This window comes from Protomyctophum parallelum (assembly GCF_964188405.1).
Source record: "Protomyctophum parallelum genome assembly, chromosome: 20".
Classification (NCBI taxonomy): Eukaryota; Metazoa; Chordata; class Actinopteri; order Myctophiformes; family Myctophidae; genus Protomyctophum; species Protomyctophum parallelum.
Window position 1 is genome coordinate 23654811 of NC_139718.1, and position 72089 is coordinate 23726899.

The window sequence follows — 72089 nt, forward strand, 5'->3', positions numbered from 1 at the left end:
TTTGAGCTGTGGCATTCCCGGCTAGATCCAAACACTTCTGCTCCTCTGCATCGGAAACCACACACCAGGTCACTGCAGTAAAGCAGAAAGTACGGACAAGAATGAATACTATTTGAACCTACATTGTATTATGTAAATATAAAGAAAATGGTTATAATTATGGTACAGTAAATGCCAAATGGAGAACATCAGACAATGCCGGACATCTCAATAAAGAATTAACATGTTAACACTAACATGTTAGTATACGGTATATAGCAAAGTATACTGTATGCACCTTAGCCTTTTACCACTTCAAACCATGTTTACATTTACATAATTTAAATTATAATATACCACATTAAATTCCACCCATGTAATATGTCATTGTCAAGATGGGTTCAAGTACAATCATACAGTATGAATATCTTAACGATGTGGTATAACGGTATTAAGTACAATAATAAAACAGTATTGTGTAGCTCACTATTGTGTGACATTACAGTGACGAGTCTCATAATATGTAAGCAGTATGTGTACATTCATGCGCTTTATCTTTTTAACCGTTATTTTATTTACTTTATTTTTACTTTACTTTACTTCACCACAGTATGACATTGATGATGGATTACATTGATAGAAACAAATGTTAAAAAAGGAAAGCACATTGGCCTGTGCCATGGCTCAGTTGTCCAGGCACCTTGGCTGGTAACCCAGTCTGGCAGTGTGCCGCGGGTTAGACTCCCGATCCCAACGGCCTTTACTGCATGTCTTCCCCCCATCTCTCTCCCCATTTCCTGTCAGCCTACTGTCTGTCCCTCCATAAAAATGATAAAATAAAGGCAAAAGCCACACAAAAACAAAACTTAAAAATAAATAAATAAAGGAAAACACTGCTGCCTTTACATGCTGATGTAATGATGTAGCTATATGCATTTTACTGTAGACCATGTAGCTAAGCGAGTTACCTATTCTACATTTAGACGTCGAGACAAGTCAGACTTACCGGTTGATTTCTGAGTGGAAATGCAGATAACGGAGAGAAGGAGAAGAGCAACCGATAAACCTCTCTCTAGAGGCTCCATGTTGACTCTGATGGGAAACCACTCAACCTCTATATGATACAGTGGACTAACAGGTGGATTTTAGTGCAGAAAAAAATCATTCACTATTCATCCCCTTCTTATAACTTGAATAGGATTTGAGGTGAGAGAGAGAGAGAGAGAGAGAGAGAGAGAGAGGGAGGGCGAGGGCAGGCGAATATGAGACAAGTAGGTTGAGAATAAAACACTACATTATTCTGCCGCCCCCCTCCTCTTCCTTTAAGTCTGCAAACTCTTCGGTAGATTATCTCTCATCCGTCTCATGATAGCCATATAGCATTTCTCCCTCCAATTATCCCCTGAGACTTATCCCTCGATGTTGTGGAGAGTAAGGGCAGGCACATGTAGGGTTGGAGCGCTTCAGGTCACCTGGCATGGAGCATAGGCCCAGGGTCTTTAATTAAAAAGCTGCAGACAATGTGTCTCTGTGCTGAAGTAGTGTTCCTGGCAAATGGATACCGGCTGGTTCGGCTCCAACTCACTGGAGACCGAAGACCAGCAGGCACGGACAAACAGCAGTGGCTATTGTTCAGCACCATGGAACCCAGTAGAGGAAAACATATCGGCTACTTGATACAAATCTGCTTCTTCTTGCACACTCAAGCACACAAATGAACGCGCGAGTGCAGACACACACACACACACACACACACACACACACACACACACACACACACACACACACACACAAACATACACACAAACATACACACATGGCTCTATAGGACGAACCAACCATAAGAAGTCAATTAATTCAAACAATTATTTTGACATCCAGACAAGTAAAATTAATTACTATGAATCCACTTGAATTTGTGCTGCTGAGAACAGAATATAGCTTGAATTTGACATTCACAGGATAATGTAACAGAATGCAATGACAGTCTGGTAAAGAAGATTTTACAACAATGAAAATGTCCCTGATAACTATCTTGTCGAACTGACTATGAATCTCAATACAAAGATGAACTGTTTTGTTTTATAATTCACTTATTATATGCCCAAAGGCAACTCAGTCTGTGTTTGAGAACTTAAGCAACTCTCTCAAAGGCAAAGCAATAAATCAAAGAAATCTAAGCTAGTCTGTCGTCTGTGATGAATATTGCCAGAAGCAGCATCGTAAAAAAATATGAGAGACTGAACATCTGCACTTGTTCAATGTTTTATTCTTCATGAACACTTGCAATACAATTAATTTTGCAATTTTGCAATTAAGTGTGAAAACATTTCTGAACTTCTAGCTACTTTTAGGCATTTGGGTGACAATTTAATGATTGCAACAATAAAATAAAGGTCATTTCCAACCTCGAGTCTAGATGCTAGATATTACTGTAAATGATCGATTGGGATCTCTTGTTTCTGGACACAAAAGACAGCAGTAAATGTTCATTGATACATTATTTCTGTAATGCAAGACATGTAGCAGAGTGGCTCAGAGCCTCTGCCTGAAGGCCTCAAAAGTCTAATATCTCCCCTGGTCAAGAGGGATATCCCTTTGGTTTAGTGGTTAAGATGTTGGACTTTCATGCGGGAGACCCAAGTTCAAATCCTAGGTGTTACATTGGTGCCGTGACCCGGATCGGGCTGTGGGAGGTCAAAAGGGATGTGAGTGTAGCAGTGGCTCAGTCAGAGCCCTGATGGCCTCAAGTCTAATATCTTCCTGGTCCAGAGGGATATTCTTTGGGGTAACAAGAATACTCGCTGCATTTATCCTTTTTGGCGAGTTAACTTGAGGATTCGCCGAAACGTGACAAAAACTCGCCGAAACGTGACGAAAACTCGCCGCGGGGGTGACGCTTCTTCACATTCTGGCGAGTTTTCGTCACGTTTCGGGGCACTTTTAGCAGCTGCAGCTGCAAGTTTCTGAATGTTCTCAGAGTCCGCAGGCTGATCTACAAGCTCACCACGAATAAAGATGTCTTTTGTTGGCCGTTCGTGGCAATATTGTGGACACGTACCTCCTCGACGCGATAATAACCAACCAAGCTATTTGAAGCAATTTTTCGTGGCACATTATGTTTAATCAAACAAGTGTTAGGAGTTGGGACAGTGTCTGTCAGCGTGCATGATCATCATGCAGTAGCTAGATGCGCGCTCCAGTGGCGAGAGCTGACTGGAGCAAGATTGCTTTATTTGCCATTCTTTAATTCCAACTGCAGAAAGTGACGGAGAGTCGCCGAAAGGGGAAGTGATCTCGCCAAAGATGAAGAGACTCGGCGGGTCGAGTATTCCGGTATTCCCCTTTGGTCTATTGATTGATTGATTGAAATATTTATTAACAGTTTGTAGAATTTACAGTACATTTTAAGCACAAACTCAATACAAAGACTGTCAACTGTGAGTGGACGACCCAATTAAGCATTACACTTGTTTACAACAGGGTCCACATTGTTCAATTCATCAAAACATTTAAAGACATACAGACATTTAGAGACATACAAATAGACATTTCTATGTAGCTAAAGTACAGAACAGGAATTCATCATATGGGAAGCAAAAAAGGGAAAAGATACAATATACAGTGAGGGAAAATGGGGGGGGGGTCTACTGGTTAAGTGGACTTTAATGCGGGTGGCCCGAATTTGAATCCTTGGCATTAGACTGTATACATACAGTAGCTTAAAGGGTTAGTTTATATTTTTGGACGTTAAATCTGTAGGAAATACTTTATTTTTCCTGTTTTGTGTGTCTATGGATGGACATTACTAATAGAACCCCCCGTTCGCTCACGAACGTCACATCTCTACTCTCTGTGAAGTGGGTGGGTCATCATCATCATCAGTGGGCTGGCCGGTCCTCTGCTCTACAGCCTTACCAATAACATTGTTAAGACTGCGTGCATGTTGTGAATTATACAGACAGAAAATAATGAGTTAGTTACCGGACTACGTTTGTGCCAGGTAAGGACATGCTATGATGATTAAAAACAAAACAAACACAAACAAAAGTCCCTGGCTTTGCTGCGTCTTGTGCAATAAGAGTTAGCTTAGCGGCTAGTAGACGCCTGCCTCCCTGCCCTGCTGGCGCCTGGGAGGCGGCAGGAGAGAGCAATAAAACCCGGTTGTTGTTGATGGCCTGTTAGCAAGAGCTAACTCTGTAACATCCAGTAAGAACATATGGAGCTGGACCAGACTTGATGCTACTCTACTTACACGACGCTAACGTCAGAGTGGGGTTTGACATTGAGCGTGGCAATGTTAGCCCAAGATGTTGTCAGTCAATGCCAGAAAGCTAACGCTAGCCTGCATAGGAAGACAGCCAAATGCCCCAGGAATGGGATGACTATAGCTAACGTTACTCCTGATATCGGTGAAGCAGCGAACATGACATCATTTGGCCATATATTGGTGAAAGGTGATATCATACCAAAGGGACATATTTTGAATAATGGTGCTGCATTAGCCCAAACATAGTCCAATGTCTGTCTAGGTGAATTCATGCAGATGTGTACCACTAATGTTGTTTGTGTGTTAGCTCTGGTGACATTGGTTGCATGACATGTATGTACTGTATATGTCCTGACTTCCCACATCACTGTGGCTCATTAGAAACGATAGAGAGCGATGCAATCTAATTACACAGACAACATCCTACTTCCTACACGAGCTGAGTCCCTCCATCTCCTTTATTTCCTCTGTCATTATCTTTCTCCCCACAGTGCACGGAAAAATGGGTCATTGCCTTGTCCAAGTCCTTCTGCCCCTGCTGCTGTCTTTACAGACACTGGCTGAGGACACAGGTATGGTGGCTTTTACAGTAGTTCTTCTCAGCTCAGCTTTAATTTATTCTCACTCCAGGTATACAAGGGTGGGAGATTGTTTTCGTGCAAGTTTCCCCACAAATTGCAGTTACATTTTAAAGCAACCATCTGTAGGTGTTATGTCCTCTCCCATTGGAGAGAGGCAACTTACACTCATTCAAACGTGGGTCTCCCACGAGGGAATCCAAACATCCAAACAAAATATGCTGCTCATCCCAGATGGAATCTGCCCATGGCCATTGGCCAGGTGAGATATTGGGCCCATGTGCTTTGGGCTGGGCAACTTGCAAACCAGAAGTGTCCTATTGACTCCTACAGCAGTATACTATTTTTTTGCTTCAGTACTTTTCCTAGATTTCTGAATCCAGGTATCTCTTACCAGACTTCAACATTTTGCTTAGAAAACTGCAAGGGGCCACCACCCATTACTAGTATTATAATGCTATAAGAGAACAAATTATTAGTCCAGTTTTAGCTTCACTACATTGGCTTCCGGTTGTTTTTATAAAGTTCTCAAGTCTCAATGGTCTCGCAGCTTCATACCTATATGATAGCCGCAATTTGCAACTCTAGATGTTTTTATAATGTGATGAATCTAGAGTTGCAATACCCTCCATTGACTCCTCACTCATCCAATTTGTGTTTGCGATCTGCTTGTCTTAAACAACGTTAAACTCACCAACATTGCAGCTGTAGTCCAAGCTTGAATTATCCTCTTTCAATCTGCCGAGCTTGTTTTTCATAAAAATCCCCCGTAGAGATGTTATGAGCTACTTTCTGTGATTATTTTTAGTATTGGATTTTTCTGAAAAACAAGCTCGGCACATTTAAAAAGGATAATTTACAAATTGTTACAAATTGCGGCTACCTATATGACTGCCTGCCTAAATATGTCCCCAAACCGCCCCTCAGGTACTCCACTGTTGGCTACAAAAGCAGCTTTCTGTTTCTGCGGGCCAACGGCGTGGAACAAACTCCCACTATACCTTCGACAGGCAGCCTCTGTAGTACAGCTCAAGACCTACTTCATAATAAATATTTCTAAAATGTATGGGAATGCATTTACAGTCATATACATGAAGTGAGAGTACCAAACGTACTAGTGGGAGCATGTAAGACTGACATGGCGACAGCATAGCTGTTGTAACGCGTGAATTCCGTTTGTGTCCGAGCATAGGCATGGTAACGCCCCGCCTGCCTGTGATTGGTCTACTGACACGGCCCGTCTTGACTGTCCTCCAAGACGCGAGGTTACTCCGTGGTGAGATTGAGAAATAAATAATACGACAAGAGAATGACAGCTTGGCACACGCGACAGAATGCAGCCCTGTAACTAACTTGTATGTTTTATTTTTGTAGAAGAGGCAAACGTATTGTTTATGCCTGCCGTTTGCTTTGATTGAATACGTATGTTGTACTATGATTTGGGTAAATAAAGTGTTAGTGTTGATTATCGCGTATTAATCTAATTATAGTAAACTAATACTATTACACTAAAAAGGATAAAGATGAAGGGAAAATATACCTTTTTATATTACAATAATGTTTCAACACAAACACTTTATTTTAGAACACACCCAAATCATATTATGGCGTGCATGTTCAATCAATTATTCCTTCAAAGCAAACGGCATAAACAATATTAGTTTTCTACAAAAATAAAACTTACAAGTTAGCGTTCTCTTGTATCATACCATACTACTTACTAATACTAATACTATTTCTCACCACGGAGTAACCTGGCATCAGACTATCCAGGATTCCAGGCATCCAGCATATCCACCTCGGACGGAGCTCGGAGGACAGTAGTTACCATGCCTATGCTCGGACACAAATGGAATTCACGCTGTTGTAACAACTGTCTGTCTGTTCATTCAGCATTTCATACTGCAGTATCGCCTGTCTGATAGTAGCAGTGTGAACAGATTGGGGCTGGAGTGTTAACTGTCTTTGATCATCCGCTTGGCATATGCATGTCCTGGAGGGAGGGAAGCTCACCTCCAACGATTTGCAGGGCCATTCCAGAATCCCAAGCCCCCAGAACCTTGGTAGAACAGTGAAGCGGCCGTCGCCTGGTGGCCACATCAGAGAATGCAATACTTAAGCATTTAAACTTAAAGCGCTACTGCACATGCTTCTATAATCTGAAAATCGAGCTATTTGGGGTACTTGCAGCAGACGTCCGGGTGCTTCAAACTCCATTGAGTAACTTTCATTTAAATGAAAGCTGGGGGGCGTCCACACCATGCTCTGTAGTGCCCACTGCCCTGCGATTCAGACGGTGCAATCACTACATTATTAAGCTGTACTCTTTAAGTCTTTGTTTGTCGTCTCCCTTACAGATGGGCAGCTGGTGTGTTTGTGTGACAGCCCTGTGTCAGCTCTGTGCCTGCAGGCCAGCGAGTGCAATGGTGCTAGCTGCTTCTCCTCGGTGAAAGTGAGCAGCGGTGGTGGGGTGGTGTTTGAGCAAGGATGTTTCAAAGGGCCAGAGAAGATCCGGTTCCATTGCTCCACACCGCCTTCCCTCCACCAGGCCATCATCTGCTGTGCAGAGGACATGTGTAACCGCAATACCACTAGAAAATCACTAATGCCTCTGCTGCTGTCAGGTAGGAATGAAACCGTGTTTAATGCTTCTACTTATGTGAAAATATGCAAAACATACAGTAGTAATTATATTAATGACTACTGTCTAGAGAAACATTCTTCTATGGGTGTGTGCAGTAACTGCAGTCGGATGACAATACAATGTCCCCTTTACTGTCTTTCCTTCCACATGGTGGCATGACAGGCCTCTACAGTCAAACCGATCTGTAGTTCCAACTACTGCGACAATAACACTGTCTTCTGTAATAGTCTAATTCATTCCGCAACATGTAACAGATCTCTTATACTTATTACTCAGCAATCAGTCTTTCTCTGTCTTTGACTTATTTCTCTCAATTGTTGTTAAGCGGCAAGCCACTCTTGATTATTCTCCGAAAACATTTCTCTTACTTTGTTGCACTCTCTTCTGCCCCACAGCCCCAGAAGGTGAGCCAGTGCGGTATCGCGTGGAGACATTGGCGCTCTTTGTGCTTGGTCCTGTGGTGGTTCTGGCTCTGCTGTCTGTAGTGTCCATTCTAGCATGCAGGAGGCTCCACCATGGCCGCCTGCAGAGGTTGCAGGAGTTTGACACAGAGCAGGGAGCCATAGATGGTCTCATCACCTCCAATGTAGGAGACAGCACTTTAGCGGTAAGGAAAAACAGAGCTACCATGTACAGTTTGTATTGATTCAGATTCAAAGAGGTTTGCAATAAAAATGGATAGTCGTTCTTTTCTGTTGAGTTTACGCAGTAGATGAGTAAATTAATGATATGCTGCACTTTAGCTTTTCCTTATTACAGTTGATTTATGGATGTTTGCCAGCTGATGTGCAGCTGGCAAAGCTCAATTTTTACAGCACGGGGAAGGATTGAGCCTTAGAAATATACAGTATGTTCAGAGTGGCTTTCTCTGTCCTCAGGACCTGTTGGACCACTCATGCACGTCAGGCAGTGGTTCTGGGCTTCCCTTTCTTGTCCAAAGAACGGTGGCCAGGCAGATAAGTCTGGTGGAGTGTGTAGGTACGTTGAGCATCAAGTCCAGACCTTTATTATAATAAAATAACAAATAAAATAATGTAATTTAAATAAACAAGACCAGGTTTAATAACAGCATGAAACGGAATGTCCTCAAAGTGATTATGACATCAATCTGGAGAGATGGCGGATCTGAGATTACGAATTCACAATCGTCTTTTATTTATTTCTGGCATATCGATTATGTCATCTCCAAAATGTATTTCCATTTGTATAACTTTTATTTCTTCCTTCCTGCTATGTCTCTTCTTTCATCTCTCTCTTCTAGGCAAAGGGAGGTATGGAGAGGTATGGAGGGGCCAGTGGCAAGGGGAGAATGTGGCTGTTAAAATCTTCTCATCGCGAGACGAGAAGTCCTGGTTCAGGGAGACGGAGATCTACAACACAGTGCTTCTCAGACATGAAAACATACTGGGTTAGTAATACATACATAACGGGTCAGGTGACTAAGGAACAGTTTTTCAACAACCCAAGACTTAAAATATGTGACTTAGATTGCATAAACTACATGAAAATGTCAGTTTCATCTGTCTGACCTTTTAGATCACATGCTGGCAAATGCCAGAGGACTAAACCGTTTCAGACTAAACTCCCATTCCGTTATTTAACACTTATGCCCAGGATGTCCCCACATGTCTTTATAATTACACCAGTAGGAGGCCCAAGACGTCTGGAGAGGTCTTTAGGTTTTTAATGATATAAAACGGGATCGCTAAAATCATTTTTTGACAGCTAGGCAATGCTCAGAGCTCCCGGACATGTTTGGCACATGCGCGCAGCCGTTCACTTCCTTATTTACAGTGTATGAAAGGTTATCCGTCATCCGTTCATTAATAATCCTTAAGTGATTTCCCCCCTTCCCTTCCTTCCTGGCATTCCTTCCATTGACCCTACTACTTCCTCCTTGCTCACAGGCTTCATGGCGTCTGACATGACGTCTCGCAACTCCAGCACCCAGCTGTGGCTCATCACTCATTACCATGACAACGGCTCATTGTACGACTACCTGCAGCGGGTTGCCGTGGAGACATCAGAGGGCCTGGCGATGGCAGCATCGGTAGCGTGTGGCCTCGTGCACCTGCACACAGAGATCTTTGGCACGGAAGGGAAACCGGCCATCGCGCACCGTGACCTAAAGAGCAAGAACATCCTTGTCACTAAAGAGCTGCGCTGCTGCATCGCTGATTTGGGTCAGTCATTTATCTACTGATTTAGTCTGTCTTTGGCCTCATTCACACGTACCAAACACCAATCAAGCAATGTTTGGTCGTTTTTTTGGGCCACCACAATGCTTTTCCAATGGGAGTCACATGGTTTGATCAAACATTTGTGTTTGATTGCTGATTGCTGGTGGTGTTCTGCCCCTCCCCCCTCATCAAACACAAATGTTTGATCAAACCATGTGACTCCCATTGGAAAAGCATTGTGGTGGTCCTAAAAAACGACCAAACATTTGCTTGATTGGTGTTTGGTACGTGTGAACTAGGCGGCAGGCCTTTCTGATGTCTGTCCCTAGTTATGTGTTCATGAAAGCATTTCAGTTGAAATGCTACTGAATTACAGCAGTACCTTTTATTAAAGTGAAAGTAAAAAGCCCAAATACCGTATGTACCATTTATTTATTTTTAAAACCTATTTACATCACTGACTTTAGGGGTACATTATAATTATAATAATAATAATTAACCATCAAACTATAATTCACCGAATGTCTGAGTGTGTGTGACTGTGAGTGTGTGTGTGTCCGACCGCATTTTATCTCCTCATTATCTCCTCATTGCCTGCACCAATCGCTCCCACTTTTCACACAGGCATTGACCATATGAATATGGAGGGCGTGACGGAGCCCTTTTTTCGATTTGACACATTAATGATTATTAATTAATTTATTAGTGAATTAACCTCGCACCCTCACACACCTCCGCCCCTTAGCGACACCTGCATCACAGGCCACCGTTCTCACCGTTACCCCACTGGCATGCTTCCTCTAGCTACCGCCGCAACACAACAAAGAGTGCCCTATACAATTTGGCGCCGCGTGTGTGTGTGTGTGTGTTGATCTGCTCCACACACACCACCTCAGGCCCCTCCCCATCTGGCTACTGTCCTTTGCATGGACAGGCGAATGAGGGTTGAGGCGAACACTCCACCTTAGTAACAGTAGCCTACGCATCGATTCGACACAATTACTACATACATCAAACAACATGCCACGAACAAAACGACCATCACTTTCACTTTCTGGAAGCTGCAATGCAAAGCGTCAGTGTCTCACTCGCGCTCCTGCCCGTACCAACAACAACCAGTCCACCACTAACGCAACAGGTAAGCATTCCGTCTCATGTTGCTTCTTTGCTTGCATGCCTGTGTATCGAACAAGTTACCTCACAATTTACTTCACGCACGCACTACCCGTGTACATTAACTGCAAAGCGTATTCCACTCAGGACCGCAGGCATGACAAAATCCCCACCCCCCGTGTGTGTGTGTGCGATAAAATCCACGTAAGAATCTTTGTACTATTAACAATAACACAGTCTGACGGGCGCCACCATCTTGCTCAGAGAGAGCGCTGAGTAGTGAGCGGAGCGCTGCGAGCGCAGCCTGTAGACCAGAGCCGTTTAGAGAGAGAGAGTGACGACAACAACCCGTGTACATTAACTGCAAAGCGTATTCCACTCAGGACCGCAGGCATGACAAAATCTCCACCCCGTGTGTGTGTGTGTGTGTGCGATAAAATCCACGTAAGAATCTTTGTACTATTTGTAACAACATAGTCTGACGGGCGCCACCATCTTGCTCAGAGAGAGCGCTGAGTAGTGAGCGGAGCGCTGCGCTGCGAGCGCAGCCTGTAGACCAGAGCCGTTTAGAGAGAGAGAGTGACGACAACATACCGTTCAGTGACCCATGAAGCTCCGTGAATAAACAGTGAACGGGGTTGTCGCAACTCTCTCCTCTACACGGCGCTGCAGCCTCCGACAGAAAGACGGGAACATTGTTGAGCATAAACGGAGTATACCCGATTTAATGGGAAACACATTGTGTAACAAACGCCGACACTGTTGTATGTTGTGTGTTGTGGACCGGTGCCATCACAGATTAACATGCCGCCCCCCCACCCCCCCCCCCCGAAAAAGAAGTGCCAAAGCCAACTGCAGGGCAACAGAAAATACTAGCAACCCTATTTTCTAAATCTAACATCATCATCTGCTAATGATGATGATGTGTGCTGCTGTTCACAGCCTACCTCCTTTATTAACAGTTAAAACTGGCAGAATTATTATAGATTTCATATAGCCAAAATAATATGTAGTATGAATGTTTATTTATTTATTTTATTTTAATTTATTTTGCTACCTTTAGTTATAATAATAATTTCTTCTTCGTTTTCTACATGAATATAACCACAGTATAACCATATAAAATGAAATTGGAGTTAAATGCTGCAATTTATAAAAATGGCAAAATATGTTAAACGTCGCTGAAGTGGGACTCACCTTTGTCCCTGTGTGTGTGTGTGTCGTAAAATGCATAGTGTCACTTATCTGCTAAGCAGGAAGGTCAAAACCCCCAGGTGGTCTATTTTAAGACCCTAAAGATAATATCAGATCAAATATCACTCAAAAGAATTTGGAATCACTGTCTTCTCAGCCATAGATTGACTTCCTGCCTGTGGAGGGTGGAACAATTGATATGCAAATAGACTTCAGTTCAAGGCATAGCAAGGCACCACTGTTACGTTCTTAGCTTACACATGTGATGATGACTACTTCTATCTATGTGATGTATTGCCAATGTGTGTGACTGCATGTGCAACTATCAGCAAATTGAAATGTAAGGGAAGATCGAGATAGTGTGTGTGTGTGTGTGTGTACCAGTGTCACACCTCCCCCACTCCCCTGCTGTATGTGTGTGTGTGTGTGTGTGTGTGACTGCATGTGCAACTATCAGCACATTGAAATGTAAGGGAAGATCGAGATAGTGTGTGTGTGTGTGTGTGTGTGTGTGTGTACCAGTGTCACACCTCCCCCACTCCCCTGCTGTATGTGTGTGTGTGTGTGTGTGTGTGTGTGTGACTGCATGTGCAACTATCAGCACATTGAAATGTAAGGGAAGATCGAGATAGTGTGTGTGTGTGTGTGTGTGTGTGTGTGTGTGTACCAGTGTCACACCTCCCCCACTCCCCTGCTGTGTGTGTGTGTGTGTTTGTGTGTGTGTTTGTGTGTGTCATTGCCCACACATTGCCCAGAAACTACTCTCCTTCTCCCAGTCAAATTGTATATACCGTACTACATGTATCACATTACCTTCCTTCCACAGATGACATGTTCTCATTACTTCTCATAACACAATATTTACATTTCATCCCTACCTTCTCAGGTCAGCACCATGCGGACAGTCACCACACAACGACACACTTCCCCTCATTGGAAAGGCCTCTGGCCACAGGTAACTACTCCTCTTATCCCCTGTACTGCATTTTTGCTACTAAACTCATTCACAACATAACCATAAAATATGTCATCATGCACACAACTCTCTCCATCACTATTAATAACTCATGAATGCTACACATTTCAGAACCTGCTGACTTCAAAGGCGACCCTAACCCATCCACCACCAGTGCTACTGCTCCTCCCCGTGCCCCAAATACACAAACTAGACCAAAGCGGAAAACCAAGTTCAGCACAAAAAAGAAAAAGAAAAAAATGAACCCCACAACAACCCCAAACACTGTTTCACTTGACACGCAAAGGCGTGCTAGGACAAACGCACAACAACAAGCTCGCACAGCAGAAACACCTGCCGAACGTCACCGCCGTCTACATGCTGAAGCTACTTCAAGAGCTACTGCTCGCGCAGCTGAAACACCTGACCAACATGAGCGCCGTCGACGTGCTGCTACTACTGCACAAGCTACTGCCCGCGCAGCTGAAACACCTGCCCAACATGAGCGCCGTCGACGTGCTGCTACTACTGCACAAGCTACTGCCCGCGCAGCTGAAACACCTGACCAACATGAGCGCCGTCTACGTGCTGCTAATACTGCACAAGCTACTGCCCGCGCAGCTGAAACACCTGCCCAACATGAGCGCCGTCGACGTGCTGCTACTACTGCACAAGCTACTGCCTGCGCAGCTGAAACACCTGCCCAACATGAGCGCCGTCGACGTGCTGCTACTACTGCACAAGCTACTGCCCGCGCAGCTGAAACACCTGGCCAACATGAGCGCCGTCAACGTGCTGCTACTACTGCACAAGCTACTGCCCGCGCAGCTGAAACACCTGCCCAACATGAGCGCCGTCGACGTGCTGCTACTACTGCACAAGCTACTGCCCGCGCAGCTGAAACACCTGCCCAACATGACCACCGGCAGCGTGTTGACACTACTGCACACGCTACTGCACGCGCAGCACTGTACTCTCAGAGGTTGGCTCAAACAACGCAACAAGGACGTCGCACAGCATGTCCTGATGACATGCAATACTTTGATGAGACTCTGTATGATGCCACACACACACTCGGCACAGTCAGCCTTTTCGAATGCTCCAAGTGCTCAGCATGTGGCGCATATTGTTGGAAAGAGGAGAGACCAGGATTCTGCTGTTCCAATGGTCGTGTCGATCTCCGTTACGACCCTGACAGCCCCAAACCAGGTTCAATCCCTCCCAAACCTCCACAGACCATCAGAGAATTATTTCTAAACCCACAGTTTGTGCGAGATGCCAGAAGGTACAACAACGCTCTGGCTATGGCCTCCATTGGAATGACACAACCCCAACCAGAACCTGGCTTCAACCCAACCCTGCGTATTCAAGGCAAGATGTATCATACAATTGGCCCTCTACTTCCTGAATCCGATTCTGCTATACCCTGTTTTGCACAAATCTATGTGCATGATCCACAACATGAACTACGCAACCGCAGAGCACACCATTCGAACCAAAACCTCGACGAACACCTACTGGAACAAGCACAGGCAGCTTTGCACAACTGTAACCCTCTCATACAACAGTTTAAAACAGCTGCAGAACTTGCTGCTAAAGATCCTGCTACAGAGATGTACATCAACCTCAGTGCCAACGCTCCACGGAACATCCACCCAGGTTTGTAACTCACAACACTTTCACATTCGCTACACCACTCCACATGACACTACACATCCTTGATCACAATATCGCAAATACAACCTTTCACAGACATTACTACAGCTACTATACTCATTCCAGAGACAATTTTCACAACACCCTCCCCCCTCTCCACACAGGTACAGTCAACCTCCCAAGTGGCACAGACATTGCTGTCATTGTTCCAGGAGCTACAGAAAACCAACAGTTTGGACCCATCGACGTACAGATACAACTTCGGAGTGGTGGGCCAAAGCGGATCCACCCTCTTCACCCACTCTATGATCCCCTCAGTTATGTACTGCTCTACCCTGAAGGCAACTATGGCTATCATCTCGCACTCAATCAACGACTACCTGGTGGTCGACAGGGGATCACTGCCACAGACTTCTATCGCTACCATCTTCAACTACGTGACCCAGCAACTCACTTCAATTTGTTCCTCCGTGCAGGTACTTCACATAACACATATATGTAATGTACCTAATTCCACACTTACAACTACGCAGTACAATACCTCCATTCACATACCCTCATTCCACATATTTTGCATTTGCCTCCACCCTAAGCCCTGCATTTACAACATGACATTGTCTTACATTTACTATTTTTCTTACAGGGAAACTGAGCCAACAGTTTGTATGTGATCAGCAAGTGAAAATTGAGGGCCAGAGACTAAAATTCATGCGCAAAAATCAGAAGACACTCAAAGCAGAAAAGTACAAATGTGTACAAGATGCCATTGCATCTGATGAAGCCATCCTTCCAGGAAGGATCACAATACTACCCTCTACTCTCTACGGATCACCACGTTGGTATACACACCAGTTCCAAGACGCAATGGCTATCGTTCGTGAAAAAGGAAAACCGGATTTATTCATCACTATGACCTGTAATCCAAAATGGAAGGAAATAACCCAGTCACTTCTGCCAGGCCAACAGCCTCACGACCGCCCTGACATCATTGCACGGGTCTTCCACATGAAGTGGAACGCGATGATCAACGACGTATATAACCAACAAATCTTTGGTCGTGTAGATGCATATGTCACAGTCAAAGAAACACAAAAACGCGGACTCCCACATGCACATGCACTGTTCACGCTGCTTCCTGCTGACAAGCCTCGCGTCCCTGCTGACATTGACCGCATTGTATCCGCAGAAATCCCCGATGCCACCACTAACCCTACACTGCATCGTGTGATCGCCAATAACATGATACATGGACCATGTGGTGCACTGAACATGACTTCTTCCTGTATGGACAAGGGCAAGTGCACAAAAGGATTCCCAAAAGAATACAGGACAGACACAGCCATGTCTGAGAGCTCCTACCCTTTATATAGGCGTCGAGAAGAAACACATGGAGCACCAGGCTGTTCGTTTTTGAAGACTGGCAGGGGTGGCATACAATTCCTCATCACCAACCAGTGGGTTGTTCCATTTAACCCATACCTATCTCTCAGATATGAGGCTCATATCAATGTTGAGGTCGTGTGCTCTGTCACTGCAGTCAAGTATCTCTACAAATACATTGACAAAGGTCCCGACGTATGCATGGTCAGTGTTGATCGCTATGATGAAATCACACAATATGAGGTGGCACGCTACATCACTGCCTCTGAAGCTTTCTGGAGGATTTATGACTTCCCTATCCAAAAGAAATATCCACCTGTTGAACAATTGGCAATCCATTTGGAAGGAGAGCAACTCATCACCTTCAACAATGACGAAGATGCCCAGGCCCTCATTGATTCCGGACCACCGCATACAACTCTCACAGCCTACTTCACAGCAATGCAAGATAATCCTGATAAGAGACACATCACTTACCCAGACGTCTTCAAGCATTTCTCCTTCACCAACAAGACGTTCAAGCGCAGGAAACAGAGAAGGAGTGGTGGTCATAACCAAGACCAACTGGCTGACACAATTGGGCGCATTCCTGTACTTGCCTTTACTCCTCACAACACTGACCTGTACTTCATGCGGATGTTGCTCTACCGTGTTCAAGGTCCAACCTGCTACAACGACCTTCGCTCTGTTAATGGAGTTGTGCATGACACATACGCTGCTGCCTGCATTGCACGAGGCATCTGTGAGGATGACCATGAAGTAGACATGGTTATGGAAGAAGCAGCATTGGTTGCATTTGGCCCTAAGCTACGTGAGATCTTCGCACACATACTCATATTTGTACTAAGGAAAGACCACATTCAATTCTGGCAAAGACACAACCATTCCATTTCAGAAGACCTCACACATGCTGCAGGCCTTACCGAACCAAATGACAACATACTCAACCAGGTACTTTTGGAGATTCAGCAGCATCTTGAACGATATGGATATGACCTCACTATCAACTTCAATCTCCCTCAGCCAAATCGTGATCTCATTCGACAAACCGAACCCCATGACATCCGACATGAGACACAACACAATGTTCCTGAGCTGCAGCGTTACATTGATGCAACACAACACCTTCTAAATGACAAACAGAGAGCAGTTGCAGATTGTGTCCTGGAAAGTGTTCAGAACAACCGTGGCAAGCTTATTGCACTTGATGCAAGTGGGGGTACTGGAAAGACCTTCACACTTACCTTCATCCTTAAATCTGTGCGTGCAGATGGAAAAGTAGCCCTTGCAACAGCCTCAAGTGGAATTGCTGCAACATTACTTCCAAAAGGAACCACCTTTCACAGCCGCACCAAGTGTCCCATTGTACTCACAGAGGAGTCAATGTGTGCTATCGGTACTACGTCCAGTACAGCAGAGCTCATCCGTCGGTGCTCTCTCTTCGTCATTGATGAGGTGTCCATGATGGATCGCCGTGCTGTTGAAGCTGCCGACCGCACATTCCGGAAACTCAGGGACTGTCCTAACTCACCATTTGGAGGTAAGACTTCATTCAAACGTATACACTTTATTACTGTACATTCTGACGGCATGAATGACTATATTGTGGCCTTTTTATGTACAACAATAACAGCTGCCAACACCTTTGCCAGCCAATCTTCATTACAAGACAAACACAACTACAAAAGAAACACAATATAGTATCACTTCCATAATAATTGTCTATAATGCAGCAACTTTGTTATTACACTCTCAGGTATTACCACCATCTTCAGTGGAGACTGGCGCCAGATCCTACCAGTCGTTCCCCATGGCACACGACCTCAGATAATTTCACGATGCCTGAAGAGTTCCCCTCTCTGGAACCATGTTCAAACCATGAAACTCACCAACAACATGCGCATAACACATGCAACAGCAGGGAGCATGGAAGATGACACTTTGTTCCACCAGTTTCTGCTTGATCTGGGCGAGGGGAACATCCCCACTATTCAGGATAAGGGAGAATTTACAGTCACAATAATGGATCGCTTTCTCATGCCAGGATCAACTCTGCACGAAATGGTCGACTGGGTATTTCACAACCTTGCACACAATATGACCGACCATCAGTGGCTTTGTGAGAGAGCAATCCTCTGCCCAACCAATGCAGAAGTGGACACAGTCAATCAATACATTGCCCACAAATTCCCAGGTCAGGAGCACATCTTCCACAGTGTGGATTCTGTGGAACAACATGACAACCATCAGTACCCAGTGGAATTCCTCAACACACTTTGTCCATCAGGCATGCCACCACATCGCCTGTCACTGAAGGTCGGCATGATCATAATGCTACTGCGAAACTTTGACACAGTACATGGCCATTGCAATGGCTCACGCTACATCCTGAAGCAAGTCCGCCCACATCTTCTCCTAGCAGAGCTGGTAACTGGGGTCCATGCCGGCGCCCAGCTACTCATCCCTAGGATACCTTTCTCACCGTCTGAGAATATGTTCCCCTTCACACTCACCCGCAAACAGTTTCCTGTACGCCCTTGCTTTGCCATGACTGTTAACAAGTCACAAGGTCAGTCACTGTCACGAGTGGGTGTATACTCTGTGAAAGACTTCTTTTCACATGGACAACTCTATGTGGCAGCAAGCAGAGTTGGCAACCCCCAGCAACTCCGAATCTTGCTAATCAATGAGGAGGACAACACCAAACGTACCGACATGAACAATGTTGTATACAAAGAAATATTAACACATTGACCATCAAACTGAACTGCTGAACATTTCCTCTTTCACTGGGCCAAGCCACATACATAATAACCACATTTGCCCATGAAACTACCGGTATATACATACATAAATGCAATTACTACACTACTAACATGACAATGACTGTTTGACACTTTCAGTTCTATATATGACTATGATGTACTGTTTTTCCATTTCCAGTGAACAAGTCTATATTAAAGCAATTCTTCCTCAAAATACATATATCAATAATATGATCTATTACATCACATTACCCACACTGTACATTTGGGAATACCTGTGCGACAGTCCATACTTTCTATGCTGCATGTCAAACTGGGGTCTTTCATACTTTTCAAATGGGGGTCTGTGGGCTAATAAGTGTACATTTTACAGTCCTAGCCATGAAAACATTTCCCTACCATGCATTTATACAAATACTGTCGATTCCTTCATTTGACTTGAGATAAAAGGTTAACGTGAGTTTTGTTTCTGACTGTTTTCTGCTTGCTTATTTAGGCTATTTTCATTACATTCCCTTTATCAATCGTATCCTAAGAGGAGATCATTCACAACCCGTGATATAAATAATTCGTAGCAGTGATAGCGATATCTGACCATTACATATGGTCAGATATTACATACAACAAACATGCCACGAAGAAAATGTTATCTCCTTCCTGAAGGTAGCAGATATGGTGTACCAGCATACAATAAAGTAACATTCATCTTAATTTAATTAATTTGCGTTACAATAAAAAACATCTCCCCGCTGATCACGTGTCACCACCAGTGAAATGCATGTTGGGACAGACACACATTAATACTGGGACACATTTCTCTGCGCAACAGACCCACACGGGAAAAACAACTTGGACCCAGATACTACTAGCTACTCTTGCGTCAGTCGACATAACTTCTTCTTTGGGAAGCATCGCAGCCAACGCGCGGGTTGCGTGGCACAGGCACCTGAAAGCCAGCTCTGACAGTTCTGATGGGGGCATGTTAACGTGAACGAAAAAATTCAATAACTTCCATTTATAGACAGAATATCACCACCAAATTTACATCACACATCAATGGTGTACTTATGATTGTACTACAGCATTTCCTTATTAAACTTACGTTTAATTAGCCTACTTTTGTGCCCAACCCAACTTCACAACACCATCTGTAAACAACCGCCCCCCCCCTATCACATTACCCACACTGAACATCATTTGCTGTTCATATATTCAGAACGGGTAAGGACTAGTAGTATTAACAGGTTACCATTTCTATAAGGTTTACAGGTTAAACCACAAAATTTTAAATGTATAAAAGGCATTTGTACATTATTTGCTATTTAGAGATATGCTGTGTATTTCAGCCTTGTGTATTTCAGCCACAACAAACTATTAATAGTATGACTGCTCTATTTTTTTAAGCCTATCCTACATACAACTACAAAATCACACCTGTGTGAAGTGAGGGGCGCTAATATATTAAAGTCTAACTCATATTGATTAGGTGATGTAATGGTGATTACGATGTAACATGTCTATTTGCTCAGACACTATGACATAAAATTGTCTGGACGAAAATCTACACTAATAGCTGAATATAGGAGGGCATATATAGTGCATTTCATTTTGAAAAAAAATCCAAAAACATTTTATTTAAATGTATTCAATGTATTCTATTGTTAACTTGAATAACAAAAAACTTATTTTATTTTAATTGATTACTAAACATCGGTCCAAAACATCGGCATCGTATCGGCATCGATGGTGTAGGTCTCTCCAAAATCGGCATCGGACCCAAAAATATGGCATCGGTCGGGCTCTATTGTAAATAGCAGCTAATTATTGACTGTCTGCCAGTCAACTTCTGTGTGTCGTCTTGGTAAGATTGATGCACATTTATGCGCCCCCACATGGATTGTGGTACTGGTAATGACGGCCCTGGCCCATTTATGAACACTAAGACAGTGTCTGTCCAATAACGGTGCAAGGAGGTAGGAAATCCCTCCTTCTCCTCGTAGCATTCAGTCTCCTTGCACTTGAACATTCATAATCAAGTTCCATAACTAAAGCACTGGGGGGTTTATATTGAAACATTTGCAGTCGTGGAGCATGCAGGATTTCAGAATAATTAAAGTGAGTTACGCTGTCTCTTCCCATCAACGTTTCAGCAACACTGTAAACTAATTATGAATATCTATACCTATGAACAGAAAGGCCTAGGAATTGTACATAAAAAGTACATAACATAAAAATATATTTACTTTAAATAAAGCCTAATTTTCAAATGATGGCTTTGAAACCTAGGGTAAACATAGATGGTGACAGCTTAGGTAATAACCCAAATCAGTCACACCCCTACATGCCACGCAATCATTTGCTGTATTGCCCAATCAAAATGTCAATGCTTTTGTACTACACTGACAACCTGTTTGCTTCCACACAGGTCTAGCTGTAACTCACTCCCAGGCAGATAACCTACTGGATGTGGGCAACAACCCCAAGGTGGGGACCAAGCGTTACATGGCCCCTGAGGTGCTGGACGAGACCATTCAGACAGATTGCTTTGATGCCTACAAGAGAGTGGACATCTGGGCCTTTGGGCTGGTGCTGTGGGAGATAGCACGACGCACATACAGCAATGGTTAGTAGGATTTTATTCTATATCAATGAGTCATTGTGTAATTTTAAATCGATTCGTCTCAGGCTTTGTTGCACAACGATGTCCCACAAAAATAGCTAAAATAACCTACTGTATATGTACAAGCTCACAATGTGTCATCTTTCATTGTGAGCTTGTAGATCTGCTATTAACTACTAGAGTCGCATCTAGAAGTCGGGTTGTTACACAGCCCTCACACCTATGTTATAACAATCTGACGAATAACTGAGTCATAATGTCGGGCACCGCACTCCCTCGAATCGGTTGGATACGGGGCGACTGTGGCTCAGGAGGTAGAGCAGGTCGTCCAATGATCCATGGGTCGGCGGTTCGAATCCCGGCTCCTCCTGTCTACATGTCGAAGTGTCCTTGGGCAAGACTCTGAACCCCAAATTGCTCCCGATGTGCTGGTTGGTACCTTGCATGGCTTCCGCCGCAATCGGTGTATGAATGGGTGAATGTAATGCACAATCTATGTAAAGCGCCTTGGATAAAGGCGCTATATAAATGCACCATTTACCATTTATAAGCCACCCGTCCGCTCTCACTCTACGATCCTTGTTTAATTTCCGGGTTATTCAGTGAGGTGGGGGCTGTTGTTGTGAGAACATTGATTGTTAGCCGTTAGCTCTCGTCATAAACAGTTACCGGTACATGTCCGCAGCATGCGAGACAAAGTCAAAAATGATTTACGATCGCCGGGATGCACGACAGCTCACCATGGACAGTGCTCGAAGCTTTAGAGATACAAGTCTTTGAAAATCCTGTTATAATGGAGGCTAAATGGAGCTGGATTAAAAAATCCCAGCTGTTGAGGACGGTGGCTCTCCATAGCAACCGGAGCAATACTAAAAGGTAAATTGACGGTCGCCACTTTCATATATGGAGTTTGTCCACAAACTTGAACGTAGATGGCAGATGCCGTACCCTAACCTAGGGGGTACGATTATAATCGTAGAAAGCAGACCACTTTTAGATCCGTGGTCATCATATATACCTAACAATGGACGTTCCATTTGTGTGTATTTTTTTAAAGTCAATAAAAATCTAATTGCAATTACTTCCTTTGAACGAAAACGTGTTGCATGATGATGTCGAGTCCTGCATGAATAAAAATGTATCTTGATTGCATTCACCCGTTTAATTCCCATTGCTGCACGGTGATTTCAGAACTACTCCGTTTTTAATCTCAAGAGATGACATCCAGACAGTGTATTACTCATTTTAGCACGCTATCTGAAATTATAGGTTAGAAAAAAATAAAAAATAATAAAAATAATATATAATAAAAATAATAAAAATAAAAATCCCCAAAAGCTGTCTTTAAGCCAATTTGAATAAAAAATTAAGTTCAACTTTTTTTAATTGATTCTTACATTAAAATCTACTATTTTCATCATATGGCCATCTCCATACCGTATATGAAGATCTCGACACTGACCTCATCAAACCCTAGATAGATAGCCATACATGGAGAAGACTGGATTATCACCTAGATCTGCATATATGGAGCCGGCCAGCAACTCTACATCTGACCTCAAAACTCAAACCCTTAGATCTCCATGTATGGAGCTGACATTGTTGTTCTGACATTCCATTATGTTGATTCCTCCCCACCCGTCCTTCCTCTTCGATTCCCTTTTGAAAGTCTAGACGGGCCCGCCCCAAAGTTATTAGTGCAGCCGTGCCCGGCATCCGGTTCTCAACCATAGACATATAAAGGTAGCCTCTTCTGGCTCTGGGACGTCGGGAGGCAATGGCGATGCATGATTGGATTGCATTGGCAAGCTTTCCTGAGATTCCTTGCGAAGCATAGCGGAAGCTAAACGGGAGAACGGAAGGGGACGTTCGGTAGTCCAATCAGGTCGCTCCAATGAACTGCAGCGGCCAATGAGACATCTATATTAACCCATTCTGAACGGGCACCCATTTTGGTGTTGGCATCATGTTATGCTTTAGCTATTGAAAAATAGCAGATCTACAAGCTCATATCGCGCCACCGAGTGGCGCGATACGAGCTTGTAGGTCTGCTATTTTTGAAAAATCGAAGAGCGACTGACATTTTTAGAATCTGATCTCAGGTCAGAATGGGTTCATCAGGACCAGTGTGTGTCCGGCGGAAACCTCGTATGAATCTGATCTCAGGTCAGAATGGGTTAATATCTATGTTCTCAACGGGCCTGAAAATTAAGTCTCGGCCCTACCTGGGCCCTTAAGACACTGCCCCCGCAGCCACCCTTAGATCTGTGCTTGATGTGCTAGAGGACCACGATGGAAATGAGTCTTGTGACTTTATTCTGTTAATTCTCTAACTGCTGTAGCCTGTAACCCTATGATTTTATTTTATTTAACATACATTACATTACATTACATATATACATTATTTATTTAAATAAATCAAATTAGAAAGACGTGTCCATCTGAAACCTGTAAATAAAAGTCCTGGCCCCTTGGGCCCTATCTTGCCTCTTACCCCTAAACTTTATTTTTGACATTTTTTTTACCATTTTGAAAAACATTTTAAAAGAGTGAAAATAGCCAATATACATTGGCACGTTGTGAGCTTGTACTGTGGATCAGCTATTTACACTATTTTAAAATGTTTTTCAAAATAGTCAATCCTACCTCCAGGATTGTGAACTTGTGAACTCGGTACTGCCACCATCTGGCGGAGTCAGGTTAAAGATGTATTAATCTTTTGTATTAATTACTGACCTGAGCTTAAGATGAAGCTTCAGGCCCTCATTTCTCAACCGTGCGTGCGTACGCCATAATATGGGTGCACGCCGAAATTACCGACATTTTCGGCATTTACCATTTCCGCCAAAGCTTGAAATTGAACTTGAGTAGGACAAAAAGTCACGTCTGGTCGGGAGCTGTCGTACGCTTTGTCCTCACCTGTTTTTCTGTCGTAGAACAGCGGAGCAGCATTGTTTGACCAGCTGAGAGGCTGCCAAAGGCATCGAAACATAATATGTATTCACTCCTAAAATGTTAATATAAAACTGTATGTATATGGGCTACATGTAAAAAAAAAAAGAAAGGAAAAAAATGAATAGACCTATACATCAACGATGTGTGTGTCATATGAAATTTGTAGGAGATTTCCAACTTTACAATTAAAATCGCGCTTGATTTAAGCCATTTAAACAGTGTTTTGCATGAGCGCTGCTTGCAAATTGCGATATGTGCGTGCATGTGTGCGGGGGGGGGGGGGGGGGGTGAGGCGGGCAGCAAGGGAAGCGAAGCGAGAGGAGAAACAGACAGGGTAGGCCTACAGCTTTATTTAATTCATGCAGGTTTATTTGCGTGTGCGTGTGTGCGTCTGTGTGTGTGTGTATGAGAGCTGGGGCAGCAAGTCCAGCCAGGGTTACCATGGTAACCATGGTTTCCATGGTCGTATTGCATGTTTTCATGTCGCAAAAACGAGCGCGTGCCAGATAGATTTCAGCCGTCACATTTATTAACGTCGGAACGAAATTAAGGAAGGATCAGGTGTTTGCGCTCACTTTATAAATGCCGTGGGGACGTGGGTGTACTACGAAACCTACACTCGAATCTGTGACAGATTTTACACTCAATTGATAAATGAGGGCCTCAGTGTTTAATTGCTAGACACTGCTGAAACGGTTCAGATTTCCCACTCAATCAGATCCATGCTTTTCTTCATCGTTCAGGAACTTCATGACAGGTTTTGTTTTCTTTTACAGACCTCTGGTGGATATGGGGTGACGGGGTCTTCTTTCTTTTTTTGGCTTTCGCCTTTATTTTATATTATTTATGGAGGGACAGATGGTAGGCTGACAGGAAATAGGGGGAAGACATGCAGTAAAGGCCGTCGGGATCGGTAGTCGAACCCACGGCACACTGCCAGACTGGATTGCCAGCCAAGGTGCCTGGACCACTGAGCTATGGCCCAGGCCAGGATATGGGGTCTTCTTTTTACCAAGATTATAAAATCTTTATTTCTGACATCTCATCTCTTTTCAGGTATTGTAGAAGAGTACAAGCCTCCGTTCTATGATCAGGTGCCAAATGACCCCAGCTTCGAGGACATGAGGAAGGTAGTGTGTGTGGAGCAGCAGAGGCCTTTTATCCCTAACCGCTGGTTCTCTGATCCTGTAAGTAGCAATGGGCCAATGGCACACATGTTTCCGCTTTTCTGTCACTTATGGTTTACGTGCAAGGGTGGTGTGGTGGTCAGAGAAAGAGTTCCTTAACAGAGATGCACAAGATTCCCATTTATGTCACACTAGATAACTGTCTGCTATGTCCTGTAATGCTGTAAGTGTACATTCACATGCAGTCACTCCCAGTTGAAAAGACATATTCATTGCTATATAATTTATCTTATCCAAAACATATCTACCCTGTATTTCTATTACTCTGGCATAGGAGGGCATGAGACGTGAGTGTGACAGTTATTTCATAGCTAAATTGATTGTGTTTTGTTCTTGCGACTGAGTCAGCCATTTCCCATAAATGTCCAGACAAAAATCTATATAGTTCAAATGGACCTCCTCTCTGGTCATTTATTGTGGAATATTACCCCAGCTGTAACACTTGAGTTTCTCATGACATGCTTTGCTCACTTAGAGTATGGTATAATATAATCTGTATCTGCCCTTCCCTTTCTCAGACCTTATCTGCTTTAGTGAAGCTGATGAAGGAGTGTTGGTACCAGAACCCTTCAGCCAGGCTGACTGCGCTTCGCATCAAAAAGACACTTGACAAGATCCACAGCTCTTTGGAGAAGGGCAAGGAGTCCTGAAAGGGAGAGAATGGATTGAGGGAGTTCAGAGGGAATTCCCGGGTAACAGGACTTCGCCACGGAGAAGAAAATAAGAGAAAGTTAGCCGAAGGAAAATGATTCATAGGTGGGTCGGACTGATGGTAAATAAGAGGAAATAATCGTCAAACTTTAGTCTTCATCCTTTTTGGTTGACCTCAATGTTTTCCCTCTGCTTTTGACTCGGCACGTCACACACAGAAGTTTGGAACTGTACTATGCTGATGAAGCCAGATGTTTGTTACAAGGGGGGGGGGGGACTGCTGCCATTGTCCACACTGACCTGAGAACTGTTACTGAGTTTGAAGAGACATGGATGGCATGTTATTGTACCACTACATGCAACACTTTGTTGTCCTACTGGGACTGCTCTGTGTTAGGCCATCTGAAGCCCAATCCATACTACACCAGAACAACCAACGTCTGTTTGGTTCGGCCGGTCCAAAACTACATGACATCATTCAGAGGTTTGGGTGGGCGGGATCAGAACTAACGTTGGGTGTTCTGTGCTTCCGAAAGGTTGTGACTAACCAAACTAGTTTGGCTACTGTGACTGGTCAGACGATCGTCAGATGTTCTGCGTTGTTTCCACATTAATTTAAGATGTTCTGCGTTGTTTCCACATTAATTTAGTTCATTATGTCAGCAGTGAAGTAAGTGAAGCCCCAGTAGTTTTAGAAAGGGCAAACCTCCAGACCTCAATCAGAAATTCCCCACATCGTGTTGCAATATCCTCAATATTTTTCATACTGATGTTGGTTGTTCTGGTGTAGTATGCATCACACTATCTCTCTCTCTCTCTCACACACACACACACACGCGCACGCGCGCGCACACACACACACACACACACACACACACACACACACACACACACACACACACACACACACACACACACACACACACACACACACACACAGACACAGACACAGACACAGACACAGACACAGACACAGACACAGACACAGACACACACAATCACAATGTCCTGCCTGTTTCGTCCTTTGATCCTCAGCCAATCGTTTTGGCATGCTGTTTTGGATGTTCTGCTCAGAGACAATCAGATGTGTTCCGTTCATTTAGCTTCCAACTTAGAGCAAGCCAACACAAAATGTTGAGTTGCAAAGGAACAGAGCCAATTGAATCAAATAAACATAGTTTGTAAAAAATAAGTGATATTTATGTATTAAATCACTATTACAATTACTACACTACTGATATGTAAAAAAAGATATAGGATGGTGTGTGAAACCTGACTGTATACATACAGTATGGATTTACTATACAATGTACTCTAACTATATTGTCATTATTTGGTATTAATATTTACTATTAGGGAACACTACTTTGAAAACTATAAAGGGGGTGGGGTAATTTACCTACTTTATGAGCTGTATCAGAAGAAAGCATTACTGTATGTAAACGGGAATAATAAATATTACCAATTGGAATCCTCCTTCTGGGTGTTTGTCCTGGGATAGACGGATGTACCAGCCAATAGGAAGATAAGACTTTTTAACTGTATATATTATAATGGAATAAGAATATATAACTTGTACAGATGTATGTATTTGGTAGTTTAAACATTAAGATCCCTCTTCCACTGTGGATGACCAGTGTTGTTGGCATCTATGACAGGAGGAAGGAGTGAAGGAAAGACTGTTTAGGGGTCAGACTGAGTATTTTATAAGTTCTTTTTGGTGTGTATAGACTTCTGTTTTTTACAGTATGAGAGCTGGGTCTCTTGTCTGCTCCTCTCATCTCCCATCATGCCATGCTGTATGAGTTGCCCAAAATGTTTGAAAATCCTGTTTTGTTCAGGAAAGATTTAAAAAAAAGGACTATGTAGACGTTACAGGTGCATTTCATCACAAGAGATGTTTTTGTTTAAAAACAAATGTTTTGTCTTTTTTATATGTAATAAAACGTTTACTGCACTGTTACATGTACCATCATTATTTTATTTATCTGAATGTTGTAATATATACCTACAATTTGAATATTGTGTATACACACCTTAAACATTTCATCTGAATTTCTCCCCATGTAAACGGTACGGTCCCAAACTAGTTGAAAACTTCAAAGACATATTTACTGTAACATTCTAAAGTGAGAACAACAAATGTACATGATGGGGAAAAAAAGGTCAGGTTGATTAAAATGCTAAAGTTGATGTGTCATGATGAAACTAAGACATTAATATATGACATCACACAACTCTGTTTCAATGAAAGTGTAAATCTGGGTGCAGAGTAAACATTTTCTAACATGGTTTTAAACAATAACCTAAATCTCAGTTAAGTTGAACACTGATCATCAGAGGATATATCTTGTGTAGATTCAGTCATTCTGTCAGGGGTAGAGGTGTCTGCTGTGAATTTTCATCCATTGACCTGTCACCTCTCCCTTCAACTTCAAATATGACCTCCTAAATCTTATTAGTGTGAAAAGCCTAGTGGTGCAAGAGAAAAGCAGAGGTTTCACAAGTTGAAAACTATAGGATAAAACTATAGGAGCCCATGGACTCGAATCGCATAGTATAGCATCCATGTTTGAGGATTTAAAAAATATATAACCCATCGTCTCTTGAGTGATTTTCGCCTTTTTTTCAAATCTTTTGACCATGGGCTATAGCCGAGTGATTTTCGTCTTTTTTTTATCCTCGTTTTTCATCCTTTTTGACCATGGGCTATAGCCAATGCATTCTCTATGGCAATAGCACAAACTTTGGCATGCTACTAGTCCTACATACTTAAACCTACCAACCCTATTCTAGCCTACTTAGGTTCATCTTACGGTGGACATGTTTGCCTGAAAAGGAATCTTTGAAAGGTGTCATAGTTTTAGAAATATAGTGCTTTCAAATTTGAGACTTTTAACATGGGGCTCAATGGCAGATCACTTTCACCTAGAAACTCCATTCACACTTTTTATTATTCAGCTTACTGTGGAGACACATGCTGGAACGTTTTACTTTGAAATGTTTTGTAGTTTCTGAGTTTTTTAACTGAAACGCCCAATGCATTCTCTATGGCAATAGCACAAAATGTGGCATGCTACTAGTCCTACATACTTACACCTAGCAACCCCATTCTAGCCTACTTAGGTTCATCTTACGGTGGACATGTTTGCCTGAAAAGGAATCTTTGAAATGTTTCATAGTTTTAGAAATATAGTGCTTTCAAATTTACAATGGGGCTCAATGGCAAAAATGATGAAAAACGGCGTGCTATAGTATGCCGTACGATATGGTCCAAAATGATGAAAAACGAGGTTAAAAAAAAAATTCTAAAAACGATGGGCTATAACCCATCGTTTTTATTTTTATTTTTATTTTTCAAATCCTCAAAAATGATGAAAAACGGCGTGCTATAGTATGCCGTACGATATGGGCTATAGCCCATGGTCCAAAATGATGAAAAACGAGGATAAAAAAAAAATTCAAAATTCAAAAAACGATGGGCTATAACCCATCGTTTTTTTTTCATTTTTTCATTTTTTTCAAATCCTCAAAAATGATGACAAACGGTGTGCTATAGTATGCCGTACGATATGGGCTATAGCCCATGGTCCAAAATGATGAAAAAAGAGGATATTCTTTAAAAAAAAAATGCTACTAGTCCTACATACTTACACCTAGCAACCCCATTCTAGCCTACTTAGGTTCATCTTACGGTGGACATGTTTGCCTGAAAAGGAATCTTTGAAATGTTTCATAGTTTTAGAAATATAGTGCTTTCAAATTTGAGACATTTAACATGGGGCTCAATGGCAGCTCTATAGGCACGTCAAAAGTCACTTTCACCTAGAAACTCCATTCACACTTTTTATTATTCAGCTTACTGTGGAGACACATGCTGGAACTTTTTTTTATTTTTATGTTTTGTAGTTTATGAGTTATTTAACTTAAACGCCCAATGCATTCTCTATGGCAATAGCACAAAATTTGGCATGCTACTAGTCCTACATACTTACACTTAGCAACCCCATTCTAGCCTACTTAGGTTCATCTTACGGTGGACATGTTTGCCTGAAAAGGAATCTTTGAAATGTTTCATAGTTTTAGAAATATAGTGCTTTCAAATTTACAATGGGGCTCAATGGCAAAAATGATGAAAAACGGCGTGCTATAGTATGCCGTACGATATGGTCCAAAATGATGAAAAACGAGGTTAAAAAAAAATCAAAAAACGATGGGCTATAACCCATCGTTTTTTTATTATTATTATTTTTTCAAATCCTCAAAAAAGATGAAAAACGGCGTGCTATAGTATGCCGTACGATATGGGCTATAGCCCATGGTCCAAAATGATGAAAAACGAGGATAAAAAAAAAATCAAAATTCAAAAAACGATGGGCTATAACCCATCGTTTTTTTTCATTTTTTCATTTTTTTCAAATCCTCAAAAATGATGAAAAACGGCGTGCTATAGTATGCCGTACGATATGGGCTATAGCCCATGGTCCAAAATGATGAAAAACGAGGATAAAAAAAAAATCAAAATTCAAAAAACGATGGGCTATAACCCATCGTTTTTTTTCATTTTTTCATTTTTTTCAAATCCTCAAAAATGATGAAAAACGGCGTGCTATAGTATGCCGTACGATATGGGCTATAGCCCATGGTCCAAAATGATAAAAAAAAGAGGATATTATTTTTTTCAAAAATTAAAAAAAACGATGGGCTATAACCCATCGTTTTTTTAATGTTTTAATTTTTTCCAAATCCTCAAAAATGATGAAAAACGGCGTGCTACAGTATAGTATGCCGTACGATATGGGCTATAGCCCATATCCTCGCGGTGTATAGCGGTGTATGAGAATGGGTGTTGCGGAGGATGAGAGCATTCCTCTCATCCTCCGCAACACAATGCATTCTCTATGGCAATAGCACAAACTTTGGCATGCTACTAGTCCTACATACTTACACCTAGCAACCCCATTCTAGCCTACTTAGGTTCATCTTAGGGTGGACATGTTTGCCTGAAAAGGAATCTTTGAAATGTTTCATAGTTTTAGAAATATAGTGCTTTCAAATTTGAGACATTTAACATGGGGCTCAATGGCAGCTCTATAGGCACGTCAAAAGTCACTTTCACCTAGAAACTCCATTCACACTTTTTATTATTCAGCTTACTGTGGAGACACATGCTGGAACTTTTTTTTATTTTTATGTTTTGTAGTTTATGAGTTATTTAACTTAAACGCCCAATGCATTCTCTATGGCAATAGCACAACATTTGGCATGCTACTAGTCCTACATACTTACACCTAGCAACCCCATTCTAGCCTACTTAGGTTCATCTTACGGTGGACATGTTTGCCTGAAAAGGAATATTTGAAATGTTTCATAGTTTTAGAAATATAGTGCTTTCAAATTTGAGACATTTAACATGGGGCTCAATGGCAGCTCTATAGGCACGTCAAAAGTCACTTTCACCTAGAAACTCCATTCACACTTTTTATTATTCAGCTTACTGTGGAGACACATGCTGGAACCTTTTTTTATTTTTATGTTTTGTAGTTTATGAGTTATTTAACTTAAACGCCCAATGCATTCTCTATGGCAATAGCACAAAATTTGGCATGCTACTAGTCCTACATACTTACACCTAGCAACCCCATTCTAGCCTACTTAGGTTAATCTTACGGTGGACATGTTTGCCTGAAAAGGAATCTTTGAAATGTTTCATAGTTTTAGAAATATAGTGCTTTCAAATTTGAGACATTTAACATGGGGCTCAATGGCAGCTCTATAGGCACGTCAAAAGTCACTTTCACCTAGAAACTCCATTCACACTTTTATTATTCAGCTTACTGTGGAGACACATGCTGGAACTTTTTTTTATTTTTATCTTTTGTAGTTTATGAGTTATTTAACTTAAACGCCCAATGCATTCTCTATGGCAATAGCACAAAATTTGGCATGCTACTAGTCCTACATACTTACACTTAGCAACCCCATTCTAGCCTACTTAGGTTCATCTTACGGTGGACATGTTTGCCTGAAAAGGAATCCTTGAAATGTTTCATAGTTTTAGAAATATAGTGCTTTCAAATTTGAGACATTTAACATGGGGCTCAATGGCAGCTCTATAGGCACGTCAAAAGTCACTTTCACCTAGAAACTCCATTCACACTTTTTATTATTCAGCTTACTGTGGAGACACATGCTGGAACTTTTTTTTATTTTTATGTTTTGTAGTTTATGAGTTATTTAACTTAAACGCCCAATGCATTCTCTATGGCAATAGCACAACATTTGGCATGCTACTAGTCCTACATACTTACACCTAGTAACCCCATTCTAGCCTACTTAGGTTCATCTTACGGTGGACATGTTTGCCTGAAAAGGAATCTTTGAAATGTTTCATAGTTTTAGAAATATAGTGCTTTCAAATTTGAGACATTTAACATGGGGCTCAATGGCAGCTCTATAGGCACGTCAAAAGTCACTTTCACCTAGAAACTCCATTCACACTTTTTATTATTCAGCTTACTGTGGAGCCACATGCTGGAACTTTTTTTTATTTTTATGTTTTGTAGTTTATGAGTTATTTAACTTAAACGCCCAATGCATTCTCTATGGCAATAGCACAAAATTTGGCATGCTACTAGTCCTACATACTTACACCTAGCAACCCCATTCTAGCCTACTTAGGTTCATCTTACGGTGGACATGTTTGCCTGAAAAGGAATCTTTGAAATGTTTCATAGTTTTAGAAATATAGTGCTTTCAAATTTACAATGGGGCTCAATGGCAAAAATGATGAAAAACGGCGTGCTATAGTATGCCGTACGATATGGTCCAAAATGATGAAAAACAAGGTTAATTTTTTTTTTCAAAAAACGATGGGCTATAACCCATCGTTTTTTTTTTTTTTTCAAATCCTCAAAAATGATGAAAAACGGTGTGCTATAGTATGCCGTACGATATGGGCTATAGCCCATGGTCCAAAATGATGAAAAACGAGGATTAAAAAAAAAAAAAAAAATCAAAAAACGATAGGCTATAACCCATCGTTTTTTTTAATTTTTTCATTTTTTTCAAATCCTCAAAAATGTTGAAAAACGGCGTGCTATAGTATGCCGTACGATATGGGCTATAGCCCATGGTCCAAAATGATGAAAAACGAGGATATTATTTTTTTCAAAAATTAAAAAAAACAATGGGCTATAACCCATCGTTTTTTTAATTTTTAATTTTTTTCCAAATCCTCAAAAATGATGAAAAACGGCGTGCTACAGTATAATATGCCGTACGATATGGGCTATAGCCCATATCCTCGCGGTGTATAGCGGTGTATGAGAATGGGTGTTGCGGAGGATGAGAGCATTCCTCTCATCCTCCGCAACACAATGCATTCTCTATGGCAATAGCACAAACTTTGGCATGCTACTAGTCCTACATACTTACACCTAGCAACCCCATTCTAGCCTACTTAGGTTCATCTTACGGTGGACATGTTTGCCTGAAAAGGAATCTTTGAAATGTTTCATAGTTTTAGAAATATAGTGCTTTCAAATTTACAATGGGGCTCAATGGCAAAAATGATGAAAAACGGCATGCTATAGTATGCCGTACGATATGGTCCAAAATGATGAAAAACTAGGTTAAAAAAAATCAAAAAACGATGGGCTATAACCCATCGTTTTTTTATTATTATTATTTTTTCAAATCCTCAAAAATGATGAAAAACGGCGTGCTATAGTATGCCGTACGATATGGGCTATAGCCCATGGTCCAAAATGATGAAAAACGAGGATAAAAAAAAAAATCAAAATTCAAAAAACGATGGGCTATAACCCATCGTTTTTTTCATTTTTTCATTTTTTTCAAATCCTCAAAAATGATGAAAAACGGCGTGCTATAGTATGCCGTACGATATGGGCTATAGCCCATGGTCCAAAATGATGAAAAAAGAGGATATTATTTTTTTCAAAAATTAAAAAAAACAATGGGCTATAACCCATTGTTTTTTTAATTTTTTAATTTTTTCCAAATCCTCAAAAATGATGAAAAACGGCGTGCTACAGTATAGTATGCCGTACGATATGGGCTATAGCCCATATCCTCGCGGTGTATAGCGGTGTATGAGAATGGGTGTTGCGGAGGATGAGAGCATTCCTCTCATCCTCCGCAACACAATGCATTCTCTATGGCAATAGCACAAACTTTGGCATGCTACTAGTCCTACATACTTACACCTATCAACCCCATTCTAGCCTACTTAGGTTCATCTTACGGTGGACATGTTTGCCTGAAAAGGAATCTTTGAAATGTTTCATAGTTTTAGAAATATAGTGCTTTCAAATTTGAGACATTTAACATGGGGCTCAATGGCAGCTCTATAGGCACGTCAAAAGTCACTTTCACCTAGAAACTCCATTCACACTTTTTATTATTCAGCTTACTGTGGAGACACATGCTGGAACTTTTTTTTATTTTTATGTTTTGTAGTTTATGAGTTATTTAACTTAAACGCCCAATGCATTCTCTATGGCAATAGCACAAAATTTGGCATGCTACTAGTCCTACATACTTACACCTAGCAACCCCATTCTAGCCTACTTAGGTTCATCTTACGGTGGACATGTTTGCCTGAAAAGGAATATTTGAAATGTTTCATAGTTTTAGAAATATAGTGCTTTCAAATTTGAGACATTTAACATGGGGCTCAATGGCAGCTCTATAGGCACGTCAAAAGTCACTTTCACCTAGAAACTCCATTCACACTTTTTATTATTCAGCTTACTGTGGAGACACATGCTGGAACCTTTTTTTATTTTTATGTTTTGTAGTTTATGAGTTATTTAACTTAAACGCCCAATGCATTCTCTATGGCAATAGCACAAAATTTGGCATGCTACTAGTCCTACATACTTACACCTAGCAACCCCATTCTAGCCTACTTAGGTTCATCTTACGGTGGACATGTTTGCCTGAAAAGGAATCTTTGAAATGTTTCATAGTTTTAGAAATATAGTGCTTTCAAATTTGAGACATTTAACATGGGGCTCAATGGCAGCTCTATAGGCACGTCAAAAGTCACTTTCACCTAGAAACTCCATTCACACTTTTTATTATTCAGCTTACTGTGGAGACACATGCTGGAACTTTTTTTTATTTTTATCTTTTGTAGTTTATGAGTTATTTAACTTAAACGCCCAATGCATTCTCTCTGGCAATAGCACAAACTTTGGCATGCTACTAGTCCTACATACTTACACCTAGCAACCCCATTCTAGCCTACTTAGGTTCATCTTACGGTGGACATGTTTGCCTGAAAAGGAATCTTTGAAATGTGTCATAGTTTTAGAAATATAGTGCTTTCAAATTTGAGACATTTAACATGGGGCTCAATGGCAGCTCTATAGGCACGTCAAAAGTCACTTTCACCTAGAAACTCCATTCACACTTTTTATTATTCAGCTTACTGTGGAGACACATGCTGGAACTTTTTTTTATTTTTATGTTTTGTAGTTTATGAGTTATTTAACTTAAACGCCCAATGCATTCTCTATGGCAATAGCACAAAATTTGGCATGCTACTAGTCCTACATACTTACACCTAGCAACCCCATTCTAGCCTACTTAGGTTCATCTTACGGTGGACATGTTTGCCTGAAAAGGAATCTTTGAAATGTTTCATAGTTTTAGAAATATAGTGCTTTCAAATTTGAGACATTTAACATGGGGCTCAATGGCAGCTCTATAGGCACGTCAAAAGTCACTTTCACCTAGAAACTCCATTCACACTTTTTATTATTCAGCTTACTGTGGAGACACATGCTGGAACTTTTTTTTATTTTTATGTTTTGTAGTTTATGAGTTATTTAACTTAAACGCCAAATGCATTCTCTATGGCAATAGCACAACATTTGGCATGCTACTAGTCCTACATACTTACACCTAGCAACCCCATTCTAGCCTACTTAGGTTCATCTTACGGTGGACATGTTTGCCTGAAAAGGAATCTTTGAAATGTTTCATAGTTTTAGAAATATAGTGCTTTCAAATTTGAGACATTTAACATGGGGCTCAATGGCAGCTCTATAGGCACGTCAAAAGTCACTTTCACCTAGAAACTCCATTCACACTTTTTATTATTCAGCTTACTGTGGAGACACATGCTGGAACTTTTTTTTATTTTTATCTTTTGTAGTTTATAAGTTATTTAACTTAAACGCCCAATGCATTCTCTATGGCAATAGCACAAACTTTGGCATGCTACTAGTCCTACATACTTACACCTAGCAACCCCATTCTAGCCTACTTAGGTTCATCTTACGGTGGACATGTTTGCCTGAAAAGGAATCTTTGAAATGTGTCATAGTTTTAGAAATATAGTGCTTTCAAATTTGAGACATTTAACATGGGGCTCAATGGCAGCTCTATAGGCACGTCAAAAGTCACTTTCACCTAGAAACTCCATTCACACTTTTTATTATTCAGCTTACTGTGGAGACACATGCTGGAACTTTTTTTTTATTTTTATGTTTTGTAGTTTATGAGTTATTTAACTTAAACGCCCAATGCATTCTCTATGGCAATAGCACAAAATTTGGCATGCTACTAGTCCTACATACTTACACCTAGCAACCCCATTCTAGCCTACTTAGGTTCATCTTACGGTGGACATGTTTGCCTGAAAAGGAATCTTTGAAATGTTTCATAGTTTTAGAAATATAGTGCTTTCAAATTTGAGACATTTAACATGGGGCTCAATGGCAGCTCTATAGGCACGTCAAAAGTCACTTTCACCTAGAAACTCCATTCACACTTTTTATTATTCAGCTTACTGTGGAGACACATGCTGGAACTTTTTTTTATTTTTATGTTTTGTAGTTTATGAGTTATTTAACTTAAACGCCCAATGCATTCTCTATGGCAATAGCACAAAATTTGGCATGCTACTAGTCCTACATACTTACACTTAGCAACCCCATTCTAGCCTACTTAGGTTCATCTTACGGTGGACATGTTTGCCTGAAAAGGAATCCTTGAAATGTTTCATAGTTTTAGAAATATAGTGCTTTCAAATTTGAGACATTTAACATGGGGCTCAATGGCAGCTCTATAGGCACGTCAAAAGTCACTTTCACCTAGAAACTCCATTCACACTTTTTATTATTCAGCTTACTGTGGAGACACATGCTGGAACTTTTTTTTATTTTTATGTTTTGTAGTTTATGAGTTATTTAACTTAAACGCCCAATGCATTCTCTATGGCAATAGCACAAAATTTGGCATGCTACTAGTCCTACATACTTACACCTAGCAACCCCATTCTAGCCTACTTAGGTTCATCTTACGGTGGACATGTTTGCCTGAAAAGGAATCTTTGAAATGTTTCATAGTTTTAGAAATATAGTGCTTTCAAATTTGAGACATTTAACATGGGGCTCAATGGCAGCTCTATAGGCACGTCAAAAGTCACTTTCACCTAGAAACTCCATTCACACTTTTTATTATTCAGCTTACTGTGGAGACACATGCTGGAACTTTTTTTTATTTTTATGTTTTGTAGTTTATGAGTTATTTAACTTAAACGCCCAATGCATTCTCTATGGCAATAGCACAAAATTTGGCATGCTACTAGTCCTACATACTTACACTTAGCAACCCCATTCTAGCCTACTTAGGTTCATCTTACGGTGGACATGTTTGCCTGAAAAGGAATCCTTGAAATGTTTCATAGTTTTAGAAATATAGTGCTTTCAAATTTACAATGGGGCTCAATGGCAAAAATGATGAAAAACGGCGTGCTATAGTATGCCGTACGATATGGTCCAAAATGATGAAAAACGAGGTTAAAAAAAAATCTAAAAACGATGGGCTATAACCCATCGTTTTTTTATTATTATTATTTTTTCAAATCCTCAAAAAAGATGAAAAACGGCGTGCTATAGTATGCCGTACGATATGGGCTATAACCCATGGTCTAATATGATGAAAAACGAGGATTAAAAAAAAATCTAAAATCTAAAAACGATGGGCTATAACCCATCGTTTTTTTATTATTATTATTTTTTCAAATCCTCAAAAATGATGAAAAACGGCGTGCTATAGTATGCCGTACGATATGGGCTATAGCCCATGGTCCAAAATGATGAAAAACAAGGATAAAAAAAAAATCAAAATTCAAAAAACGAAGAGGTTTCTTTAGAAACCAAGGTTTTGTAAGTAGAGTGAGCGAAATACTTCACTCTATGGGATGTTTCCCTTTGCGGAGCAAAAGGGCAGAAACTTCATTCATGAACTCCCCCAGGGCATATGCTCCTAAAATATGCCCTGTGGGTTTAAGAGCGATGACGTAGATGCCCTGCTTCTCGAAGCATCTAGGCTGCGTCTACGTCACAGCGCGCTCATTCGAACACTTTTCCTTCTGCCGGGCCAAGACAGAAGGGTGTTTCGAGTGAAGTATTTCGCTCACTCTACTTACAAAACCTTGGTTTCTAAAGAAACCTCTTCGTTTTGTTAAGTATTCGTTCACGAAATACTTCACTCTATGGGACCTTATGAACTCCCGTGTCTTGAAAATAGTCAAGTGTGTTCAGGGCTATATAAAGTAACCTAATGAGGGCTGGGCAACCTCTGGTTGATAGCCCGGTCCCGGTGGAGAATGGTAGTAGCCTCGGGCTGATATACATTCTCAGTGTAGATGCTTCATGTAGGCCTGGTATATCCAGGGCATCTAGACTTATGTGATTACACATGGTTTAATGGCCTAATAGGTCCATTATGGTGCGGCAGCCCCCAACACTGCGTGCGCCACAGAGGGCGCTGCCACGTCTAGGTTATAGTATGTGGCAAATGTTGAGGGAGAGGACCAGCTCGCTGCGGTACAGACCTCTTGGATTGGGACACCCTTACAGAGTGCCCAGGATGCTGCCATGCCTCTTGTGGAGTGAGCCCTCAGCGCCTGTGGGGGCTCCACTCCCTGACTAGTATAAGCCAGGCGGATGGTCTGCACTATCCAATTGGAGATGCTGACCGTTGTGACAGGCTTTCCTTTGGTCCTGGTACCCCAGGATACGAATAGTTGATTCCCTATCCTGAAGGGGGCCGTCCTGTCCACGTATGCTCGTAAAGCTCTCACTGGACAGAGACAGTTTAACCTCCTGTCTTCATTAGAAGCAAAAGGAGGGGGGTGGAAAGCCTGTAGGTCCACTGGAACGCACACGGAGAGAGCGTTCTTGGGGATGAAGGCTGGGTTGCACTCATGCACTCTGGCGAGGTCGAGAGGGCTTGTAGGTCGCTGACCCTTTTAGCAGTTGTCAAGGCAACTAGGAGGGCTACCTTCAGTGTCAGGTTCTTCCGTGTAGGCCGTGTTGAGCACCACTGCTCAAAGACGTGCCATGCCGTATCATAGCGGGCCCTTGTTGATGGAGCCCTTGCCCTCTGAATTGTGGCTATGACATTCGGAGGGAGGCCTACGTCGGACAACATCACCCTCTCACGGGCCAAACCCATAGGTCTAGGTCCTGGGGGCGAGGGTGAAAAATCTCCCGACCTGCTTGAGTGAGGAGATCCACTCGTAGAGGGAGTTGCCAAGGTTGGTCGTAGAGGAGGTGAGTTATCTCCGACCTCCAGACCCCCCAGGCTGGGGCTACTAGTAGCATTGTCAGACCCTGAGTCCTCACTCTGTCCAGAGTGGGGGGAATGAGGGTCAGTGGGGGAAATGCGTAGAGTAGGCCTTTGGGCCATCGGTGTGACAGGGCGTCTAGTCCCAGCGTCGATGGCCCCTCTATCGAGAAGAAGAGGGGGCACGTCGTGTTCCCTTCTGTGGCGAATAGGTCCACTTCGGGTGTCCCGTACTTGCTCCAGATCTGTGTGACCACCTGTGGGTGTAGAGACCAGTCTGAGTAGCGGAGAGGTCCTCTGGACAGCAGGTCTGCTCCTGTGTTCAGAATACCGGGGACGTGACATGCTGTGATGGACAGAAGCCGAGAGTCGCTCCATAGAATGAGCTCTCGAGCTAACTGATGAAGACGGGGGGACCTGAGACCGCCTTGTTTGTTTATGTAACACATCGTCGTTGTGTTGTCTGTTCTCACCAGCACGTGACAACCCTGTATGAGCGGTTCGAATTGCCTCAGAGCGAGGAAAACCGCCATCAGTTCCAAATAGTTGATGTGGGAGGAGCGTAGGTGCTCTGACCACACCCCCCTGGTTGTGGCACCCTCCAGCGTGGCTCCCCAGCCTGTCATGCTTGCGTCTGTGGTGACCACTTTCCTGATCAGAGGTCTCCCCATGGGGACTCCTTCTGAAAGGATCCGTCTGTTTATCCACCATTGTAGGGCTAGTATGCAGTGTGACGTCACTTCTACCCGTTGGTGGCGACGGTACATAGGTACACGCAGAGAGTTCATCCATAGCTGGAATGGTCTCATGTGTAGCCTGGCCAGGCGGATTAAATGGATTGAGGAAGCCATTAGCCCCGCCATCCTGAGACATATGTGGAAAGGAATCGAGCGTCCTTTCTTGAAAGACGTTGCCGATTGTATCATTGCGTCTATTCTCTCTCGGCTCAGGCGAGCTCTGTAAGAGACTGAGTCTAGCGTTATACCGATGAAGTCTATTGACTGTGTCGGCGTTAACATGCTCTTCTCGTAATTGATTTGAAATCCGAGAGAGCGGAGGTGGCTGAGCACTATGTGTGTGTGTGACAGCGCCTCTTGTTGAGAGTCTGCGGATAGGAGCCAATCGTCTATATAGGTTGCTAGACGAAGACCCTGTTGTCGCAGTGGGGCTATCGCCGCTGCTGTACATTTCACAAAGACTCTCGGACTCAGGGACATTCCGAAGGGAAGTACTGTGTATTCGTATACTTTCCCCTTGAACCCGAAGCGCAGAAATTTTCTGTGCGGTGGGTATATTGGAACGTGAAAGTATGCGTCCTGTAAGTCTATTGACGTGAACCAGTCCCCTCTGCGGATTGATCGCAGTAGGACTGGTGGCGTCAACATTTTGAAGCGGAAGGTTTTTAAATAGCGGTTGAGAGCTCTGAGATCCAAAATGGGTCTGAGCCCTCCGCCTTTCTTTTTCACCAGGAAGTAGCGGGAGTAAAACCCGTTCATTGCCTGGTTGTGAGAAACCTCCGTGATGGCACCTTTTTGCAGGAGGAATTTGATCTCCTCCTGTAAGATGCCTGCTTCCTGTCCCCTCGCTTGAGAGAATAAGATCCTCTCGAAAGTGGGCGGTTTCGACACGAACTGGAGCCTGTATCCGGTCGCTATAGTGCGCATGATCCATGATGATGCTTTGCACTCCTGCCATTTTGACAGATGACGTGACAGGGGATTCCCCGTGTGTGGGGGGAGACCCGCCTGTATTGTGACGTCTCTCTGTGGCCTGTGGGTACATGAAGACGGTTTGCCTAGGGGAAGACTCACCTTGTGTGGAATGTCTCCCTCTAGTGGATTCTTCGGGTAGTGAAGAAATTTTTTGGCGTGGTGGTCCCAGCCTGTAACAGCTTGTGCTGTTACAGTATGGGTTATCTCTCCCATGGCTGGGCTTGTGCCCTTCAGAGTTCGTTGTGTTGTTTTTTGTGTTTTTTTGTTTTTTTGAAACTTTATTGAAGCAAAAACAATGACACTTTGTGAATTGCACATAACAACATTTTGGTACGTGTGTACACTGCTGCCCGTGGCAGTCTGTACACTCGTCCTTAAGCGCTTTAACGCTGGCTCGGAGGCGAGGTCCGTGACCACTGCCTCCGGCCTTGAACTCTGTGGGAGAGAACGGGGGGGTGAGGCTAGGACCCCCCTCTGGGACCCGCCATGTAGGTCACTTCCGCTTCCCAGCGCCTCGGCCTCTGGACGCTCCTCCTCTGGGCTTGTAGGGCGGGGGGGAGCGGCGATGGTCGGTGCGTGGACCCTGCGGTGGACGCTGTCTGTCCCCGGAGTAGTCCCTCGGGGGCCCGGGTGGGTCCTTGCTGGACGTCCTGGGCTTCCATGGGGCACGCTTGCCCTTGCCGCGGCCCGGTGGAGCCTTGGCAGCCAGTGGCTGAAGAGCCTTCATCGTTTTGGTGGAGGTCTCTGCCTGCTGGATGGAGACAGACATGTCTTCGAGAACCCCATGGAAGAGGCTCTCGTGTGATATGTTCTTCCCCACCATGTCCCTCTTCACTGAATCGGGGAGAGGGGCGAGGTTCACCCACCTCATCCGCTCCTGGAGGATGGAGGCCACCAGAGCTGCTCCAGTGTGCTTGGTGACATCATACTGGAGCTGGGCCAGCTCGTGTACGAGGCGGCGCATCTCAGCCAGTTCTTCTGGGGTGGGTGTGTTGCCCATTTCTAGCAGGAGAGCCCTCATGGATCCATGCAGAAGGCTTCCTGCGTTGAGCCCCCTGGCGACGTAGGTCATGTGGTCATAGAGCCACCTGTTGACCTTAGACCCTTCTTTATCTGCCGCACTGGAGAAGACTGGGTCTTTGTCCTGTGGGATCACAGTTGGGGCTTGGGGGTTAGCCAGGTAGGAGGCCATGGCTCTGTCCATGGAGGGCATTTTGAGCAGGTTGAGCTTCTCCATGCCCTTCATTTCGGTGGCTGACCTTTTGCCACGGCGGTGGATGGCCTCTACCTTGGGTACAGGGTTGGTCCAGGCTTTGCTGAGCAAGGTCTCAAAGCCTGAGGCCTGAGGAATGGCCTGCTTCTTTGGTACAGGAGGGGGGACCGTACCTATGTTCCCTCAGCTCTATGCTCCCTCAGCCTACGACAACCTACCTCCTCCCTCACCCTAACCCTAACCTCCCCCGGGGCAGACACCTAAACCTAACCGCAACCCTCTCCCGACCCGCAGCGCACCCCCAGGGCAGACACCTAAACCTAACCGCAACCCTCTCCCGACCCGCAGCGCACCTCGGGGCTGAGGGAACATAGGGCTGAGGGAACATAGGTATGACCCCCAGCAGGGGGGACGTACTCATCACTGCGTCCATCCCATTTCACCGTCTCGCTGGGGGTCTCCTCCCAGGCGTGGTCAAGGCGGATAGCAGCCCTTTTGTAGATCTCCATCAGGGTTGAATTATCCTTGGGGAGAACAAAGCAAGGCTGAGGTGGGGGTGTTACCTGTCTGTCGACGGGGGGAGGAACTTCCTCTACCTCGTCGTCTTCACTATCCTGGAAAGGGCGGCGAGTGTACTCGTCTGCCTCTGACGAGTCGTCTTGATAGTTGCCCTCGTCTAAGACTTCATAGCGCTCGTCGCCTCTCTCCTGGAAGGAGGGGAGTTCGTCGTAGTCGATTTCCCCTTCTTCAGCGGCAGCCCAGTCCTTAATGGGGGCCTTGCTGCGTGGTGGAGAGGCTTCTAGGCGAGCTGCCAAGGTAGTAGAGACCGCAGTGCGGAGACGAGGCTTTGCTATCGGCCTGGCGGAGCGCTCCTCCATGGTAGCCGGGATCTCGCGGCCGCGAGGCCCGGTTGCTGGTGTACTCACTTGACGAGGTATCAGAGGGCGAGAGCCGCTCTTAGGTCTGGCTCCGTCAGCTTCGTAGCGGGCCGCGGAGGCCCTGTCTGCCGCTGCTTGGGAGGAGACCGTGGCTGTAGCGCGGCTACGGGGGGCCGGTATAGGCCGCTCCTGTCGCTCTTGAGTGGAGCCTCTGGCTGTGCGAGGCGGAGCTGGGGTATAGTCCAGCTTCTGCCTCGGTCCATAGTGCTCGTGCTCGCGGTCGTCGAGTGTGTACTGCTTGTAGAACTCATCGACGCGCCTCAGCCTGCCTCGTAGGTAGGCGAGGTCCATACTTCTGCATTTTTCGCAACCAAATAGGTCGTCGTAATTGAGAAGCGCATTGCGTGCATGATCCACGCCGAGGCAGTACAGACATACTTCGTGTCTGTCGGAGCCGGACATCTTGTTGCCGCATCCCGCCACAGTGCACTTCTTCTGTGGCTCGGGAATGATGCCTCTTCGGCGTCGTCTAGCTGCGGCGGGGGTCTCCCTCACCGGGGAAGACATGCTTGTAGCTTTCCGTCGAGAGGGGGACCAGGAATTAGCTGACTTGTGAAAGGGCTTCGTGGCCACGAACGTGAAGAAAGCTGATTTGTTACGGGCTTCTAGGCCGTGTAGCTTAGGTGAAAGCTAGGCTAGCGAACAACGGGCTTACCGGCCTCGTAAAGCACCAGGTAGCTTATCGTATAGTCTCTAGGTGAAAAACTAGACTAGCGAAAACTGGCTTACAGGCCCAGTAAAACACCGGCTAGTTTAACGTTGAAGGTGCTATGCTAGCGCTAAGCTAGTGAGTAACACTACGAGAGCGAGCTAGCTCGCTAGAAAAGGTAGCACCTTCGTGAGACTGAAACTATGTTAACCGTAGCGGGCTTCTAGCCTCGAACGAGAAAGATAGCAAAATAGAAGGTAGCGCCTTGCTAAGCTAACCGCTAAGCGGCACCAGCTGTAAGCTAGTTGTTACCCCTCTATATCTGAATTGGCGGTCTTTTCGAAATGTTCTGGTAATAGAACTTACGAACCGTCTAGGAGCTTTGTTTCTGCAGAGTTTTTGCGAAAGATTCTGTCGGAAGAAAAGTCCAAGTATCAGGGAACCTCACGGTACTCGAGTTGCACTCTTGTCCGATTTTTAAGGTATAAATTGCCCTAAACACTTGACTCAGTAACAGAAGTCTGTCCTTTCAGCTCGGCAGAGGAAAAGCGAATGAGCGCGCTGTGACGTAGACGCAGCCTAGATGCTTCGAGAAGCAGGGCATCTACGTCATCGCTCTTAAACCCACAGGGCATATTTTAGGAGCATATGCCCTGGGGGAGTTCATGAATGAAGTTTCTGCCCTTTTGCTCCGCAAAGGGAAACATCCCATAGAGTGAAGTATTTCGTGAACGAATACTTAACAAAACGATGGGCTATAACCCATCGTTTTTTTTTCATTTTTTCATTTTTTTCAAATCCTCAAAAATGATGAAAAACGGCGTGCTATAGTATGCCGTGCGATATGGGCTATAGCCCATGGTCCAAAATGATGAAAAAAGAGGATATTATTTTTTATAAAACTTAAAAAAAACAATGGGCTATAACCCATCGTTTTTTAAATTTTTTAATGTTTTCCAAATCCTCAAAAATGATGAAAAACGGCGTGCTACAGTATAGTATGCCGTACGATATGGGCTATAGCCCATATCCTCGCGGTGTATAGCGGTGTATGAGAATGGGTGTTGCGGAGGATGAGAGCATTCCTCTCATCCTCCGCAACACAATGCATTCTCTATGGCAATAGCACAAACTTTGGCATGCTACTAGTCCTACATACTTACACCTAGCAACCCCATTCTAGCCTACTTAGGTTCATCTTACGGTGGACATGTTTGCCTGAAAAGGAATCTTTGAAATGTTTCATAGTTTTAGAAATATAGTGCTTTCAAATTTGAGACATTTAACATGGGGCTCAATGGCAGCTCTATAGGCACGTCAAAAGTCACTTTCACCTAGAAACTCCATTCACACTTTTTATTATTCAGCTTACTGTGGAGACACATGCTGGAACTTTTTTTTATTTTTATGTTTTGTAGTTTATGAGTTATTTAACTTAAACGCCCAATGCATTCTCTATGGCAATAGCACAAAATTTGGCATGCTACTAGTCCTACATACTTACACCTAGCAACCCCATTCTAGCATACTTAGGTTCATCTTACGGTGGACATGTTTGCCTGAAAAGGAATCTTTGAAATGTTTCATAGTTTTAGAAATATAGTGCTTTCAAATTTGAGACATTTAACATGGGGCTCAATGGCAGCTCTATAGGCACGTCAAAAGTCACTTTCACCTAGAAACTCCATTCACACTTTTTATTATTCAGCTTACTGTGGAGACACATGCTGGAACTTTTTTTTATTTTTATGTTTTGTAGTTTATGAGTTATTTAACTTAAACGCCCAATGCATTCTCTATGGCAATAGCACAAAATTTGGCATGCTACTAGTCCTACATACTTACACTTAGCAACCCCATTCTAGCCTACTTAGGTTCATCTTACGGTGGACATGTTTGCCTGAAAAGGAATCCTTGAAATGTTTCATAGTTTTAGAAATATAGTGCTTTCAAATTTGAGACATTTAACATGGGGCTCAATGGCAGCTCTATAGGCACGTCAAAAGTCACTTTCACCTAGAAACTCCATTCACACTTTTTATTATTCAGCTTACTGTGGAGACACATGCTGGAACTTTTTTTTATTTTTATGTTTTGTAGTTTATGAGTTATTTAACTTAAACGCCCAATGCATTCTCTATGGCAATAGCACAAAATTTGGCATGCTACTAGTCCTACATACTTACACCTAGCAACCCCATTCTAGCCTACTTAGGTTCATCTTACGGTGGACATGTTTGCCTGAAAAGGAATCTTTGAAATGTTTCATAGTTTTAGAAATATAGTGCTTTCAAATTTGAGACATTTAACATGGGGCTCAATGGCAGCTCTATAGGCACGTCAAAAGTCACTTTCACCTAGAAACTCCATTCACACTTTTTATTATTCAGCTTACTGTGGAGACACATGCTGGAACTTTTTTTTATTTTTATGTGTTGTAGTTTATGAGTTATTTAACTTAAACGCCCAATGCATTCTCTATGGCAATAGCACAAAATTTGGCATGCTACTAGTCCTACATACTTACACTTAGCAACCCCATTCTAGCCTACTTAGGTTCATCTTACGGTGGACATGTTTGCCTGAAAAGGAATCCTTGAAATGTTTCATAGTTTTAGAAATATAGTGCTTTCAAATTTGAGACATTTAACATGGGGCTCAATGGCAGCTCTATAGGCACGTCAAAAGTCACTTTCACCTAGAAACTCCATTCACACTTTTTATTATTCAGCTTACTGTGGAGACACATGCTGGAACTTTTTTTTATTTTTATGTTTTGTAGTTTATGAGTTATTTAACTTAAACGCCCAATGCATTCTCTATGGCAATAGCACAAAATTTGGCATGCTACTAGTCCTACATACTTACACCTAGCAACCCCATTCTAGCCTACTTAGGTTCATCTTACGGTGGACATGTTTGCCTGAAAAGGAATCTTTGAAATGTTTCATAGTTTTAGAAATATAGTGCTTTCAAATTTGAGACATTTAACATGGGGCTCAATGGCAGCTCTATAGGCACGTCAAAAGTCACTTTCACCTAGAAACTCCATTCACACTTTTTATTATTCAGCTTACTGTGGAGACACATGCTGGAACTTTTTTTTATTTTTATGTTTTGTAGTTTATGAGTTATTTAACTTAAACGCCCAATGCATTCTCTATGGCAATAGCACAAAATTTGGCATGCTACTAGTCCTACATACTTACACTTAGCAACCCCATTCTAGCCTACTTAGGTTCATCTTACGGTGGACATGTTTGCCTGAAAAGGAATCCTTGAAATGTTTCATAGTTTTAGAAATATAGTGCTTTCAAATTTGAGACATTTAACATGGGGCTCAATGGCAGCTCTATAGGCACGTCAAAAGTCACTTTCACCTAGAAACTCCATTCACACTTTTTATTATTCAGCTTACTGTGGAGACACATGCTGGAACTTTTTTTTATTTTTATGTTTTGTAGTTTATGAGTTATTTAACTTAAACGCCCAATGCATTCTCTATGGCAATAGCACAAAATTTGGCATGCTACTAGTCCTACATACTTACACCTAGCAACCCCATTCTAGCCTACTTAGGTTCATCTTACGGTGGACATGTTTGCCTGAAAAGGAATCTTTGAAATGTTTCATAGTTTTAGAAATATAGTGCTTTCAAATTTGAGACATTTAACATGGGGCTCAATGGCAGCTCTATAGGCACGTCAAAAGTCACTTTCACCTAGAAACTCCATTCACACTTTTTATTATTCAGCTTACTGTGGAGACACATGCTGGAACTTTTTTTTATTTTTATGTTTTGTAGTTTATGAGTTATTTAACTTAAACGCCCAATGCATTCTCTATGGCAATAGCACAAAATTTGGCATGCTACTAGTCCTACATACTTACACTTAGCAACCCCATTCTAGCCTACTTAGGTTCATCTTACGGTGGACATGTTTGCCTGAAAAGGAATCCTTGAAATGTTTCATAGTTTTAGAAATATAGTGCTTTCAAATTTGAGACATTTAACATGGGGCTCAATGGCAGCTCTATAGGCACGTCAAAAGTCACTTTCACCTAGAAACTCCATTCACACTTTTTATTATTCAGCTTACTGTGGAGACACATGCTGGAACTTTTTTTTATTTTTATGTTTTGTAGTTTATGAGTTATTTAACTTAAACGCCCAATGCATTCTCTATGGCAATAGCACAAAATTTGGCATGCTACTAGTCCTACATACTTACACCTAGCAACCCCATTCTAGCCTACTTAGGTTCATCTTACGGTGGACATGTTTGCCTGAAAAGGAATCTTTGAAATGTTTCATAGTTTTAGAAATATAGTGCTTTCAAATTTGAGACATTTAACATGGGGCTCAATGGCAGCTCTATAGGCACGTCAAAAGTCACTTTCACCTAGAAACTCCATTCACACTTTTTATTATTCAGCTTACTGTGGAGACACATGCTGGAACTTTTTTTTATTTTTATGTTTTGTAGTTTATGAGTTATTTAACTTAAACGCCCAATGCATTCTCTATGGCAATAGCACAAAATTTGGCATGCTACTAGTCCTACATACTTACACCTAGCAACCCCATTCTAGCCTACTTAGGTTCATCTTACGGTGGACATGTTTGCCTGAAAAGGAATCTTTGAAATGTTTCATAGTTTTAGAAATATAGTGCTTTCAAATTTGAGACATTTAACATGGGGCTCAATGGCAGCTCTATAGGCACGTCAAAAGTCACTTTCACCTAGAAACTCCATTCACACTTTTTATTATTCAGCTTACTGTGGAGACACATGCTGGAACTTTTTTTTATTTTTATGTTTTGTAGTTTATGAGTTATTTAACTTAAACGCCCAATGCATTCTCTATGGCAATAGCACAAAATTTGGCATGCTACTAGTCCTACATACTTACACTTAGCAACCCCATTCTAGCCTACTTAGGTTCATCTTACGGTGGACATGTTTGCCTGAAAAGGAATCCTTGAAATGTTTCATAGTTTTAGAAATATAGTGCTTTCAAATTTGAGACATTTAACATGGGGCTCAATGGCAGCTCTATAGGCACGTCAAAAGTCACTTTCACCTAGAAACTCCATTCACACTTTTTATTATTCAGCTTACTGTGGAGACACATGCTGGAACTTTTTTTTATTTTTATGTTTTGTAGTTTATGAGTTATTTAACTTAAACGCCCAATGCATTCTCTATGGCAATAGCACAAAATTTGGCATGCTACTAGTCCTACATACTTACACCTAGCAACCCCATTCTAGCCTACTTAGGTTCATCTTACGGTGGACATGTTTGCCTGAAAAGGAATCTTTGAAATGTTTCATAGTTTTAGAAATATAGTGCTTTCAAATTTGAGACATTTAACATGGGGCTCAATGGCAGCTCTATAGGCACGTCAAAAGTCACTTTCACCTAGAAACTCCATTCACACTTTTTATTATTCAGCTTACTGTGGAGACACATGCTGGAACTTTTTTTTATTTTTATGTTTTGTAGTTTATGAGTTATTTAACTTAAACGCCCAATGCATTCTCTATGGCAATAGCACAAAATTTGGCATGCTACTAGTCCTACATACTTACACCTAGCAACCCCATTCTAGCCTACTTAGGTTCATCTTACGGTGGACATGTTTGCCTGAAAAGGAATCTTTGAAATGTTTCATAGTTTTAGAAATATAGTGCTTTCAAATTTGAGACATTTAACATGGGGCTCAATGGCAGCTCTATAGGCACGTCAAAAGTCACTTTCACCTAGAAACTCCATTCACACTTTTTATTATTCAGCTTACTGTGGAGACACATGCTGGAACTTTTTTTTATTTTTATGTTTTGTAGTTTATGAGTTATTTAACTTAAACGCCCAATGCATTCTCTATGGCAATAGCACAAAATTTGGCATGCTACTAGTCCTACATACTTACACTTAGCAACCCCATTCTAGCCTACTTAGGTTCATCTTACGGTGGACATGTTTGCCTGAAAAGGAATCCTTGAAATGTTTCATAGTTTTAGAAATATAGTGCTTTCAAATTTACAATGGGGCTCAATGGCAAAAATGATGAAAAACGGCGTGCTATAGTATGCCGTACGATATGGTCCAAAATGATGAAAAACGAGGTAAAAAAAAAAATCTAAAAACGATGGGCTATAACCCATCGTTTTTTTATTATTATTATTTTTTCAAATCCTCAAAAAAGATGAAAAACGGCGTGCTATAGTATGCCGTACGATATGGGCTATAACCCATGGTCTAATATGATGAAAAACGAGGATTAAAAAAAAAATCTAAAATCTAAAAACGATGGGCTATAACCCATCGTTTTTTTATTATTATTATTTTTTCAAATCCTCAAAAATGATGAAAAACGGCGTGCTATAGTATGCCGTACGATATGGGCTATAGCCCATGGTCCAAAATGATGAAAAACAAGGATAAAAAAAAAAATCAAAATTCAAAAAACGATGGGCTATAACCCATCATTTTTTTTCATTTTTTCATTTTTTTCAAATCCTCAAAAATGATGAAAAACGGCGTGCTATAGTATGCCGTACGATATGGGCTATAGCCCATGGTCCAAAATGATGAAAAAAGAGGATATTATTTTTTATAAAACTTAAAAAAAACAATGGGCTATAACCCATCGTTTTTTTAATTTTTTAATGTTTTCCAAATCCTCAAAAATGATGAAAAACGGCGTGCTACAGTATAGTATGCCGTACGATATGGGCTATAGCCCATATCCTCGCGGTGTATAGCGGTGTATGAGAATGGGTGTTGCGGAGGATGAGAGCATTCCTCTCATCCTCCGCAACACAATGCATTCTCTATGGCAATAGCACAAACTTTGGCATGCTACTAGTCCTACATACTTACACCTAGCAACCCCATTCTAGCCTACTTAGGTTCATCTTACGGTGGACATGTTTGCCTGAAAAGGAATCTTTGAAATGTTTCATAGTTTTAGAAATATAGTGCTTTCAAATTTGAGACATTTAACATGGGGCTCAATGGCAGCTCTATAGGCACATCAAAAGTCACTTTCACCTAGAAACTCCATTCACACTTTTTATTATTCAGCTTACTGTGGAGACACATGCTGGAACTTTTTTTTATTTTTATGTTTTGTAGTTTATGAGTTATTTAACTTAAACGCCCAATGCATTCTCTATGGCAATAGCACAAAATTTGGCATGCTACTAGTCCTACATACTTACACCTAGCAACCCCATTCTAGCCTACTTAGGTTCATCTTACGGTGGACATGTTTGCCTGAAAAGGAATCTTTGAAATGTTTCATAGTTTTAGAAATATAGTGCTTTCAAATTTGAGACATTTAACATGGGGCTCAATGGCAGCTCTATAGGCACGTCAAAAGTCACTTTCACCTAGAAACTCCATTCACACTTTTTATTATTCAGCTTACTGTGGAGACACATGCTGGAACTTTTTTTTATTTTTATGTTTTGTAGTTTATGAGTTATTTAACTTAAACGCCCAATGCATTCTCTATGGCAATAGCACAAAATTTGGCATGCTACTAGTCCTACATACTTACACTTAGCAACCCCATTCTAGCCTACTTAGGTTCATCTTACGGTGGACATGTTTGCCTGAAAAGGAATCCTTGAAATGTTTCATAGTTTTAGAAATATAGTGCTTTCAAATTTGAGACATTTAACATGGGGCTCAATGGCAGCTCTATAGACACGTCAAAAGTCACTTTCACCTAGAAACTCCATTCACACTTTTTATTATTCAGCTTACTGTGGAGACACATGCTGGAACTTTTTTTTATTTTTATGTTTTGTAGTTTATGAGTTATTTAACTTAAACGCCCAATGCATTCTCTATGGCAATAGCACAAAATTTGGCATGCTACTAGTCCTACATACTTACACCTAGCAACCCCATTCTAGCCTACTTAGGTTCATCTTACGGTGGACATGTTTGCCTGAAAAGGAATCTTTGAAATGTTTCATAGTTTTAGAAATATAGTGCTTTCAAATTTGAGACATTTAACATGGGGCTCAATGGCAGCTCTATAGGCACGTCAAAAGTCACTTTCACCTAGAAACTCCATTCACACTTTTTATTATTCAGCTTACTGTGGAGACACATGCTGGAACTTTTTTTTATTTTTATGTTTTGTAGTTTATGAGTTATTTAACTTAAACGCCCAATGCATTCTCTATGGCAATAGCACAAAATTTGGCATGCTACTAGTCCTACATACTTACACTTAGCAACCCCATTCTAGCCTACTTAGGTTCATCTTACGGTGGACATGTTCGCCTGAAAAGGAATCCTTGAAATGTTTCATAGTTTTAGAAATATAGTGCTTTCAAATTTACAATGGGGCTCAATGGCAAAAATGATGAAAAACGGCGTGCTATAGTATGCCGTACGATATGGTCCAAAATGATGAAAAACGAGGTTAAAAAAAAATCTAAAAACGATGGGCTATAACCCATCGTTTTTTTTTTTTTTTTTTTTTTTTCAAATCCTCAAAAAAGATGAAAAACGGCGTGCTATAGTATGCCGTACGATATGGGCTATAACCCATGGTCTAATATGATGAAAAACGAGGATTAAAAAAAAATCTAAAATCTAAAAACGATGGGCTATAACCCATCGTTTTTTTATTATTATTATTTTTTCAAATCCTCAAAAATGATGAAAAACGGCGTGCTATAGTATGCCGTACGATATGGGCTATAGCCCATGGTCCAAAATGATGAAAAACAAGGATAAAAAAAAAATCAAAATTCAAAAAACGATGGGCTATAACCCATCGTTTTTTTTCATTTTTTCATTTTTTTCAAATCCTCAAAAATGATGAAAAACGGCGTGCTATAGTATGCCGTACGATATGGGCTATAGCCCATGGTCCAAAATGATGAAAAAAGAGGATATTATTTTTTATAAAACTTAAAAAAAACAATGGGCTATAACCCATCGTTTTTTTAATTTTTTAATGTTTTCCAAATCCTCAAAAATGATGAAAAACGGCGTGCTACAGTATAGTATGCCGTACGATATGGGCTATAGCCCATATCCTCGCGGTGTATAGCGGTGTATGAGAATGGGTGTTGCGGAGGATGAGAGCATTCCTCTCATCCTCCGCAACACAATGCATTCTCTATGGCAATAGCACAAACTTTGGCATGCTACTAGTCCTACATACTTACACCTAGCAACCCCATTCTAGCCTACTTAGGTTCATCTTACGGTGGACATGTTTGCCTGAAAAGGAATCTTTGAAATGTTTCATAGTTTTAGAAATATAGTGCTTTCAAATTTGAGACATTTAACATGGGGCTCAATGGCAGCTCTATAGGCACGTCAAAAGTCACTTTCACCTAGAAACTCCATTCACACTTTTTATTATTCAGCTTACTGTGGAGACACATGCTGGAACTTTTTTTTATTTTTATGTTTTGTAGTTTATGAGTTATTTAACTTAAACGCCCAATGCATTCTCTATGGCAATAGCACAAAATTTGGCATGTTACTAGTCCTACATACTTACACTTAGCAACCCCATTCTAGCCTACTTAGGTTCATCTTACGGTGGACATGTTTGCCTGAAAAGGAATCTTTGAAATGTTTCATAGTTTTAGAAATATAGTGCTTTCAAATTTGAGACATTTAACATGGGGCTCAATGGCAGCTCTATAGGCACGTCAAAAGTCACTTTCACCTAGAAACTCCATTCACACTTTTTATTATTCAGCTTACTGTGGAGACACATGCTGGAACTTTTTTTTATTTTTATGTTTTGTAGTTTATGAGTTATTTAACTTAAACGCCCAATGCATTCTCTATGGCAATAGCACAAAATTTGGCATGCTACTAGTCCTACATACTTACACTTAGCAACCCCATTCTAGCCTACTTAGGTTCATCTTACGGTGGACATGTTTGCCTGAAAAGGAATCTTTGAAATGTTTCATAGTTTTAGAAATATAGTGCTTTCAAATTTACAATGGGGCTCAATGGCAAAAATGATGAAAAACGGCGTGCTATAGTATGCCGTACGATATGGTCCAAAATGATGAAAAACGAGGTTAAAAAAGAATCAAAAAACGATGGGCTATAACCCATCGTTTTTTTATTATTATTATTTTTTCAAATCCTCAAAAAAGATGAAAAACGGCGTGCTATAGTATGCCGTACGATATGGGCTATAGCCCATGGTCCAAAATGATGAAAAACGAGGATAAAAAAAAAATCAAAATTCAAAAAACGATGGGCTATAACCCATCGTTTTTTTTTCTTTTTTTCATTTTTTTCAAATCCTCAAAAATGATGAAAAACGGCGTGCTATAGTATGCCGTACGATATGGGCTATAGCCCATGGTCCAAAATGATGAAAAACGAGGATAAAAAAAAAAAATCAAAATTCAAAAAACGATGGGCTATAACCCATCGTTTTTTTTCATTTTTTCATTTTTTTCAAATCCTCAAAAATGATGAAAAACGGCGTGCTATAGTATGCCGTACGATATGGGCTATAGCCCATGGTCCAAAATGATAAAAAAAAGAGGATATTATTTTTTTCAAAAATTAAAAAAAACGATGGGCTATAACCCATCGTTTTTTTAATGTTTTAATTTTTTCCAAATCCTCAAAAATGATGAAAAACGGCGTGCTACAGTATAGTATGCCGTACGATATGGGCTATAGCCCATATCCTCGCGGTGTATAGCGGTGTATGAGAATGGGTGTTGCGGAGGATGAGAGCATTCCTCTCATCCTCCGCAACACAATGCATTCTCTATGGCAATAGCACAAACTTTGGCATGCTACTAGTCCTACATACTTACACCTAGCAACCCCATTCTAGCCTACTTAGGTTCATCTTACGGTGGACATGTTTGCCTGAAAAGGAATCTTTGAAATGTTTCATAGTTTTAGAAATATAGTGCTTTCAAATTTGAGACATTTAACATGGGGCTCAATGGCAGCTCTATAGGCACGTCAAAAGTCACTTTCACCTAGAAACTCCATTCACACTTTTTATTATTCAGCTTACTGTGGAGACACATGCTGGAACTGTTTTTTATTTTTATGTTTTGTAGTTTATGAGTTATTTAACTTAAACGCCCAATGCATTCTCTATGGCAATAGCACAAAATTTGGCATGCTACTAGTCCTACATACTTACACCTAGCAACCCCATTCTAGCCTACTTAGGTTCATCTTACGGTGGACATGTTTGCCTGAAAAGGAATCTTTGAAATGTTTCATAGTTTTAGAAATATAGTGCTTTCAAATTTGAGACATTTAACATGGGGCTCAATGGCAGCTCTATAGGCACGTCAAAAGTCACTTTCACCTAGAAACTCCATTCACACTTTTTATTATTCAGCTTACTGTGGAGACACATGCTGGAACTTTTTTTTATTTTTATGTTTTGTAGTTTATGAGTTATTTAACTTAAACACCCAATGCATTCTCTATGGCAATAGCACAAAATTTGGCATGCTACTAGTCCTACATACTTACACTTAGCAACCCCATTCTAGCCTACTTAGGTTCATCTTACGGTGGACATGTTTGCCTGAAAAGGAATCTTTGAAATGTTTCATAGTTTTAGAAATATAGTGCTTTCAAATTTACAATGGGGCTCAATGGCAAAAATGATGAAAAACGGCGTGCTATAGTATGCCGTACGATATGGTCCAAAATGATGAAAAACGAGGTTAAAAAAGAATCAAAAAACGATGGGCTATAACCCATCGTTTTCTTATTATTATTATTTTTTCAAATCCTCAAAAAAGATGAAAAACGGCGTGCTATAGTATGCCGTACGATATGGGCTATAGCCCATGGTCCAAAATGATGAAAAACGAGGATAAAAAGAAAAAATCAAAATTCAAAAAACGATGGGCTATAACCCATCGTTTTTTTCTCTTTTTTTCATTTTTTTCAAATCCTCAAAAATGATGAAAAACGGCGTGCTATAGTATGCCGTACGATATGGGCTATAGCCCATGGTCCAAAATGATGAAAAACGAGGATAAAAAAAAAATCAAAATTCAAAAAACGATGGGCTATAACCCATAGTTTTTTTCATTTTTTCATTTTTTTCAAATCCTCAAAAATGATGAAAAACGGCGTGCTATAGTATGCCGTACGATATGGGCTATAGCCCATGGTCCAAAATGATAAAAAAAAAAGGATATTATTTTTTTCAAAAATCAAAAAAAACGATGGGCTATAACCCATCGTTTTTTTAATGTTTTAATTTTTTCCAAATCCTCAAAAATGATGAAAAACGGCGTGCTACAGTATAGTATGCCGTACGATATGGGCTATAGCCCATATCCTCGCGGTGTATAGCGGTGTATGAGAATGGGTGTTGCGGAGGATGAGAGCATTCCTCTCATCCTCCGCAACACAATGCATTCTCTATGGCAATAGCACAAACTTTGGCATGCTACTAGTCCTACATACTTACACCTAGCAACCCCATTCTAGCCTACTTAGGTTCATCTTACGGTGGACATGTTTGCCTGAAAAGGAATCTTTGAAATGTTTCATAGTTTTAGAAATATAGTGCTTTCAAATTTGAGACATTTAACATGGGGCTCAATGGCAGCTCTATAGGCACGTCAAAAGTCACTTTCACCTAGAAACTCCATTCACACTTTTTATTATTCAGCTTACTGTGGAGACACATGCTGGAACTTTTTTTTATTTTTATGTTTTGTAGTTTATGAGTTATTTAACTTAAACGCCCAATGCATTCTCTATGGCAATAGCACAAAATTTGGCATGCTACTAGTCCTACATACTTACACCTAGCAACCCCATTCTAGCCTACTTAGGTTCATCTTACGGTGGACATGTTTGCCTGAAAAGGAATCTTTGAAATGTTTCATAGTTTTAGAAATATAGTGCTTTCAAATTTGAGACATTTAACATGGGGCTCAATGGCAGCTCTATAGGCACGTCAAAAGTCACTTTCACCTAGAAACTCCATTCACACTTTTTATTATTCAGCTTACTGTGGAGACACATGCTGGAACTTTTTTTTATTTTTATGTTTTGTAGTTTATGAGTTATTTAACTTAAACGCCCAATGCATTCTCTATGGCAATAGCACAAAATTTGGCATGCTACTAGTCCTACATACTTACACCTAGCAACCCCATTCTAGCCTACTTAGGTTCATCTTACGGTGGACATGTTTGCCTGAAAAGGAATCTTTGAAATGTTTCATAGTTTTAGAAATATAGTGCTTTCAAATTTGAGACATTTAACATGGGGCTCAATGGCAGCTCTATAGGCACGTCAAAAGTCACTTTCACCTAGAAACTCCATTCACACTTTTTATTATTCAGCTTACTGTGGAGACACATGCTGGAACTTTTTTTTATTTTTATGTTTTGTAGTTTATGAGTTATTTAACTTAAACGCCCAATGCATTCTCTATGGCAATAGCACAAAATTTGGCATGCTACTAGTCCTACATACTTACACTTAGCAACCCCATTCTAGCCTACTTAGGTTCATCTTACGGTGGACATGTTTGCCTGAAAAGGAATCCTTGAAATGTTTCATAGTTTTAGAAATATAGTGCTTTCAAATTTGAGACATTTAACATGGGGCTCAATGGCAGCTCTATAGGCACGTCAAAAGTCACTTTCACCTAGAAACTCCATTCACACTTTTTATTATTCAGCTTACTGTGGAGACACATGCTGGAACTTTTTTTTATTTTTATGTTTTGTAGTTTATGAGTTATTTAACTTAAACTCCCAATGCATTCTCTATGGCAATAGCACAAAATTTGGCATGCTACTAGTCCTACATACTTACACCTAGCAACCCCATTCTAGCCTACTTAGGTTCATCTTACGGTGGACATGTTTGCCTGAAAAGGAATCTTTGAAATGTTTCATAGTTTTAGAAATATAGTGCTTTCAAATTTGAGACATTTAACATGGGGCTCAATGGCAGCTCTATAGGCACGTCAAAAGTCACTTTCACCTAGAAACTCCATTCACACTTTTTATTATTCAGCTTACTGTGGAGACACATGCTGGAACTTTTTTTTATTTTTATGTTTTGTAGTTTATGAGTTATTTAACTTAAACGCCCAATGCATTCTCTATGGCAATAGCACAAAATTTGGCATGCTACTAGTCCTACATACTTACACCTAGCAACCCCATTCTAGCCTACTTAGGTTCATCTTACGGTGGACATGTTTGCCTGAAAAGGAATCCTTGAAATGTTTCATAGTTTTAGAAATATAGTGCTTTCAAATTTGAGACATTTAACATGGGGCTCAATGGCAGCTCTATAGACACGTCAAAAGTCACTTTCACCTAGAAACTCCATTCACACTTTTTATTATTCAGCTTACTGTGGAGACACATGCTGGAACTTTTTTTTATTTTTATGTTTTGTAGTTTATGAGTTATTTAACTTAAACGCCCAATGCATTCTCTATGGCAATAGCACAAAATTTGGCATGCTACTAGTCCTACATACTTACACCTAGCAACCCCATTCTAGCCTACTTAGGTTCATCTTACGGTGGACATGTTTGCCTGAAAAGGAATCTTTGAAATGTTTCATAGTTTTAGAAATATAGTGCTTTCAAATTTGAGACATTTAACATGGGGCTCAATGGCAGCTCTATAGGCACGTCAAAAGTCACTTTCACCTAGAAACTCCATTCACACTTTTTATTATTCAGCTTACTGTGGAGACACATGCTGGAACTTTTTTTTATTTTTATGTTTTGTAGTTTATGAGTTATTTAACTTAAACGCCCAATGCATTCTCTATGGCAATAGCACAAAATTTGGCATGCTACTAGTCCTACATACTTACACTTAGCAACCCCATTCTAGCCTACTTAGGTTCATCTTACGGTGGACATGTTCGCCTGAAAAGGAATCCTTGAAATGTTTCATAGTTTTAGAAATATAGTGCTTTCAAATTTACAATGGGGCTCAATGGCAAAAATGATGAAAAACGGCGTGCTATAGTATGCCGTACGATATGGTCCAAAATGATGAAAAACGAGGTTAAAAAAAAATCTAAAAACGATGGGCTATAACCCATCGTTTTTTTTTTTTTTTTTTTTTTTTCAAATCCTCAAAAAAGATGAAAAACGGCGTGCTATAGTATGCCGTACGATATGGGCTATAACCCATGGTCTAATATGATGAAAAACGAGGATTAAAAAAAAATCTAAAATCTAAAAACGATGGGCTATAACCCATCGTTTTTTTATTATTATTATTTTTTCAAATCCTCAAAAATGATGAAAAACGGCGTGCTATAGTATGCCGTACGATATGGGCTATAGCCCATGGTCCAAAATGATGAAAAACAAGGATAAAAAAAAAATCAAAATTCAAAAAACGATGGGCTATAACCCATCGTTTTTTTTCATTTTTTCATTTTTTTCAAATCCTCAAAAATGATGAAAAACGGCGTGCTATAGTATGCCGTACGATATGGGCTATAGCCCATGGTCCAAAATGATGAAAAAAGAGGATATTATTTTTTATAAAACTTAAAAAAAACAATGGGCTATAACCCATCGTTTTTTTAATTTTTTAATGTTTTCCAAATCCTCAAAAATGATGAAAAACGGCGTGCTACAGTATAGTATGCCGTACGATATGGGCTATAGCCCATATCCTCGCGGTGTATAGCGGTGTATGAGAATGGGTGTTGCGGAGGATGAGAGCATTCCTCTCATCCTCCGCAACACAATGCATTCTCTATGGCAATAGCACAAACTTTGGCATGCTACTAGTCCTACATACTTACACCTAGCAACCCCATTCTAGCCTACTTAGGTTCATCTTACGGTGGACATGTTTGCCTGAAAAGGAATCTTTGAAATGTTTCATAGTTTTAGAAATATAGTGCTTTCAAATTTGAGACATTTAACATGGGGCTCAATGGCAGCTCTATAGGCACGTCAAAAGTCACTTTCACCTAGAAACTCCATTCACACTTTTTATTATTCAGCTTACTGTGGAGACACATGCTGGAACTTTTTTTTATTTTTATGTTTTGTAGTTTATGAGTTATTTAACTTAAACGCCCAATGCATTCTCTATGGCAATAGCACAAAATTTGGCATGTTACTAGTCCTACATACTTACACTTAGCAACCCCATTCTAGCCTACTTAGGTTCATCTTACGGTGGACATGTTTGCCTGAAAAGGAATCTTTGAAATGTTTCATAGTTTTAGAAATATAGTGCTTTCAAATTTGAGACATTTAACATGGGGCTCAATGGCAGCTCTATAGGCACGTCAAAAGTCACTTTCACCTAGAAACTCCATTCACACTTTTTATTATTCAGCTTACTGTGGAGACACATGCTGGAACTTTTTTTTATTTTTATGTTTTGTAGTTTATGAGTTATTTAACTTAAACGCCCAATGCATTCTCTATGGCAATAGCACAAAATTTGGCATGCTACTAGTCCTACATACTTACACTTAGCAACCCCATTCTAGCCTACTTAGGTTCATCTTACGGTGGACATGTTTGCCTGAAAAGGAATCTTTGAAATGTTTCATAGTTTTAGAAATATAGTGCTTTCAAATTTACAATGGGGCTCAATGGCAAAAATGATGAAAAACGGCGTGCTATAGTATGCCGTACGATATGGTCCAAAATGATGAAAAACGAGGTTAAAAAAGAATCAAAAAACGATGGGCTATAACCCATCGTTTTTTTATTATTATTATTTTTTCAAATCCTCAAAAAAGATGAAAAACGGCGTGCTATAGTATGCCGTACGATATGGGCTATAGCCCATGGTCCAAAATGATGAAAAACGAGGATAAAAAAAAAAATCAAAATTCAAAAAACGATGGGCTATAACCCATCGTTTTTTTTTCTTTTTTTCATTTTTTTCAAATCCTCAAAAATGATGAAAAACGGCGTGCTATAGTATGCCGTACGATATGGGCTATAGCCCATGGTCCAAAATGATGAAAAACGAGGATAAAAAAAAAAAATCAAAATTCAAAAAACGATGGGCTATAACCCATCGTTTTTTTTCATTTTTTCATTTTTTTCAAATCCTCAAAAATGATGAAAAACGGCGTGCTATAGTATGCCGTACGATATGGGCTATAGCCCATGGTCCAAAATGATAAAAAAAAAGAGGATATTATTTTTTTCAAAAATTAAAAAAAACGATGGGCTATAACCCATCGTTTTTTTAATGTTTTAATTTTTTCCAAATCCTCAAAAATGATGAAAAACGGCGTGCTACAGTATAGTATGCCGTACGATATGGGCTATAGCCCATATCCTCGCGGTGTATAGCGGTGTATGAGAATGGGTGTTGCGGAGGATGAGAGCATTCCTCTCATCCTCCGCAACACAATGCATTCTCTATGGCAATAGCACAAACTTTGGCATGCTACTAGTCCTACATACTTACACCTAGCAACCCCATTCTAGCCTACTTAGGTTCATCTTACGGTGGACATGTTTGCCTGAAAAGGAATCTTTGAAATGTTTCATAGTTTTAGAAATATAGTGCTTTCAAATTTGAGACATTTAACATGGGGCTCAATGGCAGCTCTATAGGCACGTCAAAAGTCACTTTCACCTAGAAACTCCATTCACACTTTTTATTATTCAGCTTACTGTGGAGACACATGCTGGAACTGTTTTTTATTTTTATGTTTTGTAGTTTATGAGTTATTTAACTTAAACGCCCAATGCATTCTCTATGGCAATAGCACAAAATTTGGCATGCTACTAGTCCTACATACTTACACCTAGCAACCCCATTCTAGCCTACTTAGGTTCATCTTACGGTGGACATGTTTGCCTGAAAAGGAATCTTTGAAATGTTTCATAGTTTTAGAAATATAGTGCTTTCAAATTTGAGACATTTAACATGGGGCTCAATGGCAGCTCTATAGGCACGTCAAAAGTCACTTTCACCTAGAAACTCCATTCACACTTTTTATTATTCAGCTTACTGTGGAGACACATGCTGGAACTTTTTTTTATTTTTATGTTTTGTAGTTTATGAGTTATTTAACTTAAACACCCAATGCATTCTCTATGGCAATAGCACAAAATTTGGCATGCTACTAGTCCTACATACTTACACTTAGCAACCCCATTCTAGCCTACTTAGGTTCATCTTACGGTGGACATGTTTGCCTGAAAAGGAATCTTTGAAATGTTTCATAGTTTTAGAAATATAGTGCTTTCAAATTTACAATGGGGCTCAATGGCAAAAATGATGAAAAACGGCGTGCTATAGTATGCCGTACGATATGGTCCAAAATGATGAAAAACGAGGTTAAAAAAGAATCAAAAAACGATGGGCTATAACCCATCGTTTTCTTATTATTATTATTTTTTCAAATCCTCAAAAAAGATGAAAAACGGCGTGCTATAGTATGCCGTACGATATGGGCTATAGCCCATGGTCCAAAATGATGAAAAACGAGGATAAAAAGAAAAAATCAAAATTCAAAAAACGATGGGCTATAACCCATCGTTTTTTTCTCTTTTTTTCATTTTTTTCAAATCCTCAAAAATGATGAAAAACGGCGTGCTATAGTATGCCGTACGATATGGGCTATAGCCCATGGTCCAAAATGATGAAAAACGAGGATAAAAAAAAAATCAAAATTCAAAAAACGATGGGCTATAACCCATAGTTTTTTTCATTTTTTCATTTTTTTCAAATCCTCAAAAATGATGAAAAACGGCGTGCTATAGTATGCCGTACGATATGGGCTATAGCCCATGGTCCAAAATGATAAAAAAAAAAGGATATTATTTTTTTCAAAAATCAAAAAAAACGATGGGCTATAACCCATCGTTTTTTTAATGTTTTAATTTTTTCCAAATCCTCAAAAATGATGAAAAACGGCGTGCTACAGTATAGTATGCCGTACGATATGGGCTATAGCCCATATCCTCGCGGTGTATAGCGGTGTATGAGAATGGGTGTTGCGGAGGATGAGAGCATTCCTCTCATCCTCCGCAACACAATGCATTCTCTATGGCAATAGCACAAACTTTGGCATGCTACTAGTCCTACATACTTACACCTAGCAACCCCATTCTAGCCTACTTAGGTTCATCTTACGGTGGACATGTTTGCCTGAAAAGGAATCTTTGAAATGTTTCATAGTTTTAGAAATATAGTGCTTTCAAATTTGAGACATTTAACATGGGGCTCAATGGCAGCTCTATAGGCACGTCAAAAGTCACTTTCACCTAGAAACTCCATTCACACTTTTTATTATTCAGCTTACTGTGGAGACACATGCTGGAACTTTTTTTTATTTTTATGTTTTGTAGTTTATGAGTTATTTAACTTAAACGCCCAATGCATTCTCTATGGCAATAGCACAAAATTTGGCATGCTACTAGTCCTACATACTTACACCTAGCAACCCCATTCTAGCCTACTTAGGTTCATCTTACGGTGGACATGTTTGCCTGAAAAGGAATCTTTGAAATGTTTCATAGTTTTAGAAATATAGTGCTTTCAAATTTGAGACATTTAACATGGGGCTCAATGGCAGCTCTATAGGCACGTCAAAAGTCACTTTCACCTAGAAACTCCATTCACACTTTTTATTATTCAGCTTACTGTGGAGACACATGCTGGAACTTTTTTTTATTTTTATGTTTTGTAGTTTATGAGTTATTTAACTTAAACGCCCAATGCATTCTCTATGGCAATAGCACAAAATTTGGCATGCTACTAGTCCTACATACTTACACCTAGCAACCCCATTCTAGCCTACTTAGGTTCATCTTACGGTGGACATGTTTGCCTGAAAAGGAATCTTTGAAATGTTTCATAGTTTTAGAAATATAGTGCTTTCAAATTTGAGACATTTAACATGGGGCTCAATGGCAGCTCTATAGGCACGTCAAAAGTCACTTTCACCTAGAAACTCCATTCACACTTTTTATTATTCAGCTTACTGTGGAGACACATGCTGGAACTTTTTTTTATTTTTATGTTTTGTAGTTTATGAGTTATTTAACTTAAACGCCCAATGCATTCTCTATGGCAATAGCACAAAATTTGGCATGCTACTAGTCCTACATACTTACACTTAGCAACCCCATTCTAGCCTACTTAGGTTCATCTTACGGTGGACATGTTTGCCTGAAAAGGAATCCTTGAAATGTTTCATAGTTTTAGAAATATAGTGCTTTCAAATTTGAGACATTTAACATGGGGCTCAATGGCAGCTCTATAGGCACGTCAAAAGTCACTTTCACCTAGAAACTCCATTCACACTTTTTATTATTCAGCTTACTGTGGAGACACATGCTGGAACTTTTTTTTATTTTTATGTTTTGTAGTTTATGAGTTATTTAACTTAAACTCCCAATGCATTCTCTATGGCAATAGCACAAAATTTGGCATGCTACTAGTCCTACATACTTACACCTAGCAACCCCATTCTAGCCTACTTAGGTTCATCTTACGGTGGACATGTTTGCCTGAAAAGGAATCTTTGAAATGTTTCATAGTTTTAGAAATATAGTGCTTTCAAATTTGAGACATTTAACATGGGGCTCAATGGCAGCTCTATAGGCACGTCAAAAGTCACTTTCACCTAGAAACTCCATTCACACTTTTTATTATTCAGCTTACTGTGGAGACACATGCTGGAACTTTTTTTTATTTTTATGTTTTGTAGTTTATGAGTTATTTAACTTAAACGCCCAATGCATTCTCTATGGCAATAGCACAAAATTTGGCATGCTACTAGTCCTACATACTTACACCTAGCAACCCCATTCTAGCCTACTTAGGTTCATCTTACGGTGGACATGTTTGCCTGAAAAGGAATCTTTGAAATGTTTCATAGTTTTAGAAATATAGTGCTTTCAAATTTGAGACATTTAACATGGGGCTCAATGGCAGCTCTATAGGCACGTCAAAAGTCACTTTCACCTAGAAACTCCATTCACACTTTTTATTATTCAGCTTACTGTGGAGACACATGCTGGAACTTTTTTTTATTTTTATGTTTTGTAGTTTATGAGTTATTTAACTTAAACGCCCAATGCATTCTCTATGGCAATAGCACAAAATTTGGCATGCTACTAGTCCTACATACTTACACCTAGCAACCCCATTCTAGCCTACTTAGGTTCATCTTACGGTGGACATGTTTGCCTGAAAAGGAATCTTTGAAATGTTTCATAGTTTTAGAAATATAGTGCTTTCAAATTTGAGACATTTAACATGGGGCTCAATGGCAGCTCTATAGGCACGTCAAAAGTCACTTTCACCTAGAAACTCCATTCACACTTTTTATTATTCAGCTTACTGTGGAGACACATGCTGGAACTTTTTTTTATTTTTATGTTTTGTAGTTTATGAGTTATTTAACTTAAACGCCCAATGCATTCTCTATGGCAATAGCACAAAATTTGGCATGCTACTAGTCCTACATACTTACACTTAGCAACCCCATTCTAGCCTACTTAGGTTCATCTTACGGTGGACATGTTTGCCTGAAAAGGAATCTTTGAAATGTTTCATAGTTTTAGAAATATAGTGCTTTCAAATTTACAATGGGGCTCAATGGCAAAAATGATGAAAAACGGCGTGCTATAGTATGCCGTACGATATGGTCCAAAATGATGAAAAACGAGGTTAAAAAAAAATCAAAAAACGATGGGCTATAACCCATCGTTTTTTTATTATTATTATTTTTTCAAATCCTCAAAAAAGATGAAAAACGGCGTGCTATAGTATGCCGTACGATATGGGCTATAGCCCATGGTCCAAAATGATGAAAAACGAGGATAAAAAAAAAATCAAAATTCAAAAAACGATGGGCTATAACCCATCGTTTTTTTTCATTTTTTCATTTTTTTCAAATCCTCAAAAATGATGAAAAACGGCGTGCTATAGTATGCCGTACGATATGGGCTATAGCCCATGGTCCAAAATGATGAAAAACGAGGATAAAAAAAAAATCAAAATTCAAAAAACGATGGGCTATAACCCATCGTTTTTTTTCATTTTTTCATTTTTTTCAAATCCTCAAAAATGATGAAAAACGGCGTGCTATAGTATGCCGTACGATATGGGCTATAGCCCATGGTCCAAAATGATAAAAAAAAGAGGATATTATTTTTTTCAAAAATTAAAAAAAACGATGGGCTATAACCCATCGTTTTTTTAATGTTTTAATTTTTTCCAAATCCTCAAAAATGATGAAAAACGGCGTGCTACAGTATAGTATGCCGTACGATATGGGCTATAGCCCATATCCTCGCGGTGTATAGCGGTGTATGAGAATGGGTGTTGCGGAGGATGAGAGCATTCCTCTCATCCTCCGCAACACAATGCATTCTCTATGGCAATAGCACAAACTTTGGCATGCTACTAGTCCTACATACTTACACCTAGCAACCCCATTCTAGCCTACTTAGGTTCATCTTAGGGTGGACATGTTTGCCTGAAAAGGAATCTTTGAAATGTTTCATAGTTTTAGAAATATAGTGCTTTCAAATTTGAGACATTTAACATGGGGCTCAATGGCAGCTCTATAGGCACGTCAAAAGTCACTTTCACCTAGAAACTCCATTCACACTTTTTATTATTCAGCTTACTGTGGAGACACATGCTGGAACTTTTTTTTATTTTTATGTTTTGTAGTTTATGAGTTATTTAACTTAAACGCCCAATGCATTCTCTATGGCAATAGCACAACATTTGGCATGCTACTAGTCCTACATACTTACACCTAGCAACCCCATTCTAGCCTACTTAGGTTCATCTTACGGTGGACATGTTTGCCTGAAAAGGAATATTTGAAATGTTTCATAGTTTTAGAAATATAGTGCTTTCAAATTTGAGACATTTAACATGGGGCTCAATGGCAGCTCTATAGGCACGTCAAAAGTCACTTTCACCTAGAAACTCCATTCACACTTTTTATTATTCAGCTTACTGTGGAGACACATGCTGGAACCTTTTTTTATTTTTATGTTTTGTAGTTTATGAGTTATTTAACTTAAACGCCCAATGCATTCTCTATGGCAATAGCACAAAATTTGGCATGCTACTAGTCCTACATACTTACACCTAGCAACCCCATTCTAGCCTACTTAGGTTAATCTTACGGTGGACATGTTTGCCTGAAAAGGAATCTTTGAAATGTTTCATAGTTTTAGAAATATAGTGCTTTCAAATTTGAGACATTTAACATGGGGCTCAATGGCAGCTCTATAGGCACGTCAAAAGTCACTTTCACCTAGAAACTCCATTCACACTTTTATTATTCAGCTTACTGTGGAGACACATGCTGGAACTTTTTTTTATTTTTATCTTTTGTAGTTTATGAGTTATTTAACTTAAACGCCCAATGCATTCTCTATGGCAATAGCACAAAATTTGGCATGCTACTAGTCCTACATACTTACACTTAGCAACCCCATTCTAGCCTACTTAGGTTCATCTTACGGTGGACATGTTTGCCTGAAAAGGAATCTTTGAAATGTTTCATAGTTTTAGAAATATAGTGCTTTCAAATTTACAATGGGGCTCAATGGCAAAAATGATGAAAAACGGCGTGCTATAGTATGCCGTACGATATGGTCCAAAATGATGAAAAACGAGGTTAAAAAAAAATCAAAAAACGATGGGCTATAACCCATCGTTTTTTTATTATTATTATTTTTTCAAATCCTCAAAAAAGATGAAAAACGGCGTGCTATAGTATGCCGTACGATATGGGCTATAGCCCATGGTCCAAAATGATGAAAAACGAGGATAAAAAAAAAATCAAAATTCAAAAAACGATGGGCTATAACCCATCGTTTTTTTTCATTTTTTCATTTTTTTCAAATCCTCAAAAATGATGAAAAACGGCGTGCTATAGTATGCCGTACGATATGGGCTATAGCCCATGGTCCAAAATGATGAAAAACGAGGATAAAAAAAAAATCAAAATTCAAAAAACGATGGGCTATAACCCATCGTTTTTTTTCATTTTTTCATTTTTTTCAAATCCTCAAAAATGATGAAAAACGGCGTGCTATAGTATGCCGTACGATATGGGCTATAGCCCATGGTCCAAAATGATAAAAAAAAGAGGATATTATTTTTTTCAAAAATTAAAAAAAACGATGGGCTATAACCCATCGTTTTTTTAATGTTTTAATTTTTTCCAAATCCTCAAAAATGATGAAAAACGGCGTGCTACAGTATAGTATGCCGTACGATATGGGCTATAGCCCATATCCTCGCGGTGTATAGCGGTGTATGAGAATGGGTGTTGCGGAGGATGAGAGCATTCCTCTCATCCTCCGCAACACAATGCATTCTCTATGGCAATAGCACAAACTTTGGCATGCTACTAGTCCTACATACTTACACCTAGCAACCCCATTCTAGCCTACTTAGGTTCATCTTAGGGTGGACATGTTTGCCTGAAAAGGAATCTTTGAAATGTTTCATAGTTTTAGAAATATAGTGCTTTCAAATTTGAGACATTTAACATGGGGCTCAATGGCAGCTCTATAGGCACGTCAAAAGTCACTTTCACCTAGAAACTCCATTCACACTTTTTATTATTCAGCTTACTGTGGAGACACATGCTGGAACTTTTTTTTATTTTTATGTTTTGTAGTTTATGAGTTATTTAACTTAAACGCCCAATGCATTCTCTATGGCAATAGCACAACATTTGGCATGCTACTAGTCCTACATACTTACACCTAGCAACCCCATTCTAGCCTACTTAGGTTCATCTTACGGTGGACATGTTTGCCTGAAAAGGAATATTTGAAATGTTTCATAGTTTTAGAAATATAGTGCTTTCAAATTTGAGACATTTAACATGGGGCTCAATGGCAGCTCTATAGGCACGTCAAAAGTCACTTTCACCTAGAAACTCCATTCACACTTTTTATTATTCAGCTTACTGTGGAGACACATGCTGGAACCTTTTTTTATTTTTATGTTTTGTAGTTTATGAGTTATTTAACTTAAACGCCCAATGCATTCTCTATGGCAATAGCACAAAATTTGGCATGCTACTAGTCCTACATACTTACACCTAGCAACCCCATTCTAGCCTACTTAGGTTAATCTTACGGTGGACATGTTTGCCTGAAAAGGAATCTTTGAAATGTTTCATAGTTTTAGAAATATAGTGCTTTCAAATTTGAGACATTTAACATGGGGCTCAATGGCAGCTCTATAGGCACGTCAAAAGTCACTTTCACCTAGAAACTCCATTCACACTTTTATTATTCAGCTTACTGTGGAGACACATGCTGGAACTTTTTTTTATTTTTATCTTTTGTAGTTTATGAGTTATTTAACTTAAACGCCCAATGCATTCTCTATGGCAATAGCACAAAATTTGGCATGCTACTAGTCCTACATACTTACACTTAGCAACCCCATTCTAGCCTACTTAGGTTCATCTTACGGTGGACATGTTTGCCTGAAAAGGAATCCTTGAAATGTTTCATAGTTTTAGAAATATAGTGCTTTCAAATTTGAGACATTTAACATGGGGCTCAATGGCAGCTCTATAGGCACGTCAAAAGTCACTTTCACCTAGAAACTCCATTCACACTTTTTATTATTCAGCTTACTGTGGAGACACATGCTGGAACTTTTTTTTATTTTTATGTTTTGTAGTTTATGAGTTATTTAACTTAAACGCCCAATGCATTCTCTATGGCAATAGCACAACATTTGGCATGCTACTAGTCCTACATACTTACACCTAGTAACCCCATTCTAGCCTACTTAGGTTCATCTTACGGTGGACATGTTTGCCTGAAAAGGAATCTTTGAAATGTTTCATAGTTTTAGAAATATAGTGCTTTCAAATTTGAGACATTTAACATGGGGCTCAATGGCAGCTCTATAGGCACGTCAAAAGTCACTTTCACCTAGAAACTCCATTCACACTTTTTATTATTCAGCTTACTGTGGAGCCACATGCTGGAACTTTTTTTTATTTTTATGTTTTGTAGTTTATGAGTTATTTAACTTAAACGCCCAATGCATTCTCTATGGCAATAGCACAAAATTTGGCATGCTACTAGTCCTACATACTTACACCTAGCAACCCCATTCTAGCCTACTTAGGTTCATCTTACGGTGGACATGTTTGCCTGAAAAGGAATCTTTGAAATGTTTCATAGTTTTAGAAATATAGTGCTTTCAAATTTGAGACATTTAACATGGGGCTCAATGGCAGCTCTATAGGCACGTCAAAAGTCACTTTCACCTAGAAACTCCATTCACACTTTTTATTATTCAGCTTACTGTGGAGACACATGCTGGAACTTTTTTTTATTTTTATCTTTTGTAGTTTATGAGTTATTTAACTTAAACGCCCAATGCATTCTCTATGGCAATAGCACAAACATTGGCATGCTACTAGTCCTACATACTTACACCTAGCAACCCCATTCTAGCCTACTTAGGTTCATCTTACGGTGGACATGTTTGCCTGAAAAGGAATCTTTGAAATGTTTCATAGTTTTAGAAATATAGTGCTTTCAAATTTGAGACATTTAACATGGGGCTCAATGGCAGCTCTATAGGCACGTCAAAAGTCACTTTCACCTAGAAACTCCATTCACACTTTTTATTATTCAGCTTACTGTGGAGACACATGATGGAACTTTTTTTTATTTTTATGTTTTGTAGTTTATGAGTTATTTAACTTAAACGCCCAATGCATTCTCTATGGCAATAGCACAACATTTGGCATGCTACTAGTCCTACATACTTACACCTAGCAACCCCATTCTAGCCTACTTAGGTTCATCTTACGGTGGACATGTTTGCCTGAAAAGGAATCTTTGAAATGTTTCATAGTTTTAGAAATATAGTGCTTTCAAATTTGAGACATTTAACATGGGGCTCAATGGCAGCTCTATAGGCACGTCAAAAGTCACTTTCACCTAGAAACTCCATTCACACTTTTTATTATTCAGCTTACTGTGGAGACACATGCTGGAACTTTTTTTTATTTTTATGTTTTGTAGTTTATGAGTTATTTAACTTAAACACCCAATGCATTCTCTATGGCAATAGCACAACATTTGGCATGCTACTAGTCCTACATACTTACACCTAGCAACCCCATTCTAGCCTACTTAGGTTCATCTTACGGTGGACATGTTTGCCTGAAAAGGAATCTTTGAAATGTTTCATAGTTTTAGAAATATAGTGCTTTCAAATTTGAGACATTTAACATGGGGCTCAATGGCAGCTCTATAGGCACGTCAAAAGTCACTTTCACCTAGAAACTCCATTCACACTTTTATTATTCAGCTTACTGTGGAGACACATGCTGGAACTTTTTTTTATTTTTATCTTTTGTAGTTTATGAGTTATTTAAATTAAACGCCCAATGCATTCTCTATGGCAATAGCACAAACTTTGGCATGCTACTAGTCCTACATACTTACACCTAGCAACCCCATTCTAGCCTACTTAGGTTCATCTTACGGTGGACATGTTTGCCTGAAAAGGAATCTTTGAAATGTTTCATAGTTTTAGAAATATAGTGCTTTCAAATTTGAGACATTTAACATGGGGCTCAATGGCAGCTCTATAGGCACGTCAAAAGTCACTTTCACCTAGAAACTCCATTCACACTTTTTATTATTCAGCTTACTGTGGAGACACATGCTGGAACTTTTTTTTATTTTTATGTTTTGTAGTTTATGAGTTATTTAACTTAAACGCCCAATGCATTCTCTATGGCAATAGCACAACATTTGGCATGCTACTAGTCCTACATACTTACACCTAGCAACCCCATTCTAGCCTA

The 72089-nt window shown here is 40.5% G+C and overlaps 3 protein-coding genes across 3 annotated transcripts in view; 2 read left to right on the top strand and 1 right to left on the bottom strand.

The window, feature by feature from the left end:
• otomp (otolith matrix protein) overlaps nucleotides 1–1064 on the bottom strand; it is a gene marked incomplete at its 5' end in the record, with an annotated part of 11460 nt that extends 10396 nt beyond the window's left edge. Inside the window, 2 exons of the mRNA XM_083791654.1 lie at nucleotides 1–72; nucleotides 986–1064. The exon at nucleotides 1–72 is cut by the window's left edge and continues 65 nt beyond it. Coding sequence (XP_083647780.1) covers nucleotides 1–72; nucleotides 986–1064 — 151 coding nt within the window. The remainder of the gene's footprint in view (nucleotides 73–985) is intronic.
• Nucleotides 1065–3860: 2796 nt separating this feature from the next.
• On the top strand, nucleotides 3861–28090 carry acvr1l (activin A receptor, type 1 like). The gene is made up of 10 exons (XM_083791780.1): nucleotides 3861–3982; nucleotides 4741–4821; nucleotides 7185–7451; nucleotides 7867–8078; nucleotides 8350–8449; nucleotides 8733–8879; nucleotides 9379–9654; nucleotides 21140–21337; nucleotides 25346–25476; nucleotides 25995–28090. Exons 2-10 carry the CDS (start codon nucleotides 4752–4754, stop codon nucleotides 26124–26126), a joined length of 1533 nt encoding a protein of 510 aa, XP_083647906.1. The 5' UTR covers nucleotides 3861–3982; nucleotides 4741–4751; the 3' UTR covers nucleotides 26127–28090.
• Nucleotides 17409–18891, top strand: LOC310878109 (ATP-dependent DNA helicase PIF1-like). Its single transcript, XM_083792226.1, has 2 exons — nucleotides 17409–17489; nucleotides 17706–18891. The coding sequence occupies exons 1-2, from the start codon at nucleotides 17411–17413 to the stop codon at nucleotides 18701–18703; spliced, it is 1077 nt and encodes a 358-aa protein (XP_083648352.1). The 5' UTR covers nucleotides 17409–17410; the 3' UTR covers nucleotides 18704–18891.
• Nucleotides 28091–72089: the final 43999 nt, after the last annotated feature.

Coding starts and splice junctions, on each gene's coding strand:
- acvr1l (XM_083791780.1), top strand. CDS start 4,752: ATGGGTCATTGCCTTGTCCAAGTCCTTCTGCCCCTGCTGCTGTCTTTA. Junction 7,452..7,866: donor AATGCCTCTGCTGCTGTCAG/GTAGGAATGAAA, acceptor TCTGCCCCACAG/CCCCAGAAGGTGAGCCAGTG. Junction 8,880..9,378: donor CAGACATGAAAACATACTGG/GTTAGTAATACA, acceptor CCTTGCTCACAG/GCTTCATGGCGTCTGACATG.
- LOC310878109 (XM_083792226.1), top strand. CDS start 17,411: ATGATGGATCGCCGTGCTGTTGAAGCTGCCGACCGCACATTCCGGAAA. Junction 17,490..17,705: donor TCCTAACTCACCATTTGGAG/GTAAGACTTCAT, acceptor TTACACTCTCAG/GTATTACCACCATCTTCAGT.